Source organism: Seriola dumerili, unplaced genomic scaffold (genome assembly GCF_002260705.1).
Source record: "Seriola dumerili isolate Sdu_G_001 unplaced genomic scaffold, Sdu_1.0 BDQW01000191.1, whole genome shotgun sequence".
In the NCBI taxonomy this organism is placed as follows: domain Eukaryota; kingdom Metazoa; phylum Chordata; class Actinopteri; order Carangiformes; family Carangidae; genus Seriola; species Seriola dumerili.
The window spans coordinates 9242446-9296056 of record NW_019174446.1 but is presented as its reverse complement, the minus strand read 5'-3'; the positions used below and the strand labels follow the sequence as shown (position 1 = coordinate 9296056).

General features: G+C 39.5%; 3 protein-coding genes across 3 annotated transcripts; all 3 read left to right on the top strand.

Annotated features, from left to right (window-relative positions):
* Nucleotides 1-29717: 29717 nt before the first annotated feature.
* LOC111227817 (collectin-10-like) lies at nt 29718-40653 on the top strand. Its single transcript, XM_022753540.1, has 7 exons — nt 29718-29964; nt 32146-32217; nt 36036-36107; nt 38035-38088; nt 39112-39207; nt 39622-39833; nt 40318-40653. The coding sequence occupies exons 1-7, from the start codon at nt 29847-29849 to the stop codon at nt 40525-40527; spliced, it is 834 nt and encodes a 277-aa protein (XP_022609261.1). The 5' UTR covers nt 29718-29846; the 3' UTR covers nt 40528-40653.
* A 1972-nt stretch (nt 40654-42625) lies between these two features.
* Nucleotides 42626-44711, top strand: LOC111227769 (CD209 antigen-like protein E). The gene is made up of 4 exons (XM_022753471.1): nt 42626-42816; nt 43030-43104; nt 43347-43583; nt 44054-44711. The coding sequence occupies exons 1-4, from the start codon at nt 42699-42701 to the stop codon at nt 44428-44430; spliced, it is 807 nt and encodes a 268-aa protein (XP_022609192.1). The 5' UTR covers nt 42626-42698; the 3' UTR covers nt 44431-44711.
* A 1373-nt stretch (nt 44712-46084) lies between these two features.
* On the top strand, nt 46085-53009 carry mal2 (mal, T-cell differentiation protein 2). Its single transcript, XM_022753470.1, has 4 exons — nt 46085-46409; nt 47684-47854; nt 50198-50398; nt 51653-53009. Exons 1-4 carry the CDS (start codon nt 46293-46295, stop codon nt 51722-51724), a joined length of 561 nt encoding a protein of 186 aa, XP_022609191.1. The 5' UTR covers nt 46085-46292; the 3' UTR covers nt 51725-53009.
* The last annotated feature ends 602 nt before the right edge of the window (nt 53010-53611 follow it).

Sequence of the window (53611 nt, the reverse complement as noted above, 5' to 3'; positions counted from 1 at the left end):
GAAAAGAATTACCACTGCACAGGCACGTGTGAAAGAATAGAGATGAGAAAGAAAAATTTTGTTTTTGTTTGTGAACTTGTATCTGGGTTGTAATTTTGTCAGTTGTTTTGTCTGATTGCAATTATTTACTAACTGTTTACTCAATTGTTCAGAGCGCTGATGCTAATCGCTGTAATTGACATCAGATGTGCGCTCCACCTGTTTTTATGAGGATGTCTTGGAAGGAGGAACAAAGAAGCGAGTCACACCGACTTTCATAAATTAGGCAAACAAAAACAGGCTGACCGTTTCTACCCTATGATTCTGTCAGTATGAGCCAATATCCAGGTCAACAAGTGAGACCAATGCGAGACCCACCCCAGCTTTTTTTATAAAGTGTATCATGGACATAATGCAATACAAAACAACACACCACAAAACGCTAGCCTGCAATTCAACCAACTTCAAGTTTTTTTTCTCAAATAAGTAATAATCTGTGTGATAATGGCTGTAATGGAGTATAAATGCATATCAACACCATGTGTCCAATTCAGAAAAGATGTTACTAAGGAATGAAAAAACTATTATGTTACTATACTAAGTTTAATCTATGACGACGTCTGTTATGAAATTGCACACATCATAGTAAATAAAAATTGTAATTGAAATTGTATTTAAAGCCTATAGCCTTTGAAAATTTCTGACTCCCATTGTTAGCATCAAAAAGCTGATGGGCTGGTGGCAGTGTATGTCTACACATTCAACCCTCTCTTCACCCCCATGGATCTGACTGTTGGGACACTGAAAATGAAGGGTTAAAAGCAATGCAAAAACTACATCAGATTTCTATCATCTTCCTACAAACCAAAGTTTTGGACATAGGAGCTTTAATGACTTTGTTAGTCACAGATATCACTCTCAGCTGTCATTGGGTGAAATCAGATTTTATGCCTCGCATTCCTCTTTATGTCTGTGATTTTAATCATCAGGCAGGTTATAGGCTGGGGAGCTGTCTTTAATTTTGTGGCAAACTAAGAGAAACTGTGTGAGGCCATTATCGTCCATATTTCTGATCTCATTACTTTGATTGAAAAAGTCCTTTAGGCTGCACACAAATTGTGTATTGAACTGGAGGAGTGTTGTAATGCGACAGCTGGTAATAGCTGTAATGTATTTTTTAGTCAAAGCAACATTTTCAGTGTTGTTTGTTTCCAGATTTCCAGACAGGCTATGTAAATGTATTTATTTATTTGAGGACATGTGTTTCAGATTATTTGTCACATGCTTAATGCTAGAAATAATCTGAAACACACATGTGTGATTGAAGGCACTGTATTCTTACAACACTGTATCTTGCATTTCAATCATTATTTCATTTAAAAATTACCAACAGTGTTTAGTAGCGTTTCTTATATACAAATAAAATAAAATAAATAAATTAAATAAAAATAAATACTCAATAATAGTCTTTCAAAAGACTGAGACTCAAACTAAATCTAAACCATGTGCTAAAAATAAGCAGATGTGTGCGAAGGGTGTGTGTGTGTGTGGATTATCCCTAATTGTTAGCCAAATTCCTGCTAGTTTCTCTGTGACCTTGCTTGTGAAAGTATAAACATGTCTCCACATTCAGAAGACATTTTTACCTTTTAATTTCAGTTCCATTAAGAAAGCAAACTATAATAATAGGGCAATACTTTGTCTTTTTTTATTTCTCACATCATCCACTATGTCCCCGTCATTCCAAATAATTCAACCACGTAATGGTTTTGACTGACACAAGTATCTTTTTATAATTGAAATTTAACTCTAAGGATCAGTTTGATATTTTTTTTCAATATTTCTTTCTCAAACAAAGGTTTTTTTCCGTCTCCAGGTTGGGATTGTTATCAAAGTCTTGAATTAAAGTGACAGTTATTTAGGGTATTTCCCTAAATTTGCCCCTCTGCTCTTATTAAATATGACCAGTTTGACTTTGTGCTCAAGAGAAAACCTATCCTTTCTCAATGTACAGTAGGTTGGACACTTCATTTTATGGAGTCCAAGGACAATTTGAGGTAAGTTAGTTAGTTCAGTGCATTCCTACTGTGGTAAATCATTGTAATCTTATTGTTTTACCATCTATCCTGTCATCTCCCTGAACCGCACACAGAAAACAAATGACGCCGGGAAAATACATACTATTATGTACAAGTGTAACATGATCTAGCTATGAAATTCCTCTTTGCATTTGTCATCAATTTACTGTATGAGCAAGAGTTTAAAGATGGATTTATACTGAAACTATTTTGTTTTTCCTCTTTGTTGCCCCAGAAATGATGTCCAAACAGGACTGATGAAGAAACAAGAAAATGAGCCTCCATCAGGATTCATTATATTGAGACATCCTGTCAAAGAACAAGTCTGAGTTGTAAACAGTCAAATTAAATGTTTTTTTTTTTTGTTCCTGTGTAAATATGGCCTCAGAGGTCATAATCAGTAACATTCTGATGATGCCTCTAAAAACAGTTTAGTGATCCCTGTCTGGTCGGAAACAATTTATTTCCACATTCAAAGGCAATGAATGTTCCCCAGTGGAATCACACAGTGGCTCGGTGCTGGGAAGGCAGTGTGGGCCAGCCAGGAGAATAGACAGGTCATGAATTGGTGTGTGGGCCAGCCAGTGCCTCTGCTGGTAATGCAATGGGTGGTAGAACCCACTTAATGTGACAGGGGTGAATAAACGGCGAGGTCTGCTGCTGTAACGGTTGGCAAAGGTTCTCACAGTTAGAATCACGTTTATTAGCTGTGATACATTAGAGAGGAATTACCACAGTGAGTAGCTCTTAATTCTTTTCTAAATAGCAAAGCAGTGTGCACATATGGCAAATAATATGAAAACCTTCTAAGGATGGCAGCCTAAATCCTGAGACAAAATCTTTGGTTGAGATAACTTTTTATTCTATTTCATTGGCACTTTGTCCTTGTTTTGTCCATGCGTGTAAATCGTGTAATAACTGGTGATTCCCTGAAGTGTCATCTAGTGCTGCCATCAGATCAAAATGTCCCCTTGGTCAGCACTTTGGTGTACGACCACATACCTGCAAAACTAAGCACATCCACATTAGTCTCAGCTGCACTTTGTGTCTGGTGCAAATTAGCACGTTAGCCACAGTAAACATGCTGCCAAACATCACTAAGTTAACATTTTCATGATGAGCAATGTTAGCATGCTGACATTAGCATTTAGCTCAAAGTGGCACCCTGCCTATTGCCTCACAGAGCTGCTAGCAGGGCTATTGACTCTCAACACTATTGCTCTTTACTCCCAGAAATCACTATGACAACTGTGTGTAATGTCTATAAATGATGCTCCTTTCTTTCTCTTTTCAATACCCAGGTCTTATCCTTTTCCCAAGACATACCTGGCAGAAAATACTATCACATACAAACACAGCATATTATTATTTGAAGGAAAATAATAGCTTCCTGTTGCTGATGCAGCCTTAAAATAATGCTTAAGTAAAATTGCCCTGGCCTTAATAATAAGCAGTTCAGGGTGGGCCCATAAAGCTTGTATTATGTGATTAAACAAGGGTTTGCTACCCTAAAAGCTGTGGCCTGGATCTATATTGGCTGCTGGGTGTGTTACATACAGCACAGTGCATTAGTTTGTACTCATAATTTACTTTTTCAACTCATTAAAATCCACGGCTGTAGAGATGTCTTATGCTGCTTTTATCTTTTTTTTTTTCAAGGTGCTCTCCAGGTAATTGTGAGTTTGACTGAACTGAGGTTGGGCTTTGCAAAAATTAAGAGTCAGGGTGGACAGATGCAACAGATGTGGAACAGCATTTGGCATAGCTAACAGGGTGGTAACTGTAACGCTAACAGATCTAATCTCAGTACAAGGTTGAAACATCTGGGCGGGAAAGCTAAATTAACAAGCATTTCAGCTCCCTGAAGAACCAATGTCAAAGTGCTCTTAACCAAGACGCCTAAGCCTCCAGCAGTAACCGACAGTACTATGTGAATGGTGAAGCATTTCAATGTTGAGAAATGGTGCGTATGTTCAGCAAGGTTAAATAGAGTGCTCCATGAAATACTGATTAGTTAATATTGGCCGTGTTTGGGGAGGCAGTGAATTGCTAAATCTTTTATCAAAAGTGACAAGGGTACAAATGACGAGATGTTTTGATTTCCCTTCTTTCCTCCTGCAATCAGTGCTTAACAGCGACTTACTGAAATTGAGGGTTTGCTTGAGTTTTTAGGGGAGGATAATGCTACTTTCCCAACTTGACTGATAAAACCTGTTTTTATATCTCTGCATGCATTTTGAATGAGATTAGCCGAGTTGAGCTCATCTCCAGGATGCCTCGGACATAATGTAGCAGAAATACACATTCTCCACACAGCTGAAAGTTATAATACTTTGCACCAGTTAGCCAAGAATGAATCATTTTTCTTGGCTATTTGGAGCTTCTTTACCTGTGGCTGGACACATGTTAACAGGCAGTGGGCTGGGTCCACCACAGAGCACTGGCAAGGTTATTTTATACATATAAAATGTAAAATGTTTTGCTCAGTACAATACTTGCTCACAATTTTCTAACAAATCCAAAGGATCATTATCAAAAATGTTTTTTTTTAATGTTATGAGTTTATGCTACAAAAATATCTATTTCAACTATCAATTTTTCAATCTGTATTATCCTCAAAAATACAGCGGCCTGTCAGTTGGGCTCTGATACGTGCAGTAATTAAGCTGCATTTTGTAGTTTATTCAAACTCACCAGGCAGAGCTGCCCAGTAAATGAACGTGAAATTTTCTCAAAATTCACACTCAAATTCTCTGAGTGATATCTGGATAGTGAAATTTTTACTAAATAATTAAGTCTGTCACACCATGGCCACCTGCAGTAACTTGCTTTGACATAGCTACAGCACTTCTCACGTGGACACACCTTCAACAGATCGTCTCGGCCGCAAACGCCTATACCGAGCCCCATTGTACTAACGCAATTCTATACTGTAATTCCCTGAAATCTGAGTCACTGCAGTTCTTTTCACTATTACAGTTACTGTCATGTTTGTCATAATTAGTCATATTTGTTGTAATAACTGTCATGTTTGTATATGTTTTTAGGCTTTGGGTTAGGAAAACACTTCAACTTGTTTTCCTCCCCCTCCCTGCTATCTGCCCTGAACACAGTGCAATTTCCTAATTTTAACAGGCGAAGTGTGTTTATGATGCTAATCCCAGCAAACAAGGTCACCGCTTTGACACACTTTTGTGAAGACAGTGGATGCTGTCACACATCACCCTCCTACAGCTCACCTCCGGCCGAGGGAAGCCTGACTCACAGCACTACTGCCAGAATCTTGAGGCAGAAATGATGCAGCACAACTATAGTGCAGCCTTTCACCTGAGGGATGAGTTCAAGACTACAGTAGATTTCCCCCTTACAACAAAATATAATAAGGACAGATCTGATTCTATGGTATCATTGAATTTTGCCATTTTGTGCTCAACGTGTAAGCCTCAATTGCTAAATACAGGGAATGTTACACTATCAGCTGCAGAACTTTTGACCTGATAAAATACCAAATCAATGAGACGAGATAGGTAATCAATCACACAATTGCACACTGTATCAGTACCTATGAACCTCCTCATTAGGGCTGCTGCTTGTGAGCCCCTGAGCTGTAAACAACACTGAGATTGTGAATAGGATGAGTTGAAAGTCACACAGCTACAGAGCTACAGGGAAAGAGAGTGAGTTGCAGAAGTCGGCTTTCACTAAGATGGGAGAAGTTTCACTTCCCTATCCCAGGAGAAAGCATCCGCCTGTGAAGGCTCCAGTAGGGGTATTTATATCTCGCCAGGCTTTAACAAGACCATCACTACTATGACAAACACACGAGTCACCAGTGAAACATTTGATGAAGGTTATGAAGTGAAAGGGAGTGGCAAGTCTTCCTACAAACACTAAAAGTGATGATAGTAATACAGCTCAGAACAGCTTACTGTATGTGTGTTAGGGTGTGGTTCTGCTGGGGTGTGAAAGCAAAAGCTAACCAAGTGGCATGATTCACTGACATAAACTCACTGATGTGAAAGTGACCTGTCTATTCTGTCTATGAACCACAACGGGAAGGATATCCTTGGTCTATGACTGGACCGACACACCACATTTCTACTGAGTGAATCATGGGTTTCTCTGTGGCTGAGCATTTTCACACTGTGATGTTGAAGCGATCCCTGTTCCTGTTGGATTTACCAGATGTTGTTGGGCTAATAACATCGGACTGGTAGCCAGACCCACTGAGCTGCATGAGCTGTTTTTGCTTCAGTTCTTCTTGGGTTTCATCTCAGGTCAATTTCACCAAACAGCTTCAGCTCATTGTTCAGTGTACCAATGCCATTTGAAGATATAGTCTGACATTTTGGGAAGATTGATACTAGTGTCACGTCTGTGCATAAATATGGAGCTAGAGACTGACAGAGTCACAGTGGAGATGCTGCACCGATGGGCTGTGTGAACAGATAAACTGTTCATTAATAAATAGTTAACCATGTAACTTCCTCTAAAACCACAAATTGTCATTTTAAGATTTCTGCGTATGTATGAAACAACTGAGTCACAACATGTCACTGCCAGGCTTGCTTTCTCCCCTTCTCCTCCTGTTTCAAGTCTTTGTGCTAGGATAGGCTCACTTCCTCCTGGCTGTTACTTCAGCTACACTGAGTGTATTGATCTATTCATCTAGAAAAAAGTGAATATCTGTATTTCAGAATATGTTGAACTATTCCTTTAGAGTTTCTGTGAACGATCGTCACTGCCTCAAGATTTGGCACAAGACCAACAGCATCTCAGACCAAAACAAATGCGTCATCGGCCGCAAACCCCCGCTCCCCTCCCTTCACATTCTCAGTCAGCAAGGTGTTACAAAGCCCGGGGAAAGCGGCCACTAAACATACAACAAGAAGCACAACTGAACAAAGTTACCCCGTGCACACAAGAACCAACAAAAAAACTATCTAACCACAACCATTAGTTCACACTAGCATTGCCGTGATATGCTCCACAGCAATTCTACAGTGAGCCAGCTAACATTAGCAACATTTGCTGAACACATTCATAATATGGGTAACAGTAAGTTTACCAATGTTATCATACCTTCTGTAGCGGTCACTAGTGAAACACACGTAACATTATGTAGCCATCAAGTCACTTACGCATCAAGAAGAAAAGCCAGTTCTGAGTCAGGCTGGAGCCCTTTAGCAGATTGTAGGTCTCTCCATCTTAGTAAAGTCAGACCAGTCAGACCAGAAAGAAATTCAGCCTCTGACTTATCCGCCAGGATCAGTTGTATGAATGACGCTGGCAGAGCCAGTAATCACACGGATGGAAGTAAAAACTTTAAAAACTTCATGAATGTTTCGATGTCTCTTCCTTTGTCTGAGGACTTGCTGTTGAAAAACATAGTTTCTACAGAGGAGGAAATTTGGAAGGTTGCGTTCAACTGAACAACATGTACTGCACCGAGCCTTCTCACCTGTGGGCGGTTTCTGCGTTTGTATAAACATGGGGAGGGCCAATGGTTTTACAGGGAAGGACTCACATGCACTAATACGTACACGTGTACACTCACTAACATGCATGTTCCCGTAGTCCCGAACACCAAAACAAAGAAGCTCAGATTACAACACACATTGCAGGAGGGCGACTTTGTTCTCTGCTCAGGACGCAATTACTCCACTATATATTTACATAGACAACTGCTGTTTGCTGCTATATTATTGTTCTTGTTTACAGAATCTTTAAGGATGGGTCTGTTTGGGTTCCTAGATTAATTTAATTTGTTAATTTTGGACAAATTTATAACTGCTGAGACAAGAGGCTGGAACTTTCCCTGAATGTTTTGGCAGAATACAGTGTGCCAAGCTTCCCAGTCTAACACCTATGGACAGTTTTTAGCATTAACTTCAGCCTCCTCTGAACAGTGGGAGGAAACTCACATGAACATGGGGAAATCATACACTTACAGTATGTACTGGGTGATTTATCATGTGTGGTGTGTGGTGCTCACTAGCGACCCTGCTGTTACTGTGTGTTACTGCCATCTTCACTGAAAGTAAAAGTTTGGATGTTTGGGTTGATCATTAGGTTGTGACACAGAGGGTTGGAAAAAATAGCATTACCATACCGTCTCTGTCTGATCTGTGTATGAATTAGCCTAGCCGGGCTTACTTGCTAGCTTATGCTCATAAATCAACAAACTTGTGATCCATGATTTCTCTGGCTGACGTCCATGACATTCTCCAGCTGGAACAAACGTACAGCTCACCATTGGCTCTGTGTAGGCAAGCTGCTCAGTCTTCAGTTGTACATGGCCAGAAGAGGTGGACTTTTCTTTCTGTTTTTCCCAAAGTTAGAGTCTCGTGTTGGAGGAGTTAATAACAGCACAGCCAAGTAAGTGTGCTTTTGGTGATTTCCAAGCGAAAAATTTTAGTAGAGCTTCTAAAAATTGACAAAATTTTGTTTGAAAGTTTGTGTTTCTTACATTACAGGATTTCTTGATTTTCTTGGTTAAAGTAAAATCCTTTCATTAATTACAGTGTTATTGCACAGGTTTGCATGTAAGATGCCACCACAGAAATAATACCTCATTTACTTACCATCCACAGCTTGGATCAATCTCTACTAAATCCACCATTAGCATTTGGCACTGCGGAGCCCTCTTGTTCAGTGACAACAGTGCAAGTCAGTTCCTTTATGTAAAGTTGCAGTTGTTTCCACTTCTTAGATAAGAAACAAGCTTCAGGGGGTAGAAATCCAATGAAGGGGCATTCCCTGCTTTTTTGCAACCTGCCACACTACAAAGAGCTTTGCTCTGCCAAGCCTCGACCATCAGCCAGCTGCAATGGGCCTCTGAAGGCAACATCAGAGAGCAGAGTGTGGTCGCTGGTGGCTAACCAGTAACCATATTATGAGCTGAGCTCCTAAGTCTCTCTCTAAACCTTCTGGAAGTTCAAAGCAGTGGTGAGGTTTGGGGATAAGGCCACTCCATCATGCTCCCATTCAGATGGCTGAGTATTGTGGTCCGGCGTGAGTGGATTGGCCAAATCGGGTCCATAGTTTATCAATGAACATCTGGAAAGCGGGTCTGCGTGTGGATGTAGGCTCAAATGGTCAATGATGGTCTTAAATCATCTATCAATCCTTGTGTGCTGCGGCAGGATTCAGCTAAATTGAAACAATGAAACAGTCGCCTTTGATCTGAGTTTCTAAGATTACTGTGAGAGCAAAAGCTGGAATGAAGGTAAAGAAGTGCAAGAATTGAGAAAGAGAGTGTGAGGTTGTTCCCTCAGGAAAGTTATATCAAAAACATTTCTTCACACCTATGGTCCAAACATTCTTTCCAATTTTAACATGTTGGAACACAGCTCGACAGAAAAATGGTTTTGTTGTGGAGACATTACCAGTGAATACTGCGAGATACTGTTTTGTGTGTGTGTGTGTGTGTGTGTGTGTGTGTGTGTGTGTGTCTCGTTTACGGTCAGGCCTGTCTTTAAAGATCAGAAAATCCTTGAAATTTAAAGAAAAATTTAAAAGCCCTTCAAGGTCGGCCAGAACTCCTCCCTGGTTCTTTCATGTCATTTTCCTTCTGACCGCCACTGCCCTCTCTTCCATTCAAACTGTCTCTCTCTCTCTGGCCAAGACAGTAATAATCATATAATCATCTTGTTAGAGTTCTTATTGTTAATACAGTTTCTGGTAAATGTAGGGCACACACATACTGGAACATGCGTGCCTGTGTGTGCACATATGTGTATATAAGTTCCCATGTTCATGTCATGCGAGCACCATGTGTGTTTGTTTGGCGTTTTCTGCAAATGTTATGCTCTCCATGTGTGTTTCTGCGCATGTATGTAGATCCCTAACCCATCTGTGTGTATCTGCTTTGCAGTATATCCCTAACCCTCCTAAAAATGTGGTTTAGATGTCCCTGATTCCTGCCACTGGGTAATTTCTCTCCAAGCCTCTGTTGAAGTAATTGACTCTATTCCTCGGAGACTGCGTAATATGATTGAAATAGCTACAGAAAAGACAGAAATATTTTTTCTTAATTTACCCCAGTCTCTGTGTGTATTCTCGGAAGTTAAGACGGTTGATGTGGCTTTGTGATCCGTCGTGGTCGTTAGTTGTCATGGTCATGTCTGTTCATTTTAAAATGTCACTGTAGAAAGAGGACCAAATTAGCTGTGTGACAAATTGGGCATATTACGCAGTCACCACATTATTACTACCACCTTCTGACAGCTCATATTTTTAAATCCTCTGAACATATTCCCTCAAGGTAGTGCAAAATTGAAGCCTGTATGGGCTGCGTGGACTCCTGTTAAATACAAGCTCTTGCATGTGATCGAATGTAATAAGAAAAGCCTTTCCAATACAATTTCAAAAATGCAACAATAGTCATTCTTTAAATTCCAGAAACGAGGTTAACAGGATTCGATAACAGTAGAAACAGATTCAGAGACTTGGACAGAGAAAGTGGATGGAAAGGAGGAAAGCAGAAAGTGAGCGGGAAATCACATTCCTGCAGCTTCCATGTATGTGACACACCCCACCCACCCTGCACCCTGCCTGAGCAGCTGGCCAGGTCGCTTGCGAAAGAGTCGCTGCCGAAACCCCCTTTTGTTTTTCTGGCTTTCCCCTTCTTTTTAGTGGGGCATATTAAAACCGTTCATGGTCTTTCTGTGGTCACACAATGTTCCAATTTCCTCCTCTTCACTTTGAGTCCTGTCCTCTCCTCTCCTCTCCTCTCCTCTCCTCTCCTCCTCTCCTCTCCTCTCCTCTCCTCTAGGAGCCACCAAATTAGACGTCTGAACTCAAATCTCTAATCACACTACCGGTCCAGTATCATTTTGTCAATTGGAAGAACAGAATACTGTAGTTGTTTTTCTCAAGACAGTTACGGGACATTTGAGGGAAATATAAGTTCATGCTGAACTAGGACTGGCCTTTCTGTAAGGACAGACAGATGAAAAGACATACAAAGGTGTGTGCACTGAGGAAAACTCTCACGAGTACGATAGCGGCTCTGGGTTCAATCAAGGGCTGAAAACTGCTTTGAGAATGTAAGGAAAGAAAGAAGAGATGGATATTTGAGAACTTGATTTCCCATGATGACAATAATGATATGATGATGATGATGATGATGATACTGTATAATGATGATAATGATCTGTCCCTATTTCCTTCTCACTGCTGTGGTTTCTTTGCTGGAAGTAAAATAAAAGAGAAAATCCACTACTGATAGAGAAAAAAGCAATTTATTCCTTTCATATTTATTATCATTCATGTTTATTTCATCGATACGTTATCTTTAATTTGTGTTATTCTCACTGCTTTGTATAGCAGAACAGACAGATGGTAAGTCAGAAAAGCAATTTCTTATTAAGGGATAAAAAGAAATATGCTGGGTGTTCTCTCTGCCACTACTGTCCTCCTTCCAACTTCCCAACACTGAAACTGAAGCAGGGCTTTTTATGGCCAACATTAAACCCCGGTTTTCAGCAATATGAGACAGTTGTGCAGGAATACAAATGAACATTTCCTGAGGCGGAGTCATGAAAACACTTCTGAGCCCTGAATTTCAGGAGTACTTTATGATTAAAAATAAAAAAACGATAGCTTTTTTAGTCCTTCAGTTATGGATGGTTTGCACCTTCATATTTCCAGTGCTGGTTTATGAATTAAGCATTTTTAAATAGAACTAAACTTTCCCTTACAAGTGCAAAAGCCTACCACACCCACGAATAAATCCAATTCAGCCAAAAGTACAAAAACATACAACATGACAATTAGCCAAAGCAATCCCAGGCCTCTGTGATTTAAATGGCGTGAAAACAGACCTATAATATTATATGAAGCTTTGCATGTCAGACAAGGAAAACCCAAAAGATTTATTAAAGTTGCAAATTTCTTTAAGTATATGAAATGTGACAGACGGATTCAGCAGGCCAACTGTTTATGTGTTTTTCTCAGTGTTTTAGCATATACTGTGTGTGTGTCTCTCTGTGTGTGTTTGGCTGTGACAGGGGAGTTTCCAGACTCCACAGAACTTGATGAATGGGTCACTGTGTGTCCATAACTGTGTGTATGTGTGGTCAACCGTAACATTTGCACACTCGTTTTCTCATCGATGCAAAATATTCTCCCCCTCAAAATACTGATCCTTCCTCTCATCCCTGAGCCATCCAACAAACACACATCAGCAGACACACAAACACTATATGTTCTCTGCAGGATGTTGCACTATTGCAATGTCCGCACTCATTTCATGTAAACTGTGATTCACCAGAGCTTGTTATTTCACCTGCCAGGCGTCCCCTACTCCTGTCGTGCCCTGAATCATTTCTGACCTCGAACATCATCAACCACGGGTCCAGTTGGTGACTCACACCCACCGACAAGTGGCGATCTGCTCAACCTCCAGACACGCGACCATGACTAAATATCAACAGGGTTCCAAGCTACTGTGGCTACCCAGATTAACAGGCTAAGACAGGCAGAAACCCTTAAACCCAAGTCAAACATGATGTATTGGGGCTAAATATTACCACGGTGATTTCTGCCCCGAGGGGATGTTCCTTCTTCTAAATGAAGACCATGAATCTGTGTGAGGACAGGCTGTGATCCTGCCACTATAATGAGCAAAACCAGGTCCCATTGTTGCACTGCAGGACATTATGTGTTCCAGTACCGTGGCCAAAGTATTAGTATTAATATCACTTCTTTCCCTGAATATTGGAAATGGTCGGGGATTTACATTTTTGCTGCAGTGCTGCAACTTCCACCTTCTCACTTAATGTAATAGATGCTACCATGCGTTCAGACAACAGAGAGAGACAGAGAAATAAAACACAAAATATTACTCAATGAAGAAGTGAACTAAATTACAGTAAGTACTTATTTGATTGTAATTTCAATTACCAAAAAGAAAAAATGTGGTAGTTTGGGGGCCAATATTATTAGCCATCACTTAGTCACATCTATGATTTGAGCACTCCTCATGTTCTTATACTTCGTAAGTTGTTCTACTTTATTCTGTAAGTTGCTCTGTATGTTACTCTATATATTGAAGTTACACAACTACCCACTGCTGTGAGTTCTGACAGTCTGCTCATTTGTCATCACCACAACTGGATCCATGAAAGAGAGACAGCTAATGCTAGTTAGACTGGCTACTTTCTACACTGAATGTGCGAGAGCTACCAGTGACTCAGCAGGTGTTGTACCGTCCAGTGGGAATCAGTGCTAATGCTAGAAAAGTAGGCTAACAAGTTTCCTCTTCCAATTTCCAATTTGAAAATTAAAATTTCAAGTTAAAAGTTAAACTTTAAGCTTTGATGGACAACCTCTGCCACTTTTTTCCTGGGTTCATCTTTTATCCTGTATTTTTTTTCTTCTTTTCACTGGAGCAAGGCTCTATTTGTCCCAGAGCATCCGGGTGCATCTTGAGTGACCTTTCTGGTCTGCTTTGACGACGTAATGTTTTCTCCCTAATGGTCCCTTTCTCCCAGACAGCCTCACTGTAGTGCTGCCAGCGCTCTGTCTGCTCCTCTCATCAGAACCAGTGAGACCAGAGCACAGTCGCTCTCTGTCCTCCTGCTTTTACTTTGGCGCTCTGTTTATTTCTCTAACAGGACAGTGACAGATTTAGCCCATCAGACAAGAAGAGAGGGAGAGACCGACTGGCAGGAGAAATGAAAATAAGTGCACATGTGTGCCACAGGAAGAAAAGTGGGGAGATGGTAAAACTATTGAGAAAGAGAGAACGGATGGAGGAAAAGAATAAAGTTATTGTAGCTCCTGTGGTTCTAATTTGTCCACTTCCAAAGAAGCTAAACAGTCTTTTGTCATTGCAAATGGGCTGAATAACTGCTATGAGTGTGAATGTTTTTGAGAGCTATGGTGATGATGTCAGTGAGTCCCAGTCTAAATAAATGAAGATGAGAAATAATTCTACCGGGAAATGGATGAAAGGAAAAATACAGTTGTGCAAAAGACAAAAAAAGAAATGTTTTTTACAAATGAGTCTACTGGCAAACACTGGATAAAAACTGTTAATAAAGCAACAAAAACCTCATATAATCTGAGTATTTCAAATTTCATGATGAAAAAATTGGTCAGTCAACGCACTAGAATGTGCATTTGAACTCAGAAGACATTAGAGGCTTGTGTTATTGTATTAACCTTCTGACTCTCACTGCTGCCTTTGACTTAAATATCCACATCAAAATTTCAACACATCCATGAGTTACCTCCAGTGAACAAAGGGAAGCCCGCTGTGAAACAGTCTGATGTCATGTGGAACATTTTCAAAGACGCAGGGCCAAAATCAGTCTTGGCTCAACTTTTCAAACGGATTCTCCTCAGGTGGTGAGAACGTTCAGCACAGCATGTGACAAAGATTTATATACAAATATCACATTACCACATGTTGTGGTGAAAAGCACCTCAAGATGTTTCCGCATCAAACAGCACACACCTAGTTGTAAAATATGGGACATCCTTTTGAGGATATGAAATCTCTGCAAAACTGTATCTATGACAGCTCCTATCCTCTGCAGACTCATCTATAGTAACAGCGGGGCCAGCTCTATGAACAGATCTGTTGCTGACAGACTGACTGACTGAGTGATGAAGTTACATGATTGGTCAACCGGCCGAGTGTTGGAGTTTCCCCAGTGGTCATTGCTCTTTCAAAATTTATTTGGCACGATCTAGCGTCTTTGTCGCTAGATTAATCGACTCTTAAGACTCCTTTAGCAACTTCTATTTAAACAAGCACCTAGCGACAAATCTATATAGGGACTTTTTGGACAAACCTCTGCTTTCCATGGAAGAGAGTTTTTAGTTTTGCCCCGAAAAGCGGACTTGGACTTTCCCACCATAGGCACACCTCTGAATGCTGACAATGTGTCAGCTGATATGAATGAGCTTTTCTCTCAGAGATCTTTTTACAAGAAAATATAGCCAAAATCACAGCACAGCCGTTGTCCTTAACTTATATGTATGTACTTGTATGTATTGTATATGTGATTTTGTCAGACAATGTCATATAAAATCAGGATTTAAGTAGTTGAAATGAAAAGGCTTGGAAGTTAAGATGTAGCCTTAATTAGCTGCGTTTCAGTCACTGACAGTAGGCAGAATGCCAATAGCTCACGATGCCGTCCAGCCATATACTAGGTTTTCACCTAGTCTATTAATAAGAAACATTCTTCTCAACAGTCAGAATAAAACACATTTCAGGAGCAGTTCCTAATTCTTCCGCCCAAGTCCTGAAGTCCAATTTAAATAGTGCCCAGATAAATAAGTCAGTCTGGTGACCAGTATGCTGTTTTTAATGATTATTTTAAGAGGAACAGAACGTATTCCAGGGGTGAAAATGGTATAATCCCAAACCCAGAGCCGACAGCATGAATGAACATTTATGTGTCAGCTCCAGTGTTCCATAAAATCAATCATCCATCCCAATCCGCTTTTCGTCTTCCCTGCCGTACCCCTCCCTTCCTGCTATTTGCCGTATCATATGTTCCACCATATGCCCTGGGGACAGAGAGTATACGCAAACTTTCATCTGTATGTGACATGCTGTCATCGCTATTTGGGTGGAGGGAGAAGAAGGGAATAAGAAGGACAGAAAGATTTGGAGAGACAGAGCGGGGATTAAGTGAAATGTAGCCTGAGATGTCACCTCTCTTTAGGTGTGGTGGGAAACACACAGAGGCTGAAACATGCACAGCACAGATAGACAGTGTGTCTGTGGGGAGATTAAGAGTGAAGTTTTCTTAAATTTTACAATTTAATCACCACTTGTTACATTTAATCAGGTTGTTTGTTTGGTTACTGTTACTGCACCAATGGTAAAGCAAACTTGGCCTTTGTATCTAGTGCCTCACTAAAGATAAAGTATGGACAAGAGACCTTCTGCAAGTTGAATTATTCCTGGCGGTGTGGTTTTAGGTGCTGGTGGGTGGGGGCTGTGGGATCTGGAAAGAGCTGGGCTTCACAGTGTTGCGGTTACACATTTTGACAACACTGAAGGCAAAGAAGAGCGCAAGCTAGTCCAGGAGGAGAAATCTGAAATCTGAGCCAGCAGGACGATGGAAAGAAGACAGTAAAGACCACAGATGAGCTGAGCACATCACGATAATTACCCAAGCTGTCAGTGATGACCTACCAAGTCCATCAAATCTCTGGAGAAAAGTTGATTCACCATCATGACCCTGAGCCAGGGAATATGAACTGCAGCCAGATACCCTCAGCTGAAGCATCAGAGGGAGCTCATGGTGGCACCGTGGTCAGCAGAGACACTTTGTAGTGTTTTCTGTAACAGAAAGGCAAGAAAATTGCAGCGATCACAGTTAGACCAGATCCAATTGTTTGGTTCTGTGAAACAAAATCATTTGCAACACCCCTTGCCTTACATATTGATTGCCCAGTCATAGCTTAGCAGCCATAAACAGGCATGTCAGGCCTGTCAAGCTTTGGATTTCTCCACTTACTGAAACGTTGTGTATGTGGCTTGAGTGATACTATGCTGAAGTTTGGAGGGAGGTGTATTTTTTAGTCTTTCCAAAACAGAAAAGCAAAAGTGAAATGATGATGTGATATTGAAGGAGACAGAGCTCAGCTCCCGAAGGTTCAATGTGGACGTGAGGAAGCGGAGCTCAGCTCATGGCCCAGTGTAACCCCCTGTAAATATCACTAGGTCTAACTTGCTCTGCATTTCCATACTAGAACAATTTTGTTTCTTTATTGACTGTTAGCTCTCATGTCTTTTACACGGATTGTCAGCTGGTGAGTGTGCTGTCTTTTTGCTCAGGACATGTAGCTTTAGCCTCAGTCTTTTAGCACAGTCATGTATGATCATGTAATCATGTATGGAGCCATCAAATGAGTCTGCAGTGAACAAGCTAGCTACAGCTAATAAAATCTGCCAGACTATTGTCAGTTCAGCTATAAACAACAGTCACTGCACAGAAATGCTGTTTAAAAAAGGTCTAAGACATTGAAGTAGTAAATGTGGCACTGTTATCATAGCATAGCCTGCAGCATACAGTATGTGCCGTGTGAGACAGCCACTTGGGGCATAACACTCAAGCACATCATTTTGGTTCTGGTCCTGTGGGAGGAATTAATGTAAAAGGATAATACGGAAGAAAAATACCAAATATTATGATCTCCTGCGACAGGTGGAGATTTATAGTCACAAAAGTGAGATCAAGATGTTTTGCTTATAGAAAAACTGCTCCCCTATGAAATATTGTGGCAGCTGAAAAACTGTTGAAGCCATTTTTACTTTCTTGTCATGTGAAAAGGTTAGCAAAATTAAAACAACTTTCCTTGAAGTGTGGGAAGGTTTTGGTCATGATTAAATGAGAAACACTTGAACTACAAAGTAAACATTTATTCAATGTACGACGACATTTCTTAGCATGAGTTTGGCAATGACTGCATGCCGGAGCTGTGGACAAATTTATGAACACACACTCTTACACTTTCCATCATACTGTTCGAGTGTCAGACTACAGCTGTTTGTAGTTTTGCTTGGTGTTTTTTTTTTCTCACTTCACATGAATAAAGCTTGTATTTGAATTTTTAGTCATTAGCCTCATTTCATGAAATTTCAGAAGACCAGTAATAGGAAAGATACAGTGGGAATGGAGACATGGAAAGAGACGGGGGCAAAGAGACGGGGGAAAAAACCCGATGAGCTGGTGGATGCATCATATGATGTCTACAGATGGTCTTGCCTTTAATAGGTTCTGTCAAGTTCTTCAAGGACCTTCTCTCATTCAAAGCATTAAGCAGTCATTTAGATTTGTTTTGGAAAAGTTTTTAGTTGGTAGATCTCCTACATGTGAAGTCCCCAGTAGTTCCATTTATATGGGGAAAAACACAATTGAGATACTCTTTAAGTCAACTAGAGTTTCATGGAGTCCTGCTTTTTTGCATCCACACATATATGAATTTTTGCAAAGATGTGTGTGCATGTTAATGTGTGTTAGTGTGCATATGAGGCTGGGTTTATTTTCTGGCACATGGGACAACTTAATGCTGATTTATGCCATTTTTTCCTTCAATCGTCAAGAAAATGTTTTCCCGCCTCACCAGAGAGGGAACAAGGGAAAGAAAAAGTAAGGAAAAACAGAAATAAAACATATATTAAGCCAAAGAAAAATTACTGTTTGGAACAATGGCAAAAGTGAAAGACGTAAGATCTGACATTGACAAAGATTTTGCATGTAATAGCTCACTGTTGTCAGGGATAGAGACAGACACAGAGCAGAACCAAATTCACTGAGCCTCAAACACAACAGAGAGGAAATCTTCCAAACCAAAAGAAAACAAAGTGAGTGGTTCCTCTCTGACAGGTGAGTTTGAGACCACTTCACTTGCTTGTAGAGAAATGTATTTTTATGAGGTGATTCCCAAATCTCCTTTTTCAAAAGGCTTTATGACTACTCAAGATGACAGTGAGTCGGTAAAGGAAAAGCAAAGGCCTTCATGTACGGCTTTACAGCCTTTTTTTAAAATTAAATCTTGTTTTTCCACACAAACTCTTACAAACTTACAATCATTAAAGTAAAGTAAACCATTTCTTCTCACAAAATTGTCTTTAGTTCTTGTTTTTTATCAATCAAAATGACATTAGGGGAAACTCAAGTAGCACAGACAGACTGTGTTTGAAAAATATGAAGAATCTCTTACATTTTGAGTTAAGTTTAGTTTTTTTGGACCTAAAGGTAGAACTCAGACTCAGAGGCAGTAGAGCCGTGTAAGAAAGTCAGTTCATTGTAGAATTTAATAATGACGGCTTGGATCTCAGACTTGGGTTTGAAGACACGATGAGGAGCCGAGCGGGGCAGGGTGTTGGCGAGCAGGCGGAGGTGGACATGGAGCACAGGCGAACAACAGCTAAGCTGGAGTCAAAAGCAACACACGGGAACATGAACTCAGAAACTAGAATTTTAGCCACAGAGTGAACAGATAATCTGGTGAAGAGTGAAGAGTCGGGTTTAATACTGCAGGGGGGCAGGTTGAGTTGATGAGCTGGTCTGAAGCGGGTGTGCAGGGGTGACGACACACACACACAAACACACACACACACACACACACACACACACATACACACACAAAGACAAACTGCGGACAAACACATGTGGAAGGGGAAAACAGCAGGAACACAGGGGAGTGAGGGAGAGGCCCAGTCGATACCTAACAGAGTCAGGTGACAGTCAGATAATGCTGAAATGGGGCCGATATAAAATTTTCGTGGTTTGCAAAAATGAAATGAAAAAAGCACTCCATTTACCAAGACTCAAGACATAAACACAATCCACAGACTCCTCTTGCAGTGCCGACCTCCAGACATTGAGTATTCATCGTATTTACCAAAATATGGTATCAGATATGGACACGTTATTCAGGCGTTCTGCAGCCCTTTAGGGAAAATTAGATTTATCAATACTAACGTCAAGTTGGTAACATGACCAGTATACTGTACTCTGCCTCCATGTAACTGCATCAGTTTCTTTAAAAGAAAATTCTCAATTGGAATCAATTCTTTTCAGCTACACACCATCAAATTTTTGCCTCTCCACCCTTCCTCTTGTCACAGTTTAACAATTCACCCATTGGTAAGATTTATAGGGTGAATGTGAGAGCAAAGAACAGTGTAGGACCCATATTTCAAGCAGCCTTTCAAACCACACATCACAGTTTCAACCCACACATCATGATCTCAGCCCACACATCATGGTACAAACTCTAATACAGTCTGCTGTTTGCGCCGCTAGTGCTGTAGCTCATTTCCATACAGCAAAGTGATGCTGTTAATACAGGGGCAAACATTGTTAATTTGTTCCTGTAATTACACAGCAGTGAGGTGAACAAATGGGAGCTGCGTACACATGCGTACACATAAATCATTATCATGCAAATTATGTCTGCTCTAATTCTGAATCCAGACAGAAAATATCAAATCCATGCTCAAGGCACACACACACACACACACACACAGACACACACACACACACAGACACAGACACACACACACACACACGTACGTTTTAACACACACGCAGAACTTGCCGTGCCTAAAGCAACACTAGTGGCTCCAACCTCAGTCTTCAAAAGCCACTCCAGCCCTCTGTTGTCATTCCATAAGTCATCCACCACAAATTAAATTTTCTGTGTCAGTGATTTATGCTGTGAAGAAAAAGCCATAAAAATAAAGATCTCTGTTTGAGACCAAGGCCTTCTAGTAGTCTCTTTTATTTTTTTTATTCTGAGAAATCACAGAACATCCAGGGGTGTATCTGCAGTATCTTGTCATTTCATAGTTTTTGTATTTTGGACGAAAAAAAAGCAGTTAAAAGGAAAAGTCTGTTTTTACAACCTGGGTCTTTGTTATTGTTATAATTTATGACAATTATGACATAACTTCAAGTCCAACGAGGACAAGCAAGTGAGGTAAAACCTCATTAATCATGTTGTAAAAACAGTTATCAATGCATATTTGTTACGCTACATTAGGCAGTTTTGCAATACAGCAGCTCCAAATGGCAGCAACTGTTCTGAACTTCAATAGAGAGATATTCTGATACTGTGATGTGCTCACAGATGCATAACATCTAAATTTGGTGATGCCTGCTTTCACAAATTGGATTCCTCTCACACAAGGAATTCACATCAGACACCAGATATTAATTTAATAAGAAAAGATAATATCCACATCATTTGAGTGACTTTTTGTCACCAAGACTCATACAGCAGGTGCATGTTACAACAAAATTTTGTGTAGCTTTAATTTCAGCGTTAGCATACGATTAAGTAAAAAAAAAACCTGAAAATTTCACTGCAATATCTTTAAAACACAAAATGTATCTTCATTCCCTTTTCCTAGACAAACTGTAGATGTAAACTCAAATGTGAGCTGAGGTCATCTTGCTGTTGGATTAGAAAAACAGCTAAACAACATATGTGTGCATCTGTGCGTGGGTCAGACATTGATGTTGAAATCAGTCAGTCACCCTCCAAAGACTCAGCGTGAGACAAACAGGCCGCGCTGCCAAGACACTGATGTAGAAGATCGGGAAGCTTTTAAACTGCAACCAAACCACTTTCACAATGTGTTCGAGGGAGCGAGGGGAATTCTCCAAAAGACTAATTCGTCCACAGTGACATGAAAGTGCCATAAAAGGTTTCCCATCGTCTTATTTTCTGTTTATTCCATCAAACTATATGTGGGCTGCATTTAACGGACTGTTAAAATGACCAAAAGAACCATAACAATAAATAGATATTCTGTGTGCTGTGTGCACAACAACAGAAGAAAAACTGGACACATATACCTCTAAATTATTTTACTTTTTTAATATATTTCTTATACAATTTTAAGATACACTATATTGCTATAGTAACTTGCTATAGTAACTGACCCCACTGAGAATTATGCAACACAGCCTGATGAGGAAGAAAGACTAATCACCTTATCCGACAACTGACAAAGTGATTAAGCGACCTAAATCTGTCTGTGTCCCTGGCAGCCTGTTATGTCTGGTGTGTAAACTAAAGCACAAAATGTTAAGTAAACATCAGTGGTTAGCAACTTCCTACAAGTAAGGCTACATCCAGAATCATGCACATAGACTTTACATTAAAATAAATAAATTAACTACATTTTTTCATTCTCCACACTAAGCCTCCATTCACTATTCACCATTCTGGTGCTAATCTTCACACCATGAAGAGAACGAGCCCTGAGTAGTTCTTTTGTTCCTGTGAGGTAACAGTTTGCTGCTTCAATAAAAAAAAAAAAACATGATAAACATAGATACAGCTTGTAGACATGCTTTAGTTTTATCTGTATTTGTTGAACATTAGTGAAGGAAACATTAGTATAATGGGATTTTTACTCCCTGGTTGTTACTTGTTCTCATGCAGAGGTTTCCAAACTTCTAGATGTAGTTCATACACACACACACATACACACACACACGCACACACACACACGCACACACACACACGCACGGGAGGAATTTAGGCTCAAGTCAATCATTGAGAACAGGAAGGATTTTTAAAATTAAAGTGCAACCACAGGTCTGGATGAGGTATACTATAAAAACACTGTGACATCCAAAGCTGTAAGGTGGAGTCGTGAGAAACGGTAAGGGCTCTAGGGGTGGTTTTCTCAACACCCATCTGACTCATATTATTCAATATTGCCAGCTACTTGCGCACGACAATTTGCGGCTTACGGCTCCCTATCTAATCCAACGTTTCATCGAGAGTGAGATAAAGGCATTTGCGCAATCGATCTTCACTGCAAAAAGTGCCTTAAATCCTGAGGGGTTACGTGACGAGTGCGTTTGTAATCTCAGTGAGATCAGGAATTGATTAAAAGATTTCTAAATTTCTTATGAAGATAAATGTAGCAGTGTCTGTGTGTGTTGATAGTATTAGACAGCATTGCCACACTGTTGATCTGATATGTTTGATTTGTTACTGGAATAGGTTCTTATTGTTGGCTGTGTCTTCACTGAGCCTTCAAAATGAATTTTCCTCAAAACAATTATAGAATAAATTGTATTATACACTTATTTTTAGCTTTAGAAGTAGACTATGTGACATTTCTCAACAAAAACACAACTCTGAAGATGTTACATTCTTAAAATATTCCCCAAAAAGGCAGTTTTAAATCAGTTATAGTAAGACTAGTGAAAACGAAGCCAGTGATTTAAGTGCCAGATCTAATGGTTCCTAGGTAATAATGATGGTGGTTTAGTTTATCACTCAGTACTGCACGTGCTCTCTCACCTCTAGACACTCCTCCTAATGTCTGTCTCCAATATATTTATCTGTGTCTACCTGAATGTCTGCTTGCTTTCCGGTCTGCGTCTGTCTCGTAATAACCTTCTCCTCTTTACAGAAAAAGAAAAAACTGTGTGAGGGTGGTGCCGGCCCACTCCTTTCTAAAAATGGATGGCGCTATTAAACTCTGAAAAGAAAATTACTTAGCGTCCATTTATAGGGTCAGGAAAGCTGATCAAACTTCCCCCGGGGACTTTCTCCGGGAAGCTACGGTTCAAATGATGCAAATGACAGCAAATCAGGCCTCTCATCTGAACAGCATGCTACAATGATTTTAACATCACTCTAATGCATTTGCACGCATAGACACAAACACGCGTACTTCAACAAAACTGTGTTTGTTGTTTTGTTTTTTTTTCTCTTGGCTCACATGAGTATCAGCTTTATGTCCGAGATCATACAACCAAACAGTATAAAGGCTCAAAACCTCCAAGGCAACAAGGAAATGCTGCACTTCTATCTCCGGAATGTTTAGTAAAGATATAAGTAGTATCATATGCAATGAGACGCGTATGATTAAACCAAAACAAACACATTTCTCCAGACATGACAAAGGCACAAGTATAGAATCGACTGTTGCTGCTGCTGCTGCTGCTGTTTATAATTTTCCTCGAGTGTAAATGTTTTGTCCAGACGGTAAAACTGTGTCCAGAAACTCGGTTTGATCAAGTGCCATGGAGTAAAATACTGAAGAGAAATGCAGACAGTAGATGGATATAAAAGTTTTGTTAAGCAAACAAAGCTTGTTTTGCGGCTGGGACAGATTTTCTTTTAAAGATCTGGGCATGATGTTGGAATAAAGTACATTTCTTAAAAATGGGAAAATAATCTATATAAAATAAAGTTTCATGGGTTTCTATGTTGAGGCGTATGTGCTTTATTTTCAGAATTCATAATAACAGTAAACGATGTCTGGCTTTTTTTTTTTTTTCCCCCTTATTTGACTGGCTGGTTAACATTTTACCACTATGACAACAAAAGTGACATTTGATATACTGAAGTGAGTCTGTTCAACACAGTCCCATTAGATTTCATGGCATGAGCACAAACTGTAACCCAGATCATGAGCCGTGAACATGATGTAACTATTACACTGAATACTTCACTTGATTCTCACTTGTGTGCCACATAGTATAGATGACAAACAGGAGAAATAATGGTCACCGGTTAAAACAACTTTGGTTAAGGTTGGGATTAGGTTAAAGCAATGAAATGTAAGTTGAGGTTTAGCTACAAAACAGTTTATTTAAGGTTGGGAGAGCCATTGGTCATGGTTGAATAAGACAAACGTCCAAAAAATGAAAACTACTCTCAGTAAAATACTTCCTGGAAGAGCTGGATTTTGAACCAAAGTCAGCAGAGTTGAAGGCAGATGTAAACACCAATCCATCATCCCAACCACAACATCATTACTTTCCGTCATACTGTTTCCATGTCAAACAAATGGCTGATTTTGTTGAAGAAACAAAGGAGGAGAAAATGTGAATCTCAGCTTTCACTCAGGTACCACACACTTGCTGTTCAGGATCATTCCTCATCATTTCAGAGGACCGGGCTTGTCTGTATTGATGCTGAATAGATGATATGCGAGCCTGGACTCTGCTACCAGGTTTGACATTTTAGTGACATTTTAGCCATCTGTGGTTGTACAGAGTTGTTACCTGTATATCTTAGTGGAATCAAAACCTCAAGTTTTTTTTTTTTCTGAAATTGTTGAACTTGGGCTCCTGAGAACGTCTTTTAACTTAATATTTAGATTTAAACATAATTTCTAGTCTATATGCCGCATTATTTCGATGGCTAACAGCATCCAAGCGTTGTTTGACCATCCAGATCAGAAATCAAAGCTAGGCAGAGACAGGGAGAAGCTCAAACCCTGGTTCTTTTCTCACCTGGAGTGAGTGTGAATCTCAGATTATTGGTTTCAGAAAAAGTTACAGCTCTCAACCTTTAGACCAGTTTTTTTCTCACACATTCAGCTCAATTCATTTAGCATTTTCTTCCCACAGGCTCCACAGGGATTTCAGAATGGATATGTGATATAACTTTCCACTTCATGAAGCAATGGAAAACTGATTCTCTTATAATCTAGATGAATCCGATGCCTTGCAGCCATTGATGTCATCTAAGTTCAGGATGCGTGCTTTCAGTCTAAAAGGCACAACCAGCTGTTTTTTCGCCTCCAGGAAGACTGAAAACTCTATCATCTATTCTTCTGGCCATGTGATGGACTGCCAACCTGTCCCCCGTTTACTTTGTCTCTTGCCCGTTGTGCATTGGGACAGGCTCAATCTGCCTATCCCAGCATACCATGTGACCCTAAACAGAATAAAGGCCTTATAAACAAAATGATCAACATTTGATCAACAATGTTGTTTCCCATTCCACATGCTGAGTGCTCATTCTCCAACTCCAAGACCCCTGAAAACGGCACTGTGTGGACTAGAGTTTGCAAAAACGGTGCATAGCCCTTTATATTTGCTGTTGGTTATAGTTGTGTTGTTGCATGAATTTTATCTATACTTGTCGGGTTGTAGTGAGGCTAGACTGAGGAAGGCAGCTGTGTATTTATACGTGGTATAGTCTGTTGTATTATAGGCTGCAATATAGAAAAGGAATGAAGATTTGGTTTGGATGTACTCAACGTACCCAGTGATGCGGTTCACACCCAGGCCAGACACCAGTGTCGGCAGCAACAAATAATCTGTGAGTTTGCTTATTTTACAAACTTTCATGCTGGAGAAGGCTTTCTTATATTTGTTGTTTTAAAAGCAATCACAATGAGTCAAAAGGGGAAATCATCACGTGGGAGGAGTGTTTCATGGGAAAAGACAGAGAGATGAGTTTTCAGTCTATGATGGAAGGTGCTAAGTGAATGCGTTGCTGACCACACGAGAGGGTCTTTCCACGATGGGTTTGTCCAAGAGGCCAGTGTGTCAGGTTGGCCCGAGGCCCAGATATGGACGTTTGTATCTTGGAAGACTCTTATCCTTTGTGTCTAATTTGAATCAATACACTACAGTTTATTTACTATATCTGCTTGAAATGTGGTTTATTCAGATACTTGGAAGCAGAAGTGACTCAAATTTAGCCTTACATAATGACACAATAGACTGTAAATCAAGTTTAGGCAAAAATGCTTCTTACATTACATCAGTCAATACTTTGAAACCACAGATGAGTCTCTCCTCGTAAATACTGTTGTTTTGCCCGTACAATTTTCTTAATCCATGACATTCCTTCCCTCATTTAACTTTCCAAGCCCAAGTCATTCTCCTTATTGGTGTCTGGCCCTTGAACTGCTAAGACATAATGAGGTAAGCAATAGCCTGTTGAGTGTTGCAGGTCCTCTGTTTGTTAGGAAACAAATTAGCATTTGTCGAGCAAAGAAATAAAAGGCGTTGATATGACTTCTAACTGCAGTTATTCACTATTCATTTTTCTTGTCAGTATACTTGTCAGTTTTTAAAATTGGTGGATATCGGATTTCCACAATTGGACTCCTTAGTTTGGGCTTTTCAGAGGCCGCACTCTGGATTAACAAGACCACCAATGCTCATGGTTGACTGCCTATGATGTCAGCAGATTAAGCGCCGAAGCAAAGTGATACATGACTTTAATTGAATCCTGGTGAGGATCGTTCGAGTGAAATAAATTGAAAACAAAGAGATCACACAGTGTACGACTTTGGTTGTCACCACTGTTTGTTGCGTGCCTCACTGCTTTCCCAGGAAAAAGCTTTGTCCCATCAAGAACCACGAAAAAACAGGCAGCGCAGCCACTTCCACAGCAGTTACTTGTCCAATTATGACACTCATGCTCGACAGTAAATGAATGTGGTTCAGGGTCGAGGTTAGGTAAATGTTTTATATGCCGAAGTTGCTGTGGACGGATTTGTCACTGACACACATGTGGGCAGTTTCTGCTACTTTTGCTGTTTTAGAATACGACCGGTGCCTCCAGTGTTGTAAATGGGGTTTTAAAGCAACAGAGAAAACAGGGCTGTTTTGTGGTGCGGTTACCACTATGGAGTCAACCCTCAATCCAGGAGTGTGATTCACATTCTTAATTAGAGAACGCAGTTCAAACCACATGTAAACAATTAGCCTTCAGGATACCAGGGTTGTTCCTATGTATGTGTGTGTCTGTATGATACAGAGTTAGAGTATGCTGCACTTTCCCAGACCTCGACTGAAACAGTGTAACGGAGTCGACAAATGAAAGGATGATTAATAACTCATGGTGAGCACACACACACACATACACACACACATACACACACACCATTATGTTTTACCTTAAATATTATCTTTCTTAACCATAATCTGACCTTGGACCTTTTTTTTTGTTTTTTGTTTTTTTTAACAATGCAGGCCACACAAATGTGTCCTGTTTAAATTGGTTGTTTCTTTGAAATTTTCACTGCGCAAACAGCACCAGCTCGCCAGTTATCATCAGCCACACCAAATGCCAGAGTCATAAAAGAGCTCTCATATCAAAATACACAGCTCTCAACATCAACAAATTCCTTAGCAGGAACGATATACAGTAGACCTTGAAGCTTGGAGCAAACAGTGGAGGACGCCAAATAAAACTTTTTACAAATTCTGTCACTGATATCGAGTGTGTGAGGCCCGAAATATTTTCAAGCCTGCGTGTGTGGTTCAAAAATGTTTTTCAAAGATAAGCCAAGAGAAACAAACATCACAATCAGCAGCATGAATTGATTAATGACTGCAGCACGACTTGCCCAACGTGTGACAGGCCGACATTATTTCCTCTGAAGAGCACAACGTTTGCAACCGTTGGAAAAAGTTGCAGCTTGACTTTAAGAAGAAAAATTCCTTTCAGAGCCAATACTGGATGTATTTGAAAGATCTTTGTCTATAAATACAAATAACATTGTAACAGGCCAACCACATTAAAAGCAACGAAGCATTTAACTCCTCAAAATGGCTGCCCTTCAAAGTGACGACTGGCCCTCTCAGCTCCTCAGGGAACAACAGTCCGTGTCTGATTAAGATGAATCTCCCTATTTTAATTAATAGTCTCTCAATAACATCAGCCCCTCCCTTTACTGCAAAGAGCAGAAAACTAACGCCCCCGATGACTTGTCTTACTGATGGAGAGCTGAATACGTCCCTGGAGGCAGAACTCTTGAATAAGGAAATCCCTCTCTGTGCCAAGACATGTGGCTCTGACCACACTCTCTTCCGTACTTGTTACGCCTCTTTGTTCCCTGCTCTGTCTCCGGTCTTTCCGTGTCTTCTTATCTAATTATTTCTCATTACCTCTTTTTGTCTGTTTTCCACACTTTAGCCACCCACCCTCCCTGCTTTCCCTCTGTTCCTGCAAGGCCTCCAAACCCTCTAATCCCTGTATGTTTTCAGCACATAGTGACAAACCATACACAACTTTTTTGTTCTTGTACAGTTTCTTTTTGTTTTGTTTTTTTGACTTGTGTCTTTGCGGGCATGCGCTTTTGTGCGCAAGTGTATGTACATAATGTACATTTTTGTGTGTGTGTGTGTGTGTTTGTCTGCAAGAGTATAAACCTCTCCCTGCGCAAGTGTATGTACGTAATGTACATTTTTGTGTGTGTGTGTGTGTGTGTGTGTGTGTGTGTGTTTGTCTGCAAGAGTATAAACCTCTCCCACCAAATGGTTTGTGGTCTGAAGAGTGGAAGGAAGAGTAAAAGACGAGAAGAGGAGAAAAGAGGAAAAAACTTTTGCAGGCCAAGCTTCTCCTTTGTTGTTGATAGGAAAACATCCCATTTGCATCTGTCTCAGGCATGCTTACTATTACACACTGTGCTCTAGAAATATTTGCATTATTCGAGCTGATTCAGCAGAAATGTCCAGTATGTCACAGTTAATTCATTGACACGCAAAATATGTGCACTCTAATATGTTGTATGTATGTATATTACAAGATGCACTATTATAACCTTTTTGTTTTGACTGACAATTTACTTATTTTCACTTGGCTGAATTGTATTATATTGTCAGCTTTCATTCTCCTCTGAGCTTCGAGTGGAGATCGGCCTACAATACACAATACAGGACAGGCCGGTTATTCATTTGTTATAATAATGCCAAATAATGTGCAGATGATGAACAGGGGTGTAACTTCTGCTTCTCTGACCTCCACATTTCCTCTCCAAAAATACAAATTTCAGCTAAAAGCAACAGTCTGTTAACAAACCCGCCAAGCCACCAAACCAAAAGCAAATCCTTCCACCAGTTATGTTTCAGTGTTTCAGCAATATTTTACAAAACAATCTTAAAAAAAACTAAGAGAAAAAACAAGTGTGCAAACACAGTTTAAAATGTGTGCTTGACATTTATCACTATCTTTGTGTCTCTGTCTTTGTAGAAGTAGATTTCGTGTATTTATAAGCCATCATTGCTTGCTGCACTGTAGAGTGCATCCACTTGATCAGAAATAGCATTTCTAAAAGACAAAGTACTGTTTGACTTGTTATTCTTTCATTCATCTCCCAATATTTTTTGTAAAAGATGTTATGAACTGCACTTGTAATTAAAGACAGTTTTAAATTCCAAGGGGCAAGAGATACAGAGGAATGCAGTACTCTGTTTTGTGTTGTTTGACATTATGACAAGTAACTGATAAGACTCTATAAACAACTGTGTGTGTGTGTGTGTGTGTGTGTGTGTGTGTGTGTGTGTGTGTGTGTGTGTGTGCGTGTGTGTGTGTGTGTGTGAGTGTGTGTGGTGGCGTTCTACAAACACCAGCACAGCCTTCTCAGATCCTCTGTGCAGTATGTTTCCTCATTAGTGCAGCACTGATCCTCTGGTCCTACAGTTACAGTCCTAACAGCACATGAGGTACTTTACACAGCCAATGTGGTAGCACTAGAGCATCTTAAGTTTGGGATCTTCATCACCGGACAGTGATGATTGGGAGATGATGGCAGGAAGATGCAGCACAAGACTGTTGGTGTTCTGCGTGTGTGCGGCTGTGTTCAGCTACATCTCTGCCTCTCCAGAGGTCTGCACCAACTCCCTCCTGCCTGGAGCTAAAGGTAACACATGTCCCTGTGTGTCTCTGTGTGTTAATGTAAACTACTCTGTTTTGAAACGTTTATCCTATCGATCACACAGGTATGATGTGCAATGGAATAAGTTAAGTCAAATGAACTAAAATGTAAACACAGCATTTAGAATTGTGAAGGTTTGTCCAAGAGCACAAGTTTAACTTTGACCATTTTAAAATTGAAGGGCATGTACCTACACATACATGCTGTTTGGGTTTGTGGGTGCTTAGAATCTTTACTTTTGTTTGGAGATAAGGCAATTTAAGTTTATGACCTCACTGTAAATGTATACACGTGTTACTGAGCTGGAAATGTCCTTAACAGTGGACATTTGTTTTGTTTGATACACAGAAAAAAGTGGAGTGGAAAAATAGTTAGGAAACACCCCTAATAAGCATCAGGGTTTACAGAGCTGATGGTAAAGGTACCAAGCATGTAATGTCCTGTAGTTTATTAGCTAGCAGTCTAGGGAATGCCTCCCTGTGTGTGTTTTCCATTTTATGACATCCAGTAGCTTGTTCCCCTGCTGATTCAGACAGACAGACCTAATAAAACCCACAGTTCAGCTAAACTTCATTGTTTTTTCAGCTCCATTCACGCTACTGAAAAACATGGCTTTCAGTTCTGGCTTGAAACAAAGCTGGAGAGATGTTACTTCAGGAGCCAACATGTAGAAAACTGAGACTGTCCGTCATGTCAAAAAGCAAAAAAATGTCAACAGTGTAAACAAGGCCTTTGATAGGAAAGGTGCAGGACAGACGCACGTTAGCTGCAGTGGTGGTGTGTGTAGGTCACTAGGAAGTGCGAGTGTCTATGAACCATTTGGACATTTTTGTCTACTAGTAAGAAAGTCCCATTGTGACAGTGTGTGTTTAGACAGCTGCTGCTAAACTGAACTGATAATTTACACAAAAGACATCCTAGATACTACTGACCGCAGAGTTAGTCTTGGAGAGTGTGTATTGTCACGTCTGCGTATCTGAGTGGGTGTCGAACATGCTTTTTTTCTATGTTTCGTACCCTGAAACAATTTCCATGCAACTTTTTAAACAAACATCCTTTTGCTACACTTACTGGTACTGTGACTTCAGCATTTTTAAATAGCCTACTTTTACCGGCATGTTATGTTTTATTAAGATGTGAGTGTTACTGCGGGTCAAAACAATCTGGGTCAAAACACTTCAGTTCCATTTGTTTCATAATTTTGATGACAATAAACTTTGAATGAGGTTTTCCTCAATTATGTCACATAAATTGATCCTATTGCTCACTGTTGCTGTTAAATCACTGCCAGAACATATCTGACATGGAAGATCTCGCTATGATTTGACACCTTAACCACACAAATGAGACATGTCAGTAATTTCACTGTACATGGTTTCATGTCAGTAGTCCACAATAGGAAAGAATTTTAAACAGGCAGAATCACTTGAAAATGCAGGGATTTAGGTTGTTTGAAAATGTCGACACAGCCGGCAAAATTCAAAAATCAATTTTCCTAAGTACTCCTCCAGGCTAATAGAGGGAGTTTGTTACGATCCTTCATTTCAAGGCCGGGCACTTAACAAGACAGCAAGTGCTGTTGACATCACCAACTGCAGTAAATTTACAACTCTAATAGATACTCAGAAAGCTCTCCAGATTTTGTTTTTGCCAAGAGCTCTTTGAGCTTTTTGGATCCACCAGAGATATTTCTCCTACACCTCATTTATGCTTTTAACTCCGTCATTAACACTTTTACGGTGTTAGTCCTTTTGAAGATGAAATTAACCAGGTTTCACATATGTTACCATGGAAAAATGAAGAGTTAAACTTATTTATGTCTACATGTGATTCAGCCTTACTGTAGCACTTGCACCCAAACCCACAACTGGATATTCACTTGAACTCATACATAAACAGTCACCCACCAAAGTACTGTGGTATAGTGATTCTTGGCCAACTGATAGTTGCTCTAATGTATCATCATCCTGTGGTGGCGTTGATGCTCCGTTCATGTCAGTGGGAATGTGCAGAATTAACCGCTGCCACACTGGGAAAGCAAGCTAGCTGTACACACTGCTACATATATTCAGGTATCTTACAGGCCCTGTCTGAACAGAGTATGAAACATGATGGCAAGTATGCTCTTCTTTCATCCTATTTACTGCCTTTTCTTTTTTAATCCAGGAGATCAAGGTGAGGTTGGAGAGGAGGGAGATCAGGGAAAGCTGGGGAAGAATGGACCACCAGGATTTCCAGGTACCCAGCATCCATCCATCTACTATGTGTTCTGTATATGGAGGAGGGGAAAGGAGGTCGACTGGAAGTTTATGTAGTCATAAATGGCTACTGTAAAGCAGGAATGGGGACAAGACACTTCCCTCTTAAAAGACCACTCTAACTACTCCACTCTTAGTTTTGCACTCATATAACATAATCAGACTCACGATGGGCAGTTGAAACAACACCCACACTGCTAATGTGTTCGGTCATGTTCTGTATCTTGAAAATGACCTAACACTGTGAGAACAAGATCCTTGAAAGAAGTTCATTTGTATTGAAAACTGGTAAAATTATCCCACTGGCGTTTTTTTTTTTTTTTTTTAAACCTTTTAACAGAACAACAACAAATCATATGAGGAGGTAAAAGTTTGATTTCTATGTTTTTATGCTTTCACCCAATTTCACAAACTACAAAAATAGCTCTTGCAAGGTCACTTGCCAGTTTAAAAGATGGTCCCACATTTGGTATCAGTATCAATCAGCATGTTTCCAACATGTGCAAGGGATTAAGACAACCAAAGGGGAAATGAAGAGAAAAACTGATAAGCAGAAAGACGGCATTTCATTATATTCACACGGAAATGATAAGTCTGACTTTATCCCTCTTTGACTCAAAAATATTACAGTTACATTGCTGGTGTAATATGGCCAGACAATAAAGGTCTGACTTTCTGTGCTCTGAGTTTCCCCACATAGACAGCCTGTGTGACTTTGCCCTGGCAGCAGCTTTTGCTTTTTCCTGCTCCAGACACACTGCTTTCCTTTGCTGTGCAGCTGATACAGAGGCCCGCCCTGCTCTGTGATGGACAGACCTGCACTGCTGTGTTTCCGTGGAGAAAACAGACGTGTTAATTGCTGCTGAGGAAAGCAGTGGATTGCCGCTTTGCCATATGTGTTCCAACTGGACTGGTGGATTAGCTGGCCAACCAACCAGGCATATAATGTACACAGATGTCTGCACATACAGCCACACACTCACACACCGAGGCATACGTACAATATACTGTACACAAGCTTATAGACACAGAAACACACAACAAATAATTGCGTATACAGGCTCATACACTAAGCACTGGCTCCTGGCTGCCTCTGCTGTTCTTGTTTATAGATCCTCACACACACACACACACACACACACACACACACACACACACACACACACACACACACACACACACACACACACACACACACACACACACAAAACAACAACAGACACACACTGCTCCCATCAGACTGTGAGAAAGACAAATGCTAGAACTGTTTGAGTCACTTCCAAAAGTAAGCAAGTATGTATATGCGAACATTTTTCAACTTTTCAACTTTGCGGATATTTTTCAACAATACAGCAAACCCGCTCATTATGGTTTGTCTGCTACACAGTTTGTCTGTTTGTGTGTTTGCTTACTGTAGGCATGAACGCAGGTTCTCATGATGACTATGTAACTGCAGTATGTCAGCAGCTCAACAAGTGACGCATGTATTCCTTGTCTCAATGTAGGCCCTTTTACAGGAAACAGTTGCTTAATTTTGGACGGTTAAAAGGGAATACATGACCGTTAATGCTCCGGTGGGCAACAAAAACAATTTGTTGCTCTAAGCTTATTAACGTCAACAAACAGCTCAGCTTGACTTTTACATTTGTTAATTGTGCTTTACTCAGAGCTGCTGTTTGGAGTCTTGAGTTACGGATGGCAGATTCTGGTGTTATGTAATGTTCTTAACTCTTATGAGGAACCTGTTGGGACAGTTAGCAGCGTTCAACAAATGGAAAATCTGGCTTAAAGCCGTTGTTTCATGTAGCCCCAGCTCTCTTTCCACTGGCCGCTCAGCTCTAAAAAGAAGAATTACCTGTAATATTTGCTCATTTGGATTGAGTAAGCTAATGTGTAATGACTGATCTAATGTCTGCTTATCATTTTAAAACTTGTATTTCATAAGCTTTTAAAACATCTAGTCTATTGAAGCCAGAATGAATGGGTTTTTGAAATAGCTTAAGGTTGTTTAAAATATGTTTTGAGCTCCATAATTAGAGTGAAAACTGTGGTCTCCACCTCCTTTATCCTCCAGCAGCTGGAGAATCCAGACGTTAAACCAGTTGGAGGGGTTGGCCATTATAAAGAGTGACTGCAGTGATAGGAAGATCTGTTATCTGGTTGTCTAGATAGACAGTTTAACTGGCAAGCATGAGCACTGCGAAAACAACATTAATCAACTTTTATAGACACAGACAGAATAACATAGGACCAACAGATTCAATTTCTCCATATAGCAAAAAACAAACACCTATAATCACCGCTCGCATTCTGTTCTCAGGTCGGTATTGTCAAAATATTTACTTTGTGAACGTGCTTTCACACAGAAAATTACACAAAAATTCTACACAGATCATAGTGGAATAGTGAAGTTTCCCAAAGGCCAGAGCTTTAGTCTCGCAGACCGCACACAATCCATAAGACCTCACACCTCTGCCAACACTTCTCACAAATCATCAGCAGAAAATCAACATGAGAAAGTGGGAAATAGTAGTGAATAGCTGGCTGTGTGTGTGTGTGTGTGTGTGTGTGTGTGTGTGTGTGTGTGTGTGTGTGTGTGTGTGTGTGTGTGTGTGGGGCAAATCCCTCTAATAGCAATAGGCCCCTCCAATGTGTCACTTAGTGTTTCAAACACCATTAATTTCCAGTTGAATAGTTTCCTGAGGAAATACTCGTTCAAGTACTGGCAGAAGGCCTCAGTCTGCTCTGTAGTTTTCCCACACACACACGTGCGCGCGCACACACGCACAATATCTTTCTCACTCATTCTGATATTCTCCGTTCTCCTACACTTTCACTGTAATATCCAATATCATGCCTTAACTTTCTCAGTATCTCGGTTAGTTCTTCTGACACCAAACTAAAGCAGCCAGACAGAAGCCAGTAATCAGATTACAGAGAAGGACTGTAATCAGTTACAGTGATTGTGATGACAATAACCTGATCAAAAAATGTAAGGCAATCATCAATACTCAATACAGATGCTTGCAAATAATTTAAAAAAAAAGATGTTCAGCGTACCAGAACATGCAGTTGATTACACCCTCTATGTAGAAGAAATCAAAGAGTAACTGAAAATAATAAAATAAGATAAATAAATAATGAACACTGAGTCCATTTACTCTTTTGTCTAAGACATGTCCTCCAACAATGCACATTTTCTACCAGACTGTCTTCACACCGCAAACAGAATCCCAGTACAAAGTACTTTAGTTAGTGCCCACATTAACCAGCATCGTTTCCTCCAATTTATTTACTGACATAATAATGATAATAATCATGGCATCAGTTTAGGAACCAAACAATGCAGAAATTGTTGGAAAAAAGCCTCAGGGCTCACAGAGATAATTTCCAAAGGAAGAGATGGGAGTATGTAATTATATTGATTAGGCTTGAAAACAACAAAATAATCAAGAAACAAAAGAAAACTGATGAACGCCATGATACAGTCATAGTTGTAAGAATAACAAACTTGAATGTATGCCTAAAAGTGAGGGGAATCTTTCTAACTCATGATGATTCTGATCCTTCACATAATGTAACAGAGACATCTACCATATTTACTTTGGATAAAGTGTGAGGTTCTAGTAATATCGTGTATACCCCCTTTCCAGGTATATTATGGACACTGTTGGATTGGAGAGTCATCGTCAAACTAAGATGATGGGATTTCTTTACCTTGCCTCAAATATCCGTCATCCTCTCTGCGATTATCCTCTTCCATCTTCCCATCATCATGTGTCTTTTTTTCTTCCCCAGGAATGTCAGGAGAGAAGGGACTTAGAGGAGAGGTGGGCCACACAGGAAAGATGGGACCTACTGGAGACAAAGGTAAAACAAAAGAAAGTCATTTTAATATCATTTTAATCTAAACTTCGTGTTTCTATATGTAGTTGTAATGCAAAGCCTACACTGCAGTGTAAACACAGGCCTTATTACAATTCAAACACATTGTATACTGCACAGTATACAGTAAACAAACAAGAGTGCACCAAGAGCAAAACTTCCAATCCTCAGTGTATTGTTAAAAGAGAGAGAGGGAGAGAGAGAGAGAGATTTATACACTTTATAACTATCATGTGTATAAATTTGTCCTTTGTTCCAGTGCCAGTAGATGTTTTCAACATGCAGAAAGGAGCCTGTAGTTGTCAACAGCAGGCTACAAAAATGGTAAATAATGTAGCTGTGAGGTTATACTTTATAATTGCCTAAAAGAAGAAATATAGTTTCCCGAATTCCTCCTCAGCTTGGACTGCTGCTCCATAACCATAGTCTCAAAACATTAAAATAAGTAGAATGGACAGTTCTATAAAAATCAGTTAACTTAATTAGTCCCAAGGCTAATACACACCAGGAGGAACTGCTTCAAGCCAATCGCAATTTCCTTAAAAGAAGTCTGTATTTTTCCCATTTCCTTTATGTTTTAAGTTATCACATCCAAAGATAGAAGAAAATTTAATTCTGCAGTATGAAGTCATCCATCTGCTTTGCCCAGGGTGGCTGAAACAATTTCTATCTTTGCTTTTTTTTTTTTTTTTAATGAGCAGTCCCATTCCCCTGCCTTTCTAGACATTCACTTTTCTCCAGTATTCATTATGTTTAATATGTTTACAGGAAAGTGGCTGTGCATCAGCCATCTCAGGCAAAGGAGTGAGGTCACAGGTTTGGATTGTCCTTGATCCTGAGTGCCTGTAGCTCATAAAACACCTGGAAAAAACATGTTTTTCAGGGAAATGTTGGCTTTAGTGGAATCACAAACTAAAATTCAGCCACTCTTTTACAGAATTCTGGTCATGGTAAAGGGTCCATGTCTACATTAGCAAAATTGGTCTTCATTCAAGATATACTGTATATAAGATTATTATGGTACATGAGCAGCAGTCATTTCTATCTGCTACAATTCAATGCTTAACTCTATAACTGTGTGATTACTGAGTTCATATGGAAAATAACCAACTAACTGAAGCAGGGCTGTTTGGGTGTTTGGGGGGTTTATACTGTATGCTCCCTTAGATATCTGCACCATAACATATCTGGCAATATTATATTTCATAACCCATGCAGCTGCAATACCGGTAACAGGATTCGAAGTTAAGACTGAAGCCAGAAATGTTTACTTTTCACTTATTCGTTAGTGTTTTCACATTTGTGTCAGGGTGCTCAAATTGTGTATTAATCCAAATCACAAAAACCACTCAGCCTGGCCAGATTGTACTGGTACAGCATGTTACTGCTGGGGCTCTTCCTCATACAACACCAGCCTATTGTGATGTTTGTACTGCAGTCCACTTCCCCAAAATCTGCAACTGCCAGTTGGGTTAATTTCCACAGTAAAGCTGCAGTATCTATAAGTGTATATACAGTATTTTGAAAAAAAAAAAAAAAAAAAAAATCTGGATTAGATTTACAAACAAAAGCTAAAACTTAGCCACATACAAAAATATGTGGGTTGTCATAGTGATGTGTATTTGGGATATTTAAATCTTGGTTACAAACAGGTTAAAAACTTTGTCCTGAGTAACTCTGAACCTGTGTGCAGCCATTTTTAAATGTTTATGTATGATACAGCCATCTAGTGGTAATCTTTTGTAACTACAACACAATATCATTAATAACACAGGTAGCTGTCAATAAGTTGAATTATTGATGGATAGTATGTGGTGGTACTGTGTAATGTATTTAAATTTTAAGTAATTGAAAACCAGGATCACAGATGTTTAAATCATACAGACTTTCTGTGATATCTATTCCTCTGTAGGTGACAAAGGTGATACAGGTCTGGATGGGCCCTCTGGTCTAAAAGGGAAACCAGGTGAGTAAGCTCACATTGCACAGACATTGCTTGTTTTTTAAGTTGTATGCAAGACTATAACCCCATTCAGTTCCCCATGAACCAACGCGATGATGTTACAGCAATGTTGCATTTAAAAATAAACAGCTAAACAGAAAACGTTTCTGCTTCCCTCGAATCTACAGTCTTGTAAGTGGCTTTGAACAACTAAATATGGAGTCAGGTAAACTATATTCAAGTTAGTTACTGCTATAAAGAAAACAAACAACATTATTTTGAAACATATAAAGTCACTCCAGACACTCTTTGGGATGCGCCCTACTGCTGCCATACAGCAGACCAGTGTTAAATATACCGCAGTCAGACGGATGTATCAGGACAGCGATAAGTTTTTCAGTGTTTTGTTTGTGTACTCAAGACTCAAAATGTCGATGAGTGCTGACTTTTAGCTTTAAGTGTGTTTGAGGGTACAGGGAACAGTGTATGTTTGTAGTCCGTTTTATACATAGACATTTTATGACAATGATTTTAAACAGTCAAACACAGATAAACAAAGAGTTTTTATAGTCAAACTGTTGACTACTTGACAGACCACTTGACTGATCCAATTCATCATGTGTTTCCCCTTGTTGAAGATCATACTGAAGGCAAAAAGCCCAGACAAGCATGAAAAGATGAGGCCTAACAGAGCATCACCAGGGAGAATAACAAATGTTGGCTGATGTCTGTTGGTCAAAGGCTTCAGCAAGTTCAGCTATTGACAGAAAAAAAAGGGAGCAAATATTAAATCATAATGACTTTTAAGAGTACTTTATGTCCCCTAAAATGGGTAAAAGTAAGAGGAGCTACAGTTCTTACACAAATCCTCAGAAGAAAAAAAAAAAAAAACACCTTTAAAGCTGCGAGACAAGATTTGAACAGACAGAGAGTAATGTTCTATACATTTACGCTTAATATACCGTTGTATAATATTGTCACGATCAACAAGGTTATTCTGTCCTGTTAAATCCTGTACACACTGAAACCCTGTGCTTACCCATGTAGGCACCACATGTGACTGTGGCAGGTACAGGAAAGTGGTTGGACAGCTGGATATCAATACAGGCAAGCTGAGGAACGCTGTCAAGTTTGTGAAAAATGGTGAGTCCTTCATGGACTGAGATCTACGGTTCTTCAGTACGTTAAGTGGCAGTAAGCAAACTGAATGTCTTCAAAAGGTGTGAAAACCATAACATTCAGCACTAAAGATAAAAACTGAAGTATAAGTATGCAAGTGTTTTTAGTTGCCATATACTGTAGATACAGTAAAAATACATTCTCATTTTTATTCATAATGCCCTGTCAATGTCCTGCTAATCATGTGGCTGAGCTTACAACAGCCCTTGGTTTGGCCTGCTATAGAAAAGTTTAATACCACATTATGGCCCCACTGACTTCTGATTTGTCGATCTATGTAAGTAAAGACACAGTCAATTGTGATGGGAAACATGTAAATATGATGGGAAATAACCTGACCCCCCAATGACCTTTAACCCTTAACCCTGCCCTGTGCAGTCATCTTGGGGCTGAGAGAAACAGAAGAGAGGTATTATCTGCTGGTGAAGGAGCCCAAGAAGTTCAGAGAGGCTTCAATGAACTGCAAGCTGAGAGGAGGCACCCTGGCCATGCCAAAAACCACCAACACCAACCGTCTCATGGCAGACTACGTCAGCAAGGCAGGACTGACAAGAGTTTACATAGGAGTACATAGTCAAAGCATGGACACGGTAAGTGGACCACAGCAGAACATAATGTGGGCACGCATATGCACACACCACACACACACACAGCAGGAGGTGGAGTTTCAGATCAGTTATCAGTAATTGTTCAGGGTAAAGAGAGTGTATGATTCATAAGGATGCATAACAAGTAACAAAAACCCAAGCCCAACCCAACCTGAGCAACAAAAATGAGACAATGTGAATCAAGGTCTTGAGTAGTTTGTAACTTTTCTGAATAATTCATGATGAAGTGTCATACTGTGTAAAATGACCAACACAGTGCTGCTACCACTCCCTTAAATATGTTTTAGGCTGTTGTAATTTGATGACAAACTGATGCTCGCTACCACTTACTTCACTTCCTTTATAAAGAAGGGCGAGTATCTAGGGCTAAATACCGCGGAAACCTGACTAGATGATGAGATACCTTCTTTTTTTTTTTGAAAGTGTATCCTGATGCTTAATTCTCTCCGGTGTTCTTGTCCTTCAGGATGGAACAAGCGGTTATGGTTATGCAGATTCCAGCCCTCTGCAGGGGTTTGCAGCCTGGAGTCAAGAAGAGGAGCTAAATTCCAGATTATCTCCAACCACAAACTCCAGCTGCGTGGAGCTGCTCAGCACTGGAACATGGGGTCACGTGGAGTGCGAGGCAACCATGTTTTTCATGTGCGAGTTTCCAAAGAGCAGGAGAAGAGGATGAGGAGGAGAAAGAGGTATACCTGCCTCAGCAACATCATGAGTTAATGAGATGTTCAGGCTTGCATATATATATATATATATATATATATATACATACAGTGTGTTTATATTTATGCAGTATTATGTTTTGTAGTATGTATTGACAATTTATATAGTGTGCTGATTCACATTAATATTTCATAATGTAAAACCAGTTCAGTGTTGTTGTTTTTTTGCCTAAATGAGTTATTAAATTGTTGTTGATTAATTTTCTGTTGATCTTTTGTTCTATTTTAAACACTATTTCCTTGAGGTTGCAGTATGTTACAGTTTTACAGTCTGAGTGTGAGTTACGTGTTACGTTTCTTATATCTAAAACCTTTATCAGACTACGTTTGTTGGCACCACAGGAAAAGATCTGTCCTTCTACTTAGCATGAAGACACATACATGAACTAGAGATGCATTTCTTGGGAAATCAAATAAGCCACGATTTCTCCAGATAAAGCAATATCTCATTAGCAATAATAAGACATAGGCTACTTGCTGACTTTATGGATCTAATCTACACAGATGACACATGCACATTCCCATTAGCAGGCAGATATCCAAGTGTCATTACCTGTCTGTCACACATCTCTCTCTCTGCCTGTCCCTTCAGCTCTCTTGCACACACAGCTGAAGTGAACAGTGCAGATGAAGTGTGCAGCTCTTGTTGCTACCCTGCCACCCAGAGGCCGCTGATATATTTGATGAATGCAAATCAAAAACAGCAAATTTGTTTCTGAATCAGCCATTTCTACATTGTGGGGATACTTTCTCTTTCCCAGATTCGCATTTCACCACATGAGTGCGTAGCGGTGTTGTGTGTGTGTGTGTGTGTTTTGTTCCAAAATTGGTAGAGTGACCGTGACAAAAAAAAACATTCACAAAGCTGTCATTGTGAATTTTGTTGTTTTTAGTGTTGAATGCCCAAAGTGACATTCTAAAGACTGAGGCCAGATTCAAATCCATAAGCCTGTCAGTGCAGAGCACTGTAGTTTTGAGATCAATGAAGTGTCACTGAGTTACATGTGCGAGTGAAATTAAAGAAAGCTGGCATTTTACATCTCATGAAAAACAGATAAAGTTGTTTTTTCTGCCCAAAAAATTTTTAAATGTACATATACCTTTGGAGATAATTTTTCAAATGAGTGGTAGGAGACAAAAACAATAGGTAATATGCCCTTCCTGTGTCTGTACTATGATTTTAACATTACACAAATACTGGGTATCATGCATGGTTACATGGCAAGCTATATCAATTATCTACAGTATATCAACATTGTTCCACATAAACCAAATCATAGCTTAACATTAACTGTGATTTTCCATTAGAAACTGCTCCGAACATAGCAGTTTCACTTCACCATTTGGTGAAAAAAAAAATTGCACTCAATGGTTCCTCACAGAAAATGTTGCTGAGTCAGTTTAGAAATCATTTCTCATGTCTTCTCTCAGTTCCCCTCATTTTTTCATGTGGTTTGTTATGAACACTTATGTTTTAAATGTACAAAAACTGTGTTCTTATTATGTTTCCTTTCATTATTTGCAAGTAACATGGAACAAAACACTTTGAGCTGCTTTGTAATAATAATAATAATAATAATAATAATAATAATGATGTGGTCATGAGTGTCTCGGCTGGCGTGATTCCATCGCAAGATGATCTCTAGTGGGTTTTTTTTTGTTTTGGACATTTTTGCCTTCAATGACGGCAACAGTGGTGATAGACAGTAAGGTCAGGGGAGGGGATGACTGACACTATAAGACCAAAACTAAATCACAGGTTAAAACGCACCGCTGCTCAATCACAAACACCCTTAAAGTATAAATAAATTTGCAAACAAAGTCATCTTAAAGGATGATAAAACAGCTGGATTGGAGAAATACTGAATATATTCCTCCATATATCCACTACCACTCACAGTTTATGTAATAAAAAAAAATCTGTGTGCCGCTTTAAATAAGACTCCAACCCAAGGCGGGGCCTTTTCCAAATGCAACATTCATTCCCCACAGGTTTGTATTTGCTGTGTCAGCAAATCACTGAACCTTAATAAACGCAGCTTCATGCAACACTTGCAAACACTATGAAGTGGAAGTAAGGACCAGGCGGGTGAAAGACAATACAAAGAAACATAAATCTGCACAGATGTCAGTGGCATTGAACAGTGAGTCAGAGGAGGTTACAATAGAAAGCTGGAGTCTGATGGATACTGGCAAAAGATCAAAACATGAATCAAAATATAGATGGACACCTCAAAGTCCAGGTAAGAAAAACCTAACCACAAATCACCTAACCACATTCCTTACAATTGCAAAAGAGTAGCTGTAGTAATTGTAAAAATCTATAAGTGATGAAATACAGATAGGGACTGCCAACTGTTAATTAATCACTGTTATTTAAACCGTTTAAGAAAATCACACATCTGTATTGCTTGTTTGTGGTTCTCATTGCCTTATGGTGATAATATACGGTTCAGTCTGGTGGATTGGAGCTACTGCAGTGTGTCTGGTGATTCTTCTGCTGACTGTGATCTTGGCCTTGGTGGTCCAGAGTAAGTACAATACTGCCTCAACATAAACATAAGAACATAGCTAAATCCTCAGTATTCAGCAGATCACAAGAGTGCAGAAATCAGTTATAAAGGGTTGGTTATAAAGTCTAAGTGAGCATTTAAAATCAGCTTCCAGAGCCATATCAGGTCTAAACCTCCAATGAATGCTCCATTTTTCAGCCTGGAGTGATTGCTTGATAATTTTCACAGTTTTTCATAGATTCTAAATTACCTTTCTGCAGATGGCAGCACTGTCAGGCATTGGAACAAACTTCAAGTTGGTCTGATGGAGTACCAAAACCTGGTTTCTAATCTGACTAAAGACAGAGATGCTCTGAGAGATGAGCGAGACCAACTGAGAATTAATTCCAGCAGTCTGGCAAAAGACATAGAGGTGCTGCAGAGCCAATATAACACTGTGGCTGCAAGTCGAGATGAATTAGAAGAGGCGATCAGACAGTTAAATCTCAGCACAGCAGGTAAGGAGTGGACTTAAACAAGAAACTGAAACTTTGATTTGAATTCAGAGGAAATGTAGAGAGGAAACTGAAGAAGATGCAGAAATTAAAGATACATTATCAAACAACATAAGAATTGGTCGGATCATAAAATACATTCTAATGTATTCTCATTAAATACAAAGGTCAGGATGATAAGAGGTATAGCATATCAGACTATGTAATGTACTGCCTGTTCAATATTACACGGAAATACTGAATACCTCTGTAAAAATCCAAGTCAAAGTTTTGCCAACATAAGCAGTAAATCTAAATTGCATAACTGCAGGAATCTGTTACAGTTGTGTTGAAATCATTTAACCAAGTATAGGCTCACTGCACGATATTGGAGCTATGAGTCTTTATAAGACACTGAGTCTTGATCTTTGTGTTGTCACACAGAAAGGCGTTTCAAGAGCAGAATACCTAAAATGCACTTGTGCTCTCTCTAGATAAACATTGCCACCTTGGATGGGTAAAATTCAACAACAGCTGCTACTATGCCTCTGAGAAACGAGCGAAAAAAACATGGGAAACCAGCAGACAAGACTGTTTAGAGAGAGGATCAGATCTGGTGATTATAACCACAAATGCTGAGTTGAATTTTGTCACCACACTTTACACCAGAACCTGGATTGGTCTATCTGACATAGCGCAAGAGGGCAAGTGGAAGTGGGTGGATGGGACTGACCTGGGAGGTGGGGGATTCTGGCAAGCCGGGGAGCCCAATAATAATGGACATGAGGATTGTGTGGAGATTTCACGTTCAAATGGGGATTGGAATGATGTGTCTTGTGATACTAAAATACCATGGATTTGTGAGTATTAACATCCATTCTTTGTCTTTCAATTGATGCGATTCAGGTCATCCCATCACGGTGTACAGTGCAACACATACAGATTAATCATATTTAAAGTCATGTGCCAGTGTTGATGTTTGAACTCTTACTAGAAAGTCTGATAACTGTTCCTTTATATTGTGTCTCTATACATTAAAAATGATACAGAATAGTCACAATATTGCTTAATGATATTTTGTACCCGTTTTAGCAATAATTAGTCATTCAAAGCAAAAAGTAGAAGCAAAATGTTGTAGCCCCTGAATGTTTTTTTTTTCCACTGCTTCTTGAATAAATAATTAACAATAAAATAAAAGTTTTATTTCTGGCATCCTGCTGTGAGATGGAAGTGAGGCCTGCAGAGATCCACTGTGCTAAATGCATTTCAGAGAACAGGGTCAAATCTGCCCTTGCCAAAGCTTTCTTACCCATTTCCTCAATGGAAAAAGAAAAAAAAAAAGATTTATGATCTAGAAGTCTTGGTTTTATAAACAATGGCCTTACATCAGGTGAAAGGATACAGGGTCTTATATAGGTCGTATTGATTCTAACTGTTAGCCAGGATCCACTGAACTAAGCCCAGTGCCCTTACAGAGGTTATATCAACATTGTTTCACATAAACCAAGTCCTAGCTAAACATTAACTGTGGTTTACCAAAAGAAACTGCACTTAGCATCTGATGTCACAACATAACAGTTTTACTTCACCATTTGATTAAAAAACTGTGTTCACAAAAAATTTATCCTCCAACACAACAGGTCTGTGTTTTAGTGGAAACACAGTTGGAAATGTCACTAAGTCAGTTTAGAAATCAGTTCTTCTCCACTCTCCTCTGCTCCCCCTTAAACTAATATTTACTTTTTAAACCTCTTCGCTTCAGCACTGTGAAGGTTAACCAGTATACACACCATTGTTTCTTAGCCCTCATTTCTTTTCTAATAGTCTTCACTCCAACTATTTGATTTGCCTTGTCACTAATGTTCCTGAGTTGTGGTGTCTGCTGGTGGCTGTTCACACAGAGGGAGTCAAGTGCCTCAACAGACTCAGTGAGAGTAAAACTGCTGCTTTCAGTTACTGTTGGTGTTTCCACCAGGACAAGATGAGCATGCATGATGATTAATGGGAATGACTGCAGAGTTATAAAGAAGGTGTGGAGATCATAAAAGCCACGAAAACAAGCAGGGGAGTGACCAGTCTGTGGTCTATCATCACTGTAAACACACTCCCACAATATTATGACATATTGATGCAGACAGCATGGAGCCATAAAAGCATATTTATCCCATCAAAGCTAAATTCATTAGCATGTCATAACAATTCACCAATACATGCATTATCATCATTGTGTATAATAGGTATTGTATATTCCTAGCCTCCTTTTCTGTTGCACGCAGCAACTTTTACCAATAAATTAATTAAAAAGCTCAATCACATGATTCATCTGGACAATTTCTTGTTTTATAATTTCTTGTTATCTTGCCAACCTTGCACATCAGCTTAATCTTAAAAAAATCTATATACTTTAAATTGTGGGCTCAAATTAAATTAAAAATTATTCTTTCAGAATAAAACCTCAACCAAGTAAAACCACCTTTGACACGGAAATAGCCTATGACCTTTACTAAATGGACATTGTAATGTAGGAGCTTCCGTGCAGTCCGTGAATGCAGCACTGGTTTCCAGGGAGTGGCCCCTGCACCTGTCCGACCTGTTTGGGGGTGGACACATGACTCCGGAGGAATTTCCCCCGCTGCTCCCGTCCTTTGTTTAACGGAGGCTTTTTATTGGGAGGCAGAGGGTGAGAGGCAGAGGAGAGGGGGAGACAGAGAGAAGAGAGAGGGTGACGGAGAGATGTCGGAACCAGCCACTAACCCCGCTGCCACCTCGTTCCCAGCGCCAACGATTTCCCTACCTTTGGGACTGGAAGTATTAAGGACTTACTCTGGAGCCCTTGTCTCTTTAGAAATAGTGAGTATCGCGTTTTTTTTTTCTTCAGAAAATTCAACTGTATGTTATTTTCTTACATTTATCAGTGACCCAGTGGTGTTGTAGAAGTCTGCCTAACCTGTACTCTGTATTTCTTTATTAATAATTGATGGCCTTTTGTTGACCATGTCAAGTAAGAGTTTTACTTCCAGGCTACTAACACTGGCTGCTCAGTTTAAACGTTACCTGCACACTGGTCATTGCCTTAGGCTGGGGTTTATTGGTCATGTTTGACAGCCAAAGCAAAGGCAAATGTGACATGTCTGGCCGCGAGGATCAAAACGCCTGTTTCCACCTGTGTAGGCCAAGGAAATTGCAAATGAGTTGTGAGCATCATCTCATTGCATAATATTAACAACTTTAACAGTCAGTAACCGATTCATAAGTTCTGTTTTGAGTGGCAGCTTTATTTTCACCTTTAACCCCACAAGGTGACTTCTGCAGTGCGTATAATCATTTGACTGTTAACTTTTAGGCCTATTTGCAGCTGAAAGCCTGTGTAGATAGGCCTTAAGCTTGAAACAGTCAGTGAAATGAAAGTCAGTGAAATGCTGAGTCGTATCTGATGTTAAAGCCTTTTCCAACATTTATACTACCTGTAAACTACTACAGTCGATGGCCTATAAATAGTTGATTTAAAGTTACTTACACCATCATACTATTTTAGTGCTTTAATCAGTTGTGTTACTTCCATTTTTGCACCTTTGTCCAAAATAAACCACATCAAAGATAACGTTTGCTACTCTGACATACATTCTCCAACCAAACACAGTGCATTTTATCCATGTGGCCTTGCAATAACAAAATTTGCATCCTGGTTGCCAGCTTTAAATGGTGCAGCCTCACATAAAATTGATACCAATGAGTTGCATGCAGTGGGGTAAACCGTTTAAATTGAGGAAAAAGAGCACTGGTATCAGATTGGGAATAGGTATCAGTAGGTATTTTAAGGTGAGGAATAGGAATCGTAATTGGGAAAAGAAAATGCTGGGTGTGTGCATCCCCAAGTACGATACACCATACCAGTCCACATATTTTGTTATACCTAAAGTCTTTCTAGTGTGTCCTAAACTGCTGACAAGCCTGTACCTATACAAATGTGTCCACTGAAACATTATGAACAATTAAATGAATCCAAGCTGTCTCTTTGAGATTGCCTTTGCAAGCTCCATCTTGAAGATTACAAAGCTGATTGCATATGCAAGAAATGTTGTACTTTATCTGTCACCAATGTGAGTTTTTGTTTATATCCCCAGTTATTTGGTGGTTTAGTATGGATCCTTGTGGCTTCCTCCAATGTGCCCGTGCCTCTGCTGCAGGGCTGGGTGATGTTTGTCTCCGTCACCACTTTCTTCCTTTCGTCCGCCTACCTCACGCTCCTCATCACTGGCCTGGCTGACCGCATCAACACTGACTGGAACTTCTTGGTAAGCCGCAGACAAATGAGCTGATGAGTCCGTTAGTCCTAATCCTAATTGTCTAATTTCCCACCTATCCATCCATGTCTTACTTCTTCATAATCCATTTTGATGTCCCTCCTTGATTTAGAAAATACCAATGTATACCATACACAAATAACACAATTACAATTTAAAAGGTGGCACTCTATATTTTGAGAAAAGCACTTTAAGACTTAGGAAAAAAGCATTAACATGTCAAAAGGCACTATGAAACAACCGAAAGTGATTTAATACAACATGTAAGTGCAGTCATTTAGCAAAAAGTCCGATCATTTAGATGGCTGTAAGTGTTTGGTCATGTTGTTATGGCAGCAACTGTTTGGTGCATGAAAGTCAGAGATCTGGTTCAGTGGCAAAACTGCAAGTCAGTCTCATGGCAGTGGCAGTATTTCAGTTCAACTCATGCTATGGCCTGTCTACATATTAAACAAGGACTGCTCCATGGAAGTTACAAGTCAGTTAACTTGTACCAAAATGCATTACTGTAATACTGTAATAATCAAATATACAATGTGATGCCTGTGTTTGGCTCTCTCTTTATTATTACTCTATTATGTATTATTCCTATTAGTGTATGAGAACTAAATACTTTGTCAATATGATTGCTTGTAGATTACATAGTATTTTAAATCTAATCTTCACTGTGGCTGCTATGCAAGTTCAACTATGAGGAACAAAAAGAAACTTGTGAAATCACCCACCACTGCACGGCACTTATCCAAGTGTGTACACATATACTCTGTGTGTGCCCACATCAAGCCACTTAGTTTATTGAAAAAAGTAATTCTGACCAAATCTTATACATAGACAGGCCCCCTTTCTGCCATTTTTACTAAGGCAACCACTATACCATTAACTATAGGGACAATTGAAACAAGTGCTCATTACATAAGTTATCAAAGTGAATTATGTCTCTTCTCTTCCAGTGTACAGTGATTGATTTATTAGCTCTCATCTAAGTACATACAAAGCTTTTGGGGACTTATTCAAATATAAGCAGTTACACTTCCTCATCCTAACATGACTCAGAACTTGCAACAATCTAAAACCAGCAAAGCCTGCTGTCTTCTTTGAGCATGTTCTGACTAAGTGCCTGTGTAGACCACAGCCAAGTGGTTACTATGACAGATGTGAATGACTGTTTAAATGCACACTAATCAGGTGGTTTGAAGGACTTTGTAGACCTGCTAGTAGTGATTCACAAACAGAACCTAAACAGGATCTATCAGAATACTCACACAAGTCCATACAACTATGATGATTTTCTTCATAGTCATGAATAGATTCAGTGAGTTCAGGGCTTATCATGGGGACTGGGGAAGCATACTTCTACTAGCTTAGCTAGCTCTAATCCTACTGAACATTTTGCATAAAAAGAGATATGATGGAAGATGCTGATACCTGTGACTGCAGCGTTTGTCAGCAGTTTCTATTTCAGTGGAAAGCAACAAATTTAGGCTCGTTTCTGAGGCCAAAATTCAGATATAAAAATCAACCTAAGCTCATGTTCAGTAATTTATCCTAAACGGAAATGTAACTACACATGGGTAAATAATAACATGGTAGTGGAGTAAAGAAATAATGTGAAACGGTATAACATGACAGTCTTGGCTGTGCAGGCCATTTTCAAATTTTGCCATAACTATGTTAAATATATCAATGATGTGAAAAAAGTGAGAACCAGTGACATGTTCTTATGTTGTGTCAGTGTAGGGGACTCTGTGTTAAGTCTGGGCTCTCAGACAGAGCCAGCCTTGCCTCAGGCTCCAGACCCTGCTCCCAGGAGTAGCCAGGCATGTGAGGTTGTTTGTTTTCAGCCGAACAATGAGTGACATGGATGATGAGCTCACACCAAAGCACAACAAAGGCCTGACTGTAGTCCCGCCAAGCTCTTAGGATCGAACACACAAACTCTCATTAAACGTCTTTACTCTCTGACACGCCCTCACTCTCTTCCTCTCCATCTTCTATCCTATTCTCTGTCTTCCCATTTTCTTTCTTGCCATCATGTTTGTTATATCTACAGTGTTATGCTTTATGCTTTACATTTAAAATGGTTAATTCTCCGTTAGATGGTCTGGTTTGTAATATGAATGCCAAGGTGCAGGTAGCTGGAGTAACCAGGCAGCCATTGTCTGATAATTATCCAGTGCGATAAACCTCACGTTGTTCATTCCTCTTTCCCACACTTTGTCCTGGGTAGTTGAATTTACAACAACAACAACTTTACTTTGTAGTTGGGTACACTTGAAACCCGAACCTGAACTAGTTTGTGGTCATTTCTAATGCCTTCTCTGTTCTTTTTCCCAGGATGTGTTTTACCATTTTGTAGCTTTGCTTTTCTACTTTGCTGCCTTCGTGTTGGAGGCAGCAACTACAGCAGCAAACGGAGGAGCCCACATCAAGCCACTGCCTAACAGCACTGAAACCGTCATGTGCATAACCTACCCTCGAGGCAATATATTCACAGTCCTGAGTGACAAGCAATACAGTATTAATGTGGCGGCCACGGTGAGTGCTGTATATCTTTTCAAATTGTGTCTGTGATATTGTCTACTGCATAATCTGTGCATTTTAATTCATATTACTGAAGTTCACAGAACTACTGTGTCTGAAAAAACATAGCCCAACATCAAAGTAATAGTGCCTATGAAAATCTATGAGAGGATTTATTCATTACAATCATTGAAGCAAAACTAAATCTGACATCAGCAGTATTTCTCTCTCAATGAGTCCTGCCAGAAAAACATATCATTTGACATGTTTGAACAAAGTAACCTCCCCGCTGACTAAACTCTGGTTATGGTTTTGTTTGGGTTTAAACTTTTGCATGCACCTTTTGATACCATGCGAGAGAGAGTGTTAAAACAGAATATTGTGTATGCCTGTGGTGTCCAGCTATCAGTTAGATCTGTCAGGCCATAAAACAATGTGATAATTAGAACTACCGCCTCATAGTTGTACGCCTCTGCCAGCCAATCAACCTGCAGTTTATATCCACATCTGTCCAGACACATAATATATATATAGTGGAGAGTTTAAAAGGAAGTTTAAAAAAAAAAAGGTATTGTTTGTATTTTTAAAATAATAATTAGCATATAAATTCTTGAGTCATGGCCAAAACTGTATTTTCTGAGGTCACAGTGACCTTGACCTTTGACCACCAAATTCTAATCAGCTCTTCCTTGAGTCCAACTGGATTTTTATCAAAATCCTCTGAGAAATAGACGCCATGTTGGGTAATCTTGACAAAAAGGTGTCCTAATCTCTATGCTGGCCAAAAACATAAATCTTCATGAACTTCAGGAATAAAAAAAAAAAAAATTTCAATTGTATGTCACTGGACAAATTTTCAATAATATAGTCACTTCCGAGTTCATGGAGCAAGCCAGTTTGGATAATAAAACACGTTTTGTATGTGAACAGTATACTACTGTATATGAACAGCGGTACATGCAGCTCTCTTTGCATTTCATCTAAGCTTAATTTACCTTTAGATGTGAAAGCTACATACAATGGAAGGCTCAAAAAAGAGCACATTTCTTCTTTTTGGCTACTTCCTTCAGACTAGGTCCTTTTTAAAGTCAATTTGACAGAAAACTGATAATTGGCAAAAATAATAATTTATGTAAAAATGTCAAATATTTGCTGGTTACAGCTTTAATAATGCTCCACTTCCTTTGCTTTTATTTGTTTCAAACTTTACAAATTGTTTTTTTTTCTTTCCTGACCAACTTGTTGACTTATTTTCTCTTTTTGTCTTAGATATTTGCATTTGTAGCGACACTATGCTACGGCTGCAGTATGGTGATGGGGTTCAAGAGGTGGAGGATGTAACCAGAACCAACAAACTAATTTTACAAATGCTTCATAACTTCAGCATGTATTATAACATCAGAGCACCATTCAAATCTCCATAGAGAGCACTGCTATATACAAACTATATTATTTCCTGATGGGAAACTCCTGTCAGCAAGCAATCACAACATCAAAGCTACACTGGCAAAGTGTAGCTGACAAAGTTTCTGCCTCAGTCAAAACATCTGTCAAGAATTCTGGACAATGACTGTTAAGGGTATTTTGAGAACAGTGTTAAAGAATAGGAGTTATTGTCCAGTTAGCAGCGTATTAATTTTATTCCTCTACTGCTAATCTGATGATTTCACTGTTTGCAGCTTCCCTTAATATTGCCAGGAAAATCTCCGTGGGAAGGTTTTGCATTTTGAGGCTATACAGAATAATTTTGAAAGATGTAAGTGATGCCTTTGACAGTTACGGTTTTGTTTTCTTACCCACTTTGTTAATGTTACAGATATTAACCCATTTCACAGTCACATCCTCACTGGAGGAAATGTTTTCAGTTACCACAAAAACATGTCTATGTATGCTGCTAAAGGGATAAGCACAACAGGACATTTAAAAAAATGTTTTGGAAAGATCCTGAAAAGCAAAGTGATTGTTTTCACTGTCCTCCAGTTACCTTGGTGCTAAGGAGCTGCAAAGTCACTCTAGATTTAACAACTGTTCTTATATTTTTATGTGGCCATTATTTAAAATGTGACTTGATCCGATATTTGAATTTCAAAGTTTTGATTACTTTTTATGAGCACTTTTTATTAAATTTTCTCAGTATATCTGGCATAACAATTTCTCCCAATATTGTAATTTTTTTGCTACTCGGTCAATATTTATCACATAATAGTATCTGTTGCTGTTTGAACTTTCTGAGTGCTGTCCTGTGTGGATAACTCCTGTGACTTACTACCAACCAAAGTCTGGGTTCAATAAATCTTATTGTGGTGAGATCTACTACAAACTAATCATTTAATTTGAGCATCAATAAAAATCATTTTATCAGCTACTATATTGAAAACTGATTAGTGGATTGTTTAAATATACAGTATGTTTTTAGTGTTTGACCGTTATTGTAACTGTATTGATACATCATTAAATTGTCCAAATCAATAACTCTTACTTGCTACATGATTTATAGTTGTATTTATTGTATACGTTTGTTTGCATTAGGCTATTAAAATGTTATTAATTTAAAGTAGTTGAAAAATGAAGCATTGTTGATTTTGACACTTGCTGTTTGTGACTTTTTAAAATGTATTTTAGAACTACAGAAATAAAGGTTTTGAAGAAAAAAAGAAGCTTTTGTTTGGATGCATTGTTGTCTACCACAGTTTTTTTTTTTTTTTAAACTCAGCAAGTGTACAGGGGTATACTGATTTATAACAGTGTCCCAGGCAGCATCATTTCACAAAATCCTAAACCAGAACAGATACCATTACTCCTAAATATAATAGGAACATTTTCTTACCTCCAGCCCTGTCTGCTCACCAAGGGAAGGATTACTGAAGTGACACTGAAAGATACACAGACAAGGCCAGAAATATCCATAAATCCTTTGGAAGTTCACAACAAATCATCCCAGCCCCTGGTATCTTGTTGCTAAAAGCTTGCTGCTTTTTCAACAGATTGGCTTTGACTAGTAATGTGTAAAAATGACTCTTCCTGTGTCAGCTGGGCTTTGAGAAAACACAGGCAGTTTCAGTGGCAGAACTCTGTCCATGGTGCTGGAACAGGACAGACCCTAGTGAACCACTTCACTGTTGGCACTACACACAGATGAACATCACTGGTGTCCAGCAAAACTTTGTGTGTAACCTTGAGTGGTCAACTGACTCGTTGTTTTAAGAAAATCTACTGTAGTTGTTTCAA

Bases quoted from the DNA above. Each gene is read 5' to 3' on its own strand.
- LOC111227817 (XM_022753540.1), top strand. From the start codon at position 29,847: ATGATGGCAGGAAGATGCAGCACAAGACTGTTGGTGTTCTGCGTGTGT. The intron at 32,218-36,035 runs GTACCCAGCATC...TTTCTTCCCCAG, and splicing joins TGGACCACCAGGATTTCCAG to GAATGTCAGGAGAGAAGGGA. The intron at 39,834-40,317 runs GTAAGTGGACCA...CTTGTCCTTCAG, and splicing joins ATAGTCAAAGCATGGACACG to GATGGAACAAGCGGTTATGG.
- LOC111227769 (XM_022753471.1), top strand. From the start codon at position 42,699: ATGTCAGTGGCATTGAACAGTGAGTCAGAGGAGGTTACAATAGAAAGC. The intron at 43,105-43,346 runs GTAAGTACAATA...ACCTTTCTGCAG, and splicing joins CTTGGCCTTGGTGGTCCAGA to ATGGCAGCACTGTCAGGCAT. The intron at 43,584-44,053 runs GTAAGGAGTGGA...TGCTCTCTCTAG, and splicing joins GTTAAATCTCAGCACAGCAG to ATAAACATTGCCACCTTGGA.
- mal2 (XM_022753470.1), top strand. From the start codon at position 46,293: ATGTCGGAACCAGCCACTAACCCCGCTGCCACCTCGTTCCCAGCGCCA. The intron at 47,855-50,197 runs GTAAGCCGCAGA...TCTTTTTCCCAG, and splicing joins ACACTGACTGGAACTTCTTG to GATGTGTTTTACCATTTTGT. The intron at 50,399-51,652 runs GTGAGTGCTGTA...TTTTTGTCTTAG, and splicing joins GTATTAATGTGGCGGCCACG to ATATTTGCATTTGTAGCGAC.